Here is a 72,089-nt window from a genome sequence, read left to right as displayed (position 1 = left end):
AAGTCATTTATTCATCTGTACACTTAGAAAAGTTGGGCAGAAACATGAGAGAAAGAAGAGAGGAGGGCTACGGCCTAGGGGCTGCCAAGGTACGCCTCCGAGCTTCGCTCCATAAATTAATTATCTAAGGTATCCTAAAATTAATTTAGGGTATTAATAACATAAATTTACTGGTTGGGGAAGCAAATAAGTGAAGCAAACAGCACCACCAATTTTCAGCACATCAAGAGATGTTCCGAGTTGCAATTTGGCAATTTTGGCCAATTTCAGGTAAGGTAAGGCTTATCCTTTAAATTTAGACTTTATGGTATGGTTATGGAGTGTATTATACACCTTGTGTGTGTCTGTAAACGTGAAAGTAGTATAGAAATGTTTGGCGTTGAAGACAATCCAAATTGTAGTCGTTATAGTCGAATTGTCGTCGAAGTAAGGCGTTGCTCTTGTGAGTTGATGCTGCAGGGGTGTGATGTGTTGTTGCAGGGCCTAAATATGTTTTAATGTGGGTTAGGGTGATTCTTTTTGAATACACATGACCCCCTGTTGCATATAATTAAAGGCGTTATAAAATAAAGGGTAAACGCCCTATTGTGATATCGTATTTTTGAATAAGTCATTTGGAGTTTATGTTGTATACTGTTGGTGTGAATTGCTGCAGGTTGTTTTTGTTGGTTGGCTGTAGGTCTTAGGTACCTAATTGGAAATTTGGATAGGGCACATTATAGGGGAGGTGCTGCCTGATTTTCGGCGATACCTTAGCCAATAACAGAACTAGTCGGGGAAACGACTAAGGAAATAGATTCCATTAATACAAAGTTGTAACCTAGGGTGCTGGAAAGTTAAGAGGGGTTGATATTCATATTACTTTCATGTTGAATAGGTTCAAAGGACGGAGAGGCAAACAAGATAAGGAATAATTTAGACAAGGTATGTGAAGCTTCTCTTGGTATGTTTTTGGTATAGGTATGTAAAGCCTATCTTTTCTCTTTTGGCATATCTTAGATGTAAGCAGAATATAATATGAGCTTTGGGGGTAATTCCATTCCCAGGTTTTGAATATGACTTCAGGACCCTCACTCACTTTTGAATGTTAAACTTTAAAGTAGTAAGCTGTTATCTTCAAGTCTTCTATATGACTGTATAACAATTGATTCGACTAAGCTCTTGTTTGTAAATAAAGAAAGGCTCTGAGATAATCAATTCTCGGACTGCTATAAGATATTTCACATTGGATACATCTAAAATTTCCAAAAACTCCTTTTTATATAGTCCTTACTGATAGTTAGAGAGTATACATCAGATACCTTCTGCCCTGATCCCGAGGTGATGGTTCACTTGATGACTTCATTGAGTCTTAGATAATGATTTAAATTGTATTTTGTTTCTCACTAATCTACTCGTGTATACTGTAACACATCTTCTCTGAGTCCCGGGCCGGTTATCAGATTCGTGCAATTCACTGCATTGTTCGCTGAGTCCCTCGCTAGAGAACCGGCATCCATATATATATATATGATGTGTTGTAATAAGGTGACGATGGCCTGGGGCCTGATACTGATACTATGATGATGTGTTGTAATAAGGTGGCGATGGCACGGGGCCTGATACTGATACTACATATATGATTCACCGTACCCCTAACGGGGCTGGCTATATTAAAACTTTGAGCATGCATGTTTTTGTGATTCACAGAGTACTGGTACATATTTCTGATTTGATAATTGGTTCCCCTGCTTCTCTATTTTGGATATACCTCCAATTGTACTATGTTACGTTTTACATACTCAGTACATATGTCTTACTGACCCACTTTCTTGGGGGGCTGCATTCATGTCCGCGGGTACAGATACAGGTTTTAGGAGTCTGTCATCTTAGGATTCCACGCAGCTCAGCTGGAAGAGACTCCATTGTATCGAGGCCTAGGTTTTGATACTGTCCACTGATGTATTGTCCATTCGGGGATACGGCGGGGGCTCTGTCCCTCCATATGTTATCATTTATATTTTTAAAGGTCTGCAGACATGTATATGTGGGTTGTGTATGTCAGTTTGATTCAGCTGGGTCTACCTGATACATGATATATGTGATTATGTTATGGCATCCTTGTCGGCTTGCGTACCCTGTCATGTTGTGATACAAATGAAAAAGGCTACAGGTTTATGAAAATATTATCACCTAGTAGGGCTCTATTATATGATATTGTCTTATTTACGATTCAATTTGACCACAGCTAATAGATATGTGTATGGGAGGTCCAGGTCAGACCCCAGTCGCTGCCTACAGGGTTGGGTCGTGACAGAAGTGGTATCAGAGCAGTTCGTCCTCAGATTATCTGCAGACCGTGTCTAGTAGAGTCTTGATTATCGATGTGTTGTGCGCCACATCTATAAACAGGAAGCTATAGGATATTTAGGATGTTACCTTTCTTCTACATCTGAGATCGTTCTATAGATCCGAGTCATAGGAAAATTCCTTATACTAACCTTGGATCTTAATAGAAGGACGACACCAACAGAAGGAAGTAATTGATGACATGAAAAGTTACAAAGCATGCAGGTAAGTAAAGTAAAGCCACGGAAGATATCCGTCGGGTAAGGTATTGAAGTATTATTGAAATGTAAAGTTGAAACCTGAAAGGAAAGCAGACAAGAAGTGCAACAGATGCAGTTTGAAGTTGGACATATGAGGTAAGTCTAGTATTTTTTATATTATTATTGACGTTGAAAGCCCTGTGTGGCTGCAATATGATATGATATTAAAAGCCCTGTGCGGCTGTGATATGATATGTATATATATATATATATATATGTGTTGGCCCTGTGAGGTATTATTGGTATTTTTTGCGTGCAGGTTTTGGGATAGTAAGAAGTGTAAAGGAAACTCTGTCAAAGTTTTCCCAATACAAGAAGAAGGGAATAAAACATAGTTTATAACATGTTTGGGGAACTAATACCAAGTACCCCTCCTATGTTTAACTAAACCTATAAAAGGTACCCTTCAGGTCGTCAATAAGGGACACCCTTTTTACTTGGGGAAGTTTATTTCTGAAAAACAAAAGTCTGTCCGAGCAGTACAGTTCAGACCGCAGTATTTCGAGCCATAATTATGCTGTAAGAACAAAAAAAAGAAGCTCAGGTGGAAGGGTAAGATTTCCAGTAATTGAGCTTTACTCTTTTTGAAAGTACCAAGCCCCAACTCCTATTGTAAATTAGATAAGTTGTTCATAACATGAGGATAAACCTAGAAGGAGACCAGGTCGGGCAAGTATTAAAAGGAAAGTACTGTGATATTTAAGAGTTTCTGGTTTCTTCCAACAATGGTTGAAAAATGGTTTACGATAACAGTTTATAGTTCTCCATCGACTAATTGGGGAAAGAACTTCTAATAGAAGTACCTCAAAGAGATGTCAGGAACTAAACACGAATACGAACCAAAAGGGGGATATGTAAGTAGGAATTGACCAGTGTGAGACGAGGATGCAGGGATAAAGTGGAACCACTAGTAAGGCACACTTAGTATGCGTTGACTAAGTTAAAAGTCTATGTTGAGTACACAGTAAGGGAAAGGGGCATAAGGTATAAAGGAATGACGCGTGTACACAACGGCGCCCTGAGAATAGTGGAACTTTTCATGGACGAGGATGGCTAATTTAGGAAATAGATGGTGCAACCCACCTTCACTCCAAGAAACAAAGGATACAAGTTTGGACAAAGCTACTACTTCGAGAAAACCTGGAATAGTTATCGTTAGAATACTAGTACTGCCTAATTGAAATTGGAACGACTATAAGTACAAATAGAGAAAAGTACGAGTACTCTCAAAATGGGGGAAGTTAATGAGAAAATGGCAAAACTAGGAGGAGGCAACTAATATGGCAATATATTTGAGATGGACGTCTAAACATCAACAAGATATCTTACTGAACCAGTTGGAAAAGTCTGGAAGCTACCAATAATTGGATAGAAGCCAGAATGCTACATAGGGCAGTGTTAAGAAGTTTGTGACAAGACCCTGAACAACATAACAGTAAAAGGCGACTACATATAAAAATAAAAGAGTGTAACCATGAAACGATATCAACCAACTTAAGAGACATTACGAAGGATAATGACAGCATGCTAGACCCAAAACCCAAAATGTTGATTATAGAGTTAGTCGCAAATGATGTTGCGATAGATAAATAACCATATAAAAAGGAATAGAAAGCCTCTTGTGGTAGAAAATGAGGAGAACACAAAGTGAATAGAGGATAGTAGAGCTAAAGGTCTACGCCGATACTAGATACAAGATAACAGATGAAAGGACAGGGTAAAACATAAAGACTCGCAAGACAATGCTAAGGTAAATCTGGAGCTAAATTGAGTGCCCCACACATTATTGCAAGGATTACAATAAAACGCGACACGAAGACTTCCCAGAGAGGTCACCCATCTCAGTATTACTCTTGCCCTAGCACGCTTAACCTTGAAATTCTGATTGAACTTAATATGTTAGTGCTGGTATGATCACACGAGATAGAAGAATCGGAACTAGCGGCGGAGGAACGATATGAGATTATGTTCCTGGAATACTATACGTTACGTTAAGGGTATTGTAAAAAGGATTTAAGCAAGACAAGAAGGATTAGCTAACTGCTAACTGACGATGCACTCAAATGCCACAACTCTTCAACATAGAACTAGTTAATGAGAGGAAAACTGCAGAATGACTATATGGGCCAGTGGGCGAGGGAATTTCGACACTACTTGGTAGCCAACTCTGAGGGCAAAAAAGTAGAACCCAAAAGGTAAGGGTACTAGCTTATGTAATTTACGAATGACGGGAAGTAATGCCCAAGGTCAAAATTTTCACAATATGACCAGGACTACAAGACTCATTTCGCACTCCAGCGCCAGATGAATCTAGAGGGAATGTTATTTGTGGATTAACGATGTTAGTCCCTGCTCCTTCAATCAAAGGTTACCTACTCTGCCGAGAAGGTGTAAAATTATAGAGTAAAAGAGTGGTAGGACCTTACGGATCCCCCACAGCTATTGTCCTAGGCATGGGAGCCCAAGTTGTAATTGACTATTGAGAGACACAAAGATAGGTTAATCCAAATTACCGAGATGGAATTAGTGCTATGGGTGGAGTAAGACGTGGCCACGAGTGGACCAAAGATCTACCCTAACATCGAGTATAGGATAAGGGGGAAAAAGGCAGGGTAAAACATGAGGACTAGCTAGGTAACGCTAGGATACTTCTTATACCCTCTCATATTCTTGTAAAGGTAAAGAATGACACAAGATAATATGTCTAGAGGATTACAAGCGGGGGTAAGGGAAATTGTGAAAAGGTTTAAGTAAAACTGGCAGAACTAACTGGTTACTACAGGATGATGAGCTTATATGCCAAAACTCTTTTGGAATTATACAGATCATGCTGGACAAAGCAAAGAACGACTACGACATCCATTATATGAGGGGACTGTAGCATTATTCAGTAGCCAACCCTAAGGATTGGAAAAAAAGGGAAAGAAGGACCCAAAAGATTGAATGTCAGTTAAAGTTCTGAAAAGAGTTGAGAAGGACTATACGAGGCTAATGGTTCCCAAACTATCAACATTGTTATGAACCTATTTTGTACTCTATAAGAGTAGGGTGTTATATAGGTTATTGTGAGTAGGCTAATAAATCAGTCCATTTGCTTCCAATCAAGAGCACCTATGCAGCTAATATTAGGTGGAGTTATACATCATGGAGGTAGTAAGGTTCCGTGAGGTTTCCCCTACTAATATCTCAGATAGAGGGACTTTAATTATGATTAACGTCTAGAGATTAGTCCAAGAAAAGCTCGAGAGAACAGATAGGTCTTCGTACCGTATTTTTCCTTGAGCTGTTGAATCGACTGAGCATACTATTATATGGTTGGCTTTAAAAGTAACTAAGACGATGGTCCACCACTTATTAAGGTTACCTACCATAATGGCTACCACTCTGGTATCCCAATGACTTCGTACAAGACGGGTAGAGTAAGATATGTAAGTCCCCTATTGGATGGGTAGATGTTAGAAAGGCTAAGCTAAAAAGACCCCGACATGATTAAGCAAGATATTGAATAAAAGCCCACAGTCAGCAGGAATGATATACAGATAATCGACATCGACACACAGAGTTCAAGTTGATGATTGGATGTTCATAATAGGGTTACCTAGAAAAGGAACTTAACCCAGAATATGTAGACTGTATCAAGTTACTCATAAGGTGGGCAATGTGGCTAGTAAGTTGAGCTTACCACCTCAGTTGGAAACTATACACCCAGTCCATTAAATAGGAATGCTTCGCAAAGATACTGACGAGCCACCCAGGGTATATTCTATAGATAAGGTCTAAGAGATGGAATCCTGTGAGGAAAAACCTATCGTCATCTTAGATCGGCAAACTAGAAGATTGTAGACTAAAGATGTGCCTTCCATCAAGATACTGTGGCAAAATCAAAACCAGAAAAGGGGATGACCTGAGAAATTGAAGAGGACAGGAAATATAAGTATTCGTACCTATTTCCCGATGTCTACAGGTAATCCCAACTCCTGAAATCTGTATATTAATTACTTAGGTGGGAGTATGTATTATAAAAACAACAAAGAACCTTCCAATACTCTGTATAAAGTTCTAAGGGAGATTTTGTTTAACATTCGGGGATGAATGTTCTAAAGGGGGAAGGATGTTACACCCCACACTTTTGAACCTTGAAACGTGTACCTAATCTTCTTGAAAGTAGCCAAGAGACCCCTACTAGCCACACACATTAAACAACTCGAAGGAAAGAAGAATGTGATACCCCATAGTATAGAAGGTTGGAAATGGAGTCATAAGAATCCGGATGAAATTGGGGGCCAAGTAATGAGTCGTAGGACTCGATTTACCTACGTAAGCTACTAACTTAGAGGTCTTACATACTTAAGCTATTCGAGTACGTACCAAGCTTATGTAGCATGGGTTATATAGGCTCTTAAAATAAGACGAGATTACGAACCTATGAGAGGGAGCAAAAACTAGTTTCCGAACTTATGAAAGTGAAGCAAGCAGGTGACAAGCAAGCACCTCAAGCAAGAAGGTGACAAGCAAGCACCTCAAGCAAGCAGGTGACTCACCTGCCTACTTGGGGGGCTGTACCCCGCTGCCATATGGCAGCATATGATTGGTCGCATGGGCTGCCACGTGTCACCCTAGGGGGGGTGCCATGTGTCACCCTAGGGGGATTCCACGTCGCACCTTATAAAGGGGTATACATGTATATATTATGATGACTATTAAATCAGTACTCATCCAAAATTTCAGCAACATAAGAGAGGAAAAACGTGAGGAGAAGAAGGGAGCAGCCATGAGCTTGCTTGGAGAAAATTAAGGTAAGTTTCCAAGTTTTTCTCCGTGAATTAATTATCTAAGGTGTTCCTAGGTCATGTGGAGTTACATATATGTATATTGTGATGAATAAGAAGTCATTTATTCATCTGTACACTTAGAAAAGTTGGGCAGAAACATGAGAGAAAGAAGAGAGGAGGGCTACGGCCTAGGGGCTGCCAAGGTATGCCTCCGAGCTTCGCTCCATAAATTAATTATCTAAGGTATACCACAATTAATTTAGGGTATTAATAACATAAATTTACTGGTTGGGGAAGAAAATAAGTGAAGCAAACAGCCCCACCAATTTTCAGCACATCAAGAGATGTTCCGAGTTGCAATTTGGCAATTTTGGCCAATTTCAGGTAAGGTAAGGCTTATCCTTTAAATTTAGACTTTATGGTATGATTATGGAGTGTATTATACACCTTGTGTGTGTCTGTAAACGTGAAAGTAGTATAGAAATGTTTGGCGTTGAAGACAATCCAAATTGTAGTCGTTATAGTCGAATTGTCGTCGAAGTAAGGCGTTGCTCTTGTGAGTTGCTACTGCAGGGGTGTGATGTGTTGTTGCAGGGCCTAAATATGTTTTAATGTGGGTTAGGGTGATTCTGTTTGAATCCACATGACCCCCTATTGCATATAATTAAAGGCGTTATAAAATAAAGGGTAAACGCCCTATTGTGATATCGTATTTTTGAATAAGTCATTTGGAGTTTATGTTGTATACTGTTGGTGTGAATTGCTTCAGGTTGTTGTTGTTGGTTGGCTGTAGGTCTTAGGTACCTAATTGGAAATTTGGATAGGGCACATTATAGGGGAGGTGCTGCCTGATTTTCGGCGATGCCTTAGCAAATAACAGAACTAGTCGGGGAAACGGCTGAGGAAATAGATTCCATTAATACTAAGGTGTAACCTAGGGTGATGGAAAGTTAAGAGGGGTTGATATTCATATTACTTTCATGTTGAATAGTTTCAAAGGACGACGAGGCAAACAGGATAAGGAATAATTCAAACAAGGTATGTGAAGCTTCTTTTGGTATGTTTTTGGTATAGGTATGTAAAGCCTATCTTTTCTCTTTTGGCATGTATTAGATGTAAGCAGGATATGATATGAGATTTGGGGGTAATTCCATTCCCAGGTTTTGAATATGACTTCAGGACCCTCACTCACTTTTGAATGTTAAACTTTAAAGTAGTAAGATGTTATCTTCGAGTCTTTTATATGACTGTATAACAATTGATTCGACTAAGCTCTTGTTTGTAAATAAAGAAAGGCTCTGAGATAATCAATGCTCATACTGCTATAAGATATTTCACATTGGTATACGTCTAAGATTTCCAAAAACTCATTTTTACATAGTCCTTACTGACAGTTAGAGAGTATGCGTCAGATACCTTCTACCCTAATCCCAAGGTGATGGTTCACTTGATGACGTCATTGAGTCTTAGATAATGATTTAAACTGTGTTTTGTTTCTCACTAATCTACTCGTGTATACTATAACACATATTCTCCGAGTCCCAGGCCTGTTATCAGATTCGTGCAATTCACTGCATTATTTGTCGAGTCCCTCGCTAGAAGGCCGGCATCCATATGTATATATATGATGTGTTGTAATAAGGTGATGATGGTCTGGGGCCTGATAATGATACTATGATGATGTATTGTAATAAGGTGGCGATGACACGGAGCCTGATACTGATACTACATATATGATTTACCGGACCCCTGACGGAGCCGGCTATATTGAAAATTTTAGCATGCATGTTTTTGTGATTCATAGAGTACTGGTACATGTTTCTGATTTGATAATTGGTTCCCCTGCTTCTCTATTTTGGATATACCTCCAATTGTATTATGTTATGTTTTACATACTCAGTACATAGTCGTACTGACCCCCTTTCTTGAGGGGTTGCATTCATGCCCGCAGGTACAGATACAGGTTTTAGGAGTCTGTCATCTTAGGATTCCACGCAGCTCAGCTGGAAGAGGCTCCATTGTATTGGGGCCTAGTTTTTGATACTGTCCACTGATGTATTGTCCATTCGGGGATACGGCGGGGGCTCTGTCCCTCCATATGTTATCATTTATATTTTTAAAGGTCTGCAGACATGTATATGTGGGTTGTGTATGTCAGTTTGATTCAGTTGGGTCTACCTGATACATGATATATGTGATTATGTTATGGCAGCCTTGTCGGCTTGTGTGCCCTGTCATGTTGTGATACAAACGAAAAGGGCTACAGTTTATGAAAATGTTATCACCCAGTAGGGTTCTGTTACATGATATTTTCTTATTTACGATTTAATGTGACCATAGCTAATAGATATGTCTACGGGGGTCTAGGTCGGACCCTAGTCACGGCCTACGAGGTTGGGTCGTGACATAAAAGGTACCCATGGATGAAGTCCCACATACCTTAACATTTAGGAGCCCTAAATTGAAGAGAATGGAACCTTGATCTTGAAGAAATCCTTTGAAAATCTAGGAACAGAAGAAGACTTTTAAGAGAAAACATGAGAGAAAAGGTTTTTTGGATTTTTGAGAATTATGTGAGAATAATAGGGTTAGGTGAATTAAGGTTAGTTAATAGGTAATAATGTAGTCCCAAAATCATCCACATTCATTAATGAAATATAGAGAAATGACCAAAATAACCCCAACATAAAACTAAAAACTGCAACAGATGGGAGACCTACCATAGTATGTAAACTTCAACACGGCCCATGTTAGTGGTCGTGGACCTTGACTTATGTTTTTGGACAAGGGGCTTTATAAGGGTGCCCACAACAAGATACACCACGATCAGTAAAAGGCAATATGGCTCGTAGTGGCCATCCATGACATGGGACTTGAACTTGAAATTTAGGAGTTGCAGGAAAGAGTTTAAGGACTTCTTCCAGGGAGACCCTCACGGTCCATGGAGGTCATTACAATTTGTGAACATTGGCGTGAAGATGACCCTGACTGGGGGCCTATAGGAGGGGTTCACCACGGAGGCCATAATTGACCGTGGTCCGCACTACGGCTCGTGGTGTCCTTTCGTGGTCGCCACCTCAGGAACCCAAATGATAGACATGGACTACGGTGTCCCACGTCCTGTGGTCCTATTCATGACCTGTAGTGTGCCTCATAAAGACCACTTGGTGCTAAAAGTTGTATTTTCCTGAAGATTCATCTTGTGATCCTTGTTTTAGTACTTTCCATCTTCTAAGGTCTTATAGTAACGAAGTAAGCTACGAGACATAGGACTCATAGCACCATCTACGGTCCCTGGGTGTTACTAGTGGTTCATATACATAGTTCTGAGAACCTTTCTCACTCTCTCTCTCTTTGGCTCTTCTGGACTAATCAAATTTAGGATATTGTAGTTGTTATAATATCTCCTCCTTAGGATCCTTTGTCCTCAAAAAATTACCAAGCTATGAAATTTTCAAAAGGCACAAATGCAAAGCAAGAATTGAAATACTCAAATGCTCAAGAAGACACTGAATATGAAATAGGAAAAGGAGTATTACCTTCATCATCAATACTAGGAGGGGCGAATTGATGAGGGTATCTAGATTTCATTTCTTCTTCGGCTTCCCATGTAGCCTCTTCAACAAACTAATTTCTCTAAAAATCTTTGATGGAAGAGACCTTTTTGGTTCTCAACTTGCGAACCTGATGATCAAGAATCTAAATTGAAATCTCCTCATAATACATGCTAACTTTCACACCAACACTTTCTATTGGAACAATGAGAGAAGGATCTTCTAAGCACTTCTTAGCATAGAAATGTGAAGCACTAGATAAACGGTCGCTAACTCTGATGGTAGATCTAACTCATAAGCTACATTACCAACTCTTATAGTAATTTGATAAGGACCAATGTAACAGGGACTGATATTCCCCTTTTTCCAAAATCTCATAACACCCTTCATGGGTGAAACCTTCAATTACATCCAATCATTCACCTCAAAACTCTAAGTCTCTCCTCCAAATATCAGTGTAGTACTTCTGATGACTTTGTGCGATTTTCAACATTTATTAGATGATCTTCATCTTCTACATAGCATGATGAACCAAGTATGGCCCTATCAACTTAGCTTCACCAATTGGAACCAACCAATTGGTGATCTACAACTCCGCCCATAAAGAGCCTCATAAGGAGTTATTTGAATACTTGAGTAAAAATTGTTGTTGTATGCAAACTCTATAAGAGAAAATTGGTCATCCCAATTACCTTTGAAATCAATGACGCGATCGCTTAACATTTCCTCTAGAGTATGTATCATATGCCTAACCATATGTATGAACATGGAATACAGTACTAAAATTCACCTTCGAACCTAGACCTTTTTTAAATGCCTTCCAAAAATGAGCAGTGAATTGAGCTTCTCGATCTGAAATGATGGACAAAGGAACTCCATAGAACCTGTCTATCTCACAAATGTATAATCTATCATAGTCCTCTGCTGAATCAATCTTGGCTGGCAAGAAGTGGGATGATTTAGTCATCTAATCTATAATCACCCAAATCGAATTATGTTGTCGGTAAAATCTTGGTAATCCTGTAATGAAATCCATGTTGATCATCTCCTATTTCCACTCTTGAAGCTCTATATTCTTAGCCACGCCATAAGGCCTTTGATGTTCAACTTTGAATAGTTGACAATTCAGACACTTAGAAACAAAGTTTGCAATATCTCTATTCATGACACTCCTCCAATAGACTTCCGTCAAGTCATGGGACATTTTTGTGGAACCCAGATGAATTAAATATCTGGAACTATGGGCCTCTACCATGATCTTGTTATGGAGATTATCAATATTTGGAACACACACTCTACGTTGATATCTCAACACACCATCTCCCCCTTGTGCAAAAGTCATCACCTTCTTCTTATGAACATATTCCTTTAATTAAGTTAGGATGGGGTGGTGGTCATGCTTTTTCCTTCACCTCTACCACTAGTGATGATTCAACCACATTCTAAACAATGACACCACTTTCATTTGAGTCCCCAAGGATAACTCCTAAACATGCAAGTCTATGCACTTCCTTATCCAAATCCTTCCTTTCTTCTACAACGTGACTAATATTTCCTATGGATAACCTATTAAGAGCATCAGCAACAACATTAGCTCTACCTAGGTGATAGAGAATGCTAATATCATAATTTTTGAGCAACTTAAGCCATCTTTATTGCCTCAATCTTAGCTCTTTCTGACTGCAGACATACTGAAGGCTCTTATGTGTAGTAAACACATCCACATTCACGCTATAAAGATAGTGGTGCATATCTTCAAAGAAAATTCCACTGTCGTCAACTTAAGATCATGAGTACGGTAATTCCTCTTGTGGATTTTAAGTTGTCTGGATTCATAAGTTATAAATTTACCTTTTTGCATTAACACAACAAATTCCAACTCTTTACGTATCACAGTAAACACCAAAATCTTATGTTCCCTTGGGTAGGAAAAACACCGGAGTAGTAGTCAGTCTGATTTTCAACTCCTGAAAGCTTTTCTCATAAGCTTTAGACCATTGGAACTTAGCCTTATTTTGGGTCAAATTCATCAATGGAGATGATATAGATGAGAATCCTTCTACAAATATTTTGTAGTAACCAGCCAAACCCAAGAAACTTTTTATGTCAGTTGGGGATATGGGTTTGGGATAATTCTTTACTGCCTCTATCTTCTGCGAATCAACTCGAATACCTTTACGATATATAATATGGCCTAGGAATTCCACAGATACTAGCCAAAACTCAAACTTGGAAATTTTATCATATAACTCTAATCCTTGAGAGTCTAGATAACAATTCTAAGATGATTGGCATGTTCCTCCTCATTTTTAGAGTAGATCAAGATATCATCGATGAACATGATAGAAAACATATCCAGATACTTCTTAAATAATTGGTTCATGAGATCCATAAATATTGCAAGAGCATTAGTCAAACCAAAGGACATAACAAGGAACTTGTAATGACCATAACAGGTTCTAAAGGTTGTCTTCAGGATGTCACTTTCTCTCACTTTCAACTGATGATAGCCGAATCTTAGGTCTATCTTAGAGAAATAAGTGGCTCCCAGAAGTTGATCGAACAAGTCATTAATTCTGGGAAGAGGGTACTTACTCTTTATGGTGACCTTGTTCAATTGAAGATAGTGAATACACATTCTAAGGGAACCATCTTTCTTCTGCACGAATAGAACAGGAGCGTCCCAAGGTGATACACTTGACCTGATAAAATCATTATATAAGAGGTATTTCAATTGTTTTATCAACTCTTTCAACTTGGTTGGAGTCATTCTATATGGAGGAATAGAGATATGCTAAGTATCGAAAAGGACATCTATCATAAAGTTTATCTCTCTATCGGGAGGGACTCTAGGTAGATCTTCGAAAAAGACTTCTGAAAACTCAGTCATGACTGGAACTAACTAGAGGGATGGTGTCTTCACACTAGTCTTATTAACTCGAAAAATGTGGTAGATGTACCCCTTGGAAACTAATTTTCTAGCCTTAAGGTATGAAATGAAATGACCTTTAGGCACTTTGGACTACCCTTACACTCTATAAATGGATCATTATGAAACTAAAATTTGATAACTCAAGTTCTATAATCGACTGAGGTATAACAAGAATAAAGTCAGTCCATACCTAGAATAATATTGAAATCTACCATATCCAACTCAACTAGGTCGGAGTGGTGTCCTTATGATAGATGAAAATTGCACAATTTATATGGACTCTTTATGCTAGAATGGATTCACCAACAGAGTAGAAACATTGAGAGGCTATAGAAGATGTTCGGGATGGACCCCAAGCTTTAAGGGTATATATGGAGTCATAAAGGACAAATTTGCACCTGGATCAAGTAAGGCATAAAGATCAAGAGAAAAGAATTTAAGCATACTAGTGACAACATCTGGTGAGTTCTCCTAATCTTGGCGACTAGCCATGGCATATAGATTATTTGAACCTCCGCTTATCCCTGAAGTAGTACCTCTTTGGGAAACTCTACCCCGATGGTGTTACTGCTAAAGATTGGGCCTTGTTGCCCCCACTACTTTGTTTTTTTGTCAGATAATCTCTCATATAATGACCCATCTAACCACACTTATAACAACTACTAGTGCCTTCATGACACTTTCCTAGATGCAATCTACCACACTTACCACAAGGCGGCTTTCGCGAAGAACCTTGGTCCACACTTTCTATAGACTCAGAACCCTAAGATCTAAAATTTTGGTTACTGTGTGACCTCTGATTATTCCTATTGTTTAGTACCAATGCACTTGCGGATAATGGTGAATATCTAGAAGATCTTTTCTGGAAGAATGACTGATTATCGTTACTCTACCTCTAGTGACTAGGCTCATATCCTGTTGACTTTTCCTTCTTAATCTGGTGCTCCTTTCTATCCTTCTTCTTATCCCTTTCAACCTATTATGTGTACACCATAAGTCTGGAGATGTCCATGTCAGAAATCATCAAATTGGCATTGCACTTCTTTTAACATGTTTACCTAAACCATAGACAAATTTCCTCATCTTAGATCTCACATCTATGACCATCTCTAGAGCATATCTGGACAGTTGGATGAATTTAAGAATGTACTCTTTCACTATTAACCCCTCTTGCTTCAGATTCATAAGCTCTTCCACTTTTGCCTCCCTAAGTTTTCTAGGGAAGAAGTGGTCTAACAATGCACCCTCAAACACATCCATGAAGATGGCTCAGCATCCTCACCACGAATCTCTATCTAGTGGTTGTACAAAACATTAGCCACACACTTAAGATGGTAGGAAGCAAGCTCAACTCCCTCGATCTTTGTTGCATATATAGCCTTGAGAATTTTCCATATCTCATCAATGAAGTTCTAGGGATCCTCCTTTATCTTAGACCAAGTGAATACTGGTAGATTCATTCTCAAGAAGTCTCTGATCCTCGTTTGGATGAAGACTCTTAAGAGCCTGAGCTAGTGACTAGAATTCCCGAATGGCCTGACTGGGCAGCCATCAACTAAGTGAGCATAGTAATAGCTCTTCTAAAATATGTGTCAAAAGTGAGGGAAGGCTGTGGAGTTCTTATCTATGGAACATCCTGAGTTCCAATATCATTTGCTTAGTAAGACAAGCGAGCTCCATTCCTTGTCTATATTTTCGATGGTGGAGGCATGGTAGTTGGTATCTGTGGAACCTATTGAGTTTCAGCATCATTTGCTTGGTAAGATAAGCGATCTCTATTCTTTGTTTGCATTTCTTATGGTAGAGGTATGGTAGTCGATGGGATCTCAGTGTTGGATATGTTCCACTGATTAATAACGTGCCTTGGAGATATGATTTGAAATGTGAAAATGCACGAGTTAGAAGGAACTTCTATAGAGTTAAACTCTATCGGAAGAATTTAGAGTACGAAAGAAGGGTGGTACTTCCTAATATCCTATATCCTCCCTATTATAGATGTGGAGAGCTTCACACCAATAAAAGGACTCTACTAGAAATAGCTTCATTGACATCTAAGGACACTTGAACTTTGTGCTCTGATACTAAGTTTCTCGCGCCACAAGTCTACAACCTAGGTGTAGCTGGCACTCGAAAATCATTGTTGGTTCCAAGAAAACCCTTGTCCTGGATGGATAATAAGAGAAAGACTTGACTTGATAACAAAGGTTTTAAAAAAGTAAGCATTTTAAATACAAATAAAAGATAAACTCCTCAAACTGTCTCAAAATACTCTAAATAAATAAGCAAAACCAATGTTTAAAACATAAGTGTTGAAATACTGCATTGACTCTCTACTCCGTCTATGAAGCCTCTAAATAACTGTAGATAGGTATCGGGACAAACCCACAGCTATATCAAAAGATCTACTAGTAATGAACAAATAATCTGAAAAGGAGTTTCATCAAAAGTAAGGAGGTCTCACCAAAAGCTGAAGAAGTATGATCTCCAACGAAGCACATGTTGAAGATCTTTAACACTTATATCTGCATCATAAAATAATGCACCATCGAAAGACGTCAATAAATAGAATGTATGGTATATAAAAGAGCAAAAGGAAACATACTCATCGAATAATCAACTGAAATGAAGGCTGAGATAACTGACTGAAAGTAAAGAATGCAAGTAAAATGAAAAGTTCAATTATTTACAACAAAAATATAACAGTAAATACGACTCATAAAATATACTTTTTTTACTCTTTTTGAGGAGTTTCTCTAACCAACAATCATCACTATAAGCCTCATTATGATACAATGTATTGCTCACAATGCCAGAGCCATTTGTTACGTTTCCAGGATAAGGGATGCAAACTCAACTTATGAATCCATATAAAGTCCACATCAGGGAATGAAGTGACAAGTCGCTCAAACCAACAGTACGATCCTATTCTATATTGGCTACGTAGTTTATGGGATTTGAGTTGTCAAAACTCTTACCTAAATCGGTGCTCAATACTACTCTCAAAAACATGCATTAATGCTCATATAATATTGTGAGTAAAACATTCAAATACATCTTTTTAAGTCTCATTGAACATAACTCATCAGACCAAACTCTTTCTCAAACTCATTATACTTCTCTTTTAAAACAACTTATATTCTCAATTTTAGCAAATACATTTAAAGATCACTCATATTTATCAAACTCATTATCAAGATAAAGTAATGCATATATACTTTAGTTTACTCAAACTCTGAAATCATGCATATTTTGCAACAATGCAACTATTTCAGCTTCTCAACTAATGTAGAGTTCATATGAGAGATAACCATGAACTATAATCCAAGGAAAAAAGAATTGCACATGAAGGACATATACTCAATAATAATAATACTAAAAGTTCAATTAGAATGAATGAAATCTCAATTCAAGAGCTCAAAAAACTTAAATTACATCCTCGGGTTAACCTTCTATTGACCGAATTTAGATGTAGAGCGTGAGGACGAACTTAGTCCAACATTCTAAGTAGTCTTACATACCTAGAAGAATGATTTTCTTAACAAAACTCAAAGGATTTAAAGAATACACTTGAACCCTAGCCTTTCTCATGAAACCTTATTCTAAGTCTTACATGTGATTATGAGAGAAAGGGTCGTAGGACACTAATGAGGGACTCATTTTATCCTAAAACGTACTAACACCTATACACCTAAAGTCCAATTCTTATAATAATTTTGTCCCAACACCATCTCACTACAATACATATATTATACTTATACAATACTAACCCCACCCCTTTCTTCTTTTTCCTTTTCCACCTCCCAATCCCACCTAAACCCCTTTTTTAAAAAAATTCTCAAACATCATCATTCTCCTACCCCGTCCTTTTTATTTTCTCTTTTTCACCCCACCAAACCCATCATTATTCAAAAACATCATTATTACTCCCACAAACCTCACGCTCTTTTTTTAAAAAAAAAGACATTCATCTTCTTCAAAAACAAAAGAACATATATGACCAAAAAGAAGAATTAATCAACATTCATCAACATTCAAAAAAATACAAGAACACAAAAAAAGGGAAGCGAGTCCATAATACTACAACAAAAAATATTAGACGAAAAAAAAATCACAAAAAATTTTAATCTCGGATTTTCGATTCTATTTTTTAGTTCTTTCACTAATTTCTTGGTGGGTTCAAGCAGTTCATCGCCCTCAAATTCATTGTCTCAGTCGTTGTCCAAAATAGGTAAAAATCTTTTTTTGACTTTATTTTATTTAATGAATAATTATTTCATGTCTTCTATGTAGTCGATTTGCAATCTTATTTTTTTCGTAAGCATGTGTTAGGATTAATTAGATTAATGATAGAAATTTCTTGTCTTTCTTGAAGTGTAGTGTTACTTTTTATCAAATATGTGAAAACTCTTAGTTTCGTTTATTATTTTTTTTAAGTAGTTTTCGTTGACGATATAGATTTTTACGTTTCCAATTTCTTCTCATTTAGATAATAAATATATGCTTAAGTTGCTTGTTAATTAGAACTTTTATGGCTTAATTGATTTAATTTTTTTGAGATTTGAGTTAGCATAATGTATATGTTAATTTCATGCTCTTTATTTATCGGATATATTTCTATGTTCTTTTTTTTCTTTTTTTCTAGATATATGCATGTTGTTGGTCACTATGTTATTTTAATATGTTCATATGTGATCCTTTTAAGTGTTATGCATATATACATATGTGTGTTTTGATATTTCATTCTTATGCCTCAAATACTCACCATACCAAGTTGAATTTAGTGGTAATTTGATCATGATTTGTGTTGTCCCTATTTATTTACTGTGAAGTTTATGTGTTTATTTGTTAATATATAGTAGCTCATATTTGTATTATTAAATGTTATGCATGAATTGGCCTTCTAGTACAACACATGATTAATTATAATTAATGAAGTATCTCATCCATAGATACAAGTTTCATATTGGTTTTCTTTAGATCCTAGTGATTGCACTTAAAATGAGATGTTTAAGTATCATTTATTCAATTAATAAGAATCTCCATATATCAATTGCTTTCTCTCTATTCATTTACTAATGTTATCCTTTTTATTTATTGTATGAACCATCGTCCGAGTCCAATATGGACTTTCTCCATTATTTGCATTTCGACATTGAGCCATGGAGGCCCAAATACCCTTTTTCGAGTCATTCTCTTCAAAAACAAATGGAAAGAGATGTTGATTTACATGTTAATGGAGCTGAAAATAGGTTGTATACAGTATATATACAGTTCGATATACATGAAAATAATATTATATACACTGATATACAGTGTATATACATTCATGATATACAGTAGAATTATGCCTAAGGCCCAAAACACAGGTGGCCCAATAACTTAGCCTAGGCGTACAAAAACTAAGTGTTGGGCCAAATTTTTATACTTTATTCAGTTATATTTAATTCGGGTTGTAATAATTTATTTATTTATTTACGTTTATTTATACTTGCGTAGAAGTTGATTTAGTTTGGTTTAATTTAATTGAACTCCCCTAAAAGAGAAGCCATTTTTTCTGTTAATTTATTCTTTAAAAATGATTTCATTTAAGTGTTTTGTTTTACTTAGACATTTCAACAAATATAATTTTCTTTCAAATTATCTTAAAGGTTTTTAAGTTGATGTTCTTTCAAATTAATTGAGTTTAAAATGTCTTTCTCTAAATTGATTTTTCCCTAAATAGCTCAAGTGATTTTCCTTATTTAATCAAAGTATTAATTGTCTTTAATTTAGTTAAAATAAATTAGATCTATTACTTCTCTTTAAACATATTTAAAATTTATTTACTTAGTCATTTAATAGAATATATTTTCTTGATAAATTATCTCAAGTATTTTAAGTTGATTTATTGCTCAAATAAATATATTTATCATTACTACTTACAAGTAATTTTCTCAAAGTTGGTCAAACAATTTTCAAATCGTCGGATAACCGTACGTTAGTGGCCATTTTGAGTGTTAACACCTTCTCAAAGTGGAAATGTGAACCCTTTCCCATTTTCTCTAATTTTTAAGACTTAAATCTATTTGGGTCTTTTAAATTAAGTTTTCTTAATTTCTTTTAAAAATTAAGTGGTGACTCTTTTTTAAAAAAAATAATTTTTTTTCTCTAAAAGTTAAAATTAATTTTAAACCTTCTTTTTTTTGACATAACAGTCGGCATGAGTTTTGAGGCAATCTATACGAGTTTGGGGCCATTTGGCTCTTTTGACTTTGAAAGTTAGCTTATGGTTGACTTTGGTCAACATTCTTAGAAAACGCACTCAGAGGGCAATTTTGACAGCGCGGTTAGGTCTGGAACATCGAGTTTAGTTTAGAAAGACCTTTTTTTGGTTCTCGATACTTCCGAGTTCATTTTGACACACTCGGTAGATTTTGGTATACGCAGGTGGGACCCACATTTAATTGTAACAATCTCTGATGGGAATTTTGACTAAAACGTCAAGTCCAAAATATCATTTCCAATCAGATTCAATATACGGTTTGTGTTTTTCTAACTCCAGATGAGTCCAAAGCATCAGAACCAAGGATTTGGTAATTGCTGAAATCTGGTGATGCGTTGGTGCAGAGTTTCTGGTGCACCCTCGCCTCTATTAAAGCAACCAATTTCAGCATTTACTTGAAAAATAGCTTCACTTCATACCTCGATTTCTTCTTCATTTCAAGATCAAATTTGATGATCTAAGGTCTAGATTCAAGAGAATTTCATGGAAAATCTGGAGGTGAGCTCAGAATCTTAAGGGGAGGCATCACGTGAGGTAAATTTACGAAATTAGTTGTTGTTTTAGCCATTTGTGAATTGAAATTGTGTGGAATTTTGAAAGATTGTATCTTGATCATTTGAGCTCCATTTTTACTGATTTTTTAGACTAAGTTGTGGGGGGTTTCGCAAGGAACATCATAGTGCAATTTGTTTTGATTGGGAGAGTTTTGTTTCTGAAAAATCACTACGTAAAGATGTTGCCTTATTTGTTTTCTGAGTTTGAAAATGTGGAAATTGGTTTTTTGATCGTCTTGCGCTATTTTTCCTTCAAATTATGTTGTTATTCGATCCTTGAGCTTAGGGTGTTGTTTAAAACCTATTTTGGGGGTCAATTCCAAAATTTTGAATGTTCCACATTTTCCATTTTAGACCCCGAAATTGGTCCGTCTACGAAAATTATGAAATCAGTGTCTAAACGACCGTAACGATGTTTGACTCTATTTTTAACAATGTTGCAGCGTTTCAAGGTCGTTTAGAAGGAAAAAGCTCTGGCACAGTGATTTGGAGCGTGTGTGTTCAACCTACAAGTAGGCTATGGCTTTACTTTCTTTGGATTGAGCTGGAATGTGTGAAATCATATCGAGATTGTTAGAATTTGGGTTGGGTAGCTTATTTTTATATCTTAGGTGTTAGAAATCATGTTTTAGGCTTTCATTAGATTTTTTGGATAATTGAAAGTACGTGATCCTTTCTATTATTTTTTAGTATTGTAAGTAGAATTGAATACATATGATGTTGGTAATGTGGAGCATGTTGGCCTTAGTATAGGACGTAAACTTACTTTAGTTGCCTCGGCGGGCTTAGATCCCTATAGAATGGTGTAGCAGGCTAGTGCCTGGTAGTTTGCCCTTAGCTAGGCGGTAACCTTGCTCTTGTGAATACCTTTACTCATACCTTGACATAATTATGACTTTTGAGATGCTTCAGCGATACTAGACCTTGTGATCATTCTATTTGGGCTTCGATTCAAGCTTTGGCGGTTTATCGTTTGATTCATTGAGGAGGAAATTCTCAGAACTGTTAATGTCCTATTGGAAAAAAGAATATTAGGCACCATCGGATAAAATATCTGTGAGTCTCCGGGTACCTAATCCCGGCGTCCATTTTGAAATTCCATCAGAGAGCATCTAGGTACTTAATCCCGGCCTCTTTCGACTTGCTAGTATGGCGAGCATTCGGGTACATAGCCCCGACCTCGATCGTACTAATGTAATTGCGGTGAGCATTTAGGTATGTAGCCCCAATCTCGACCGTGTCGATGTATTTACGTTGAACATCTGAGTACCCAGCCCGATCCTCGACCGTATCGATATTTTATGGCGAGCATCCGGGTACCTAGCCCCAGCCTCAACCGTATTCATGTTTTATGGCGAGCATCCAGGTACCCATCCCTGGCCTCGATCGTACTGATATTTTATGGCGAGCATCCGGATATCCAGCCCTGGCCTCGACCACATTGATTATTAGGGCAAGCATTTGGGTCCCAGTCCCAGCCTCGATCCCTAAAGCATTCATGGTTCATCGACTCTTGGAGATTCTTGGTTTGGAAATGATACTGTTCTTTGGTTTTGGGCATCTCAGATTCTTGGTAGTTGTAGTTATTCTGTGTACTCGGTGGGCTTTGGGGGTGCGTCTGAATTTTTATATAAACTTGTGCACGAGTGTCCTGACAGAGCTTATGGGGGCCCGGTTTAGTTTAGTTAGTTGTAGTCTCTTAGATAGTACCCTTTTCACTTTAGATGCTTACTTTGACTCCTAGTTAGGCTTATTCCTTTTTTTTCATATTGTTATTACCTTTCCTGTTCAGTTGACCTATAATTCCTACTAGGTACATGTAGTTTTTGTACTCATACTACACTTTTCATCTACTTTCATGATGTAGGAACGAGCACCAGCTATCGTCGCAAATAGATAGAGCCTGTTGTAGTCAGCTTCAAAGACTAGGGTGAGCGCTTGATGTTTTGGGATCATCTTTGTCTCCTTCAGTATGAATGACCCGTCTTTTACCTTTTTGAGACTAGCCAGTTGTTGTCTATATTTCTGATCCACTTTTGGAACTTGTACTCGTCTTTTATTTTTTAATAGCTCTGCACTTGTGACTTTCAGATTCTAGGTGGGATCTTTATGTCACGACCCAAATTCGTAAGCTGTGACTGGTGCCCGAGTTGGGCACCCATATGTACCCTCAGCCCCACTTAGCGTGTTAGCAGAATAAAAAAAGTAAAAATCAAAAAGGGATTGCTAGAGAGTGCATGAGAATAGATATAACACAAGAGGGCCGTTAAGGCCATCACGGAACACAAAGCCCAAAACATATATATACATAACCCACATCACAAGTCTACAGACCTCTACAAAACGATAGCCTAGTCATATGATGGACAGGGCCCCATCGTACCCTTAACCAACACGTACAAATGTACAACAGAAAAGTTAGTACCAAAATAGGGCTCCGGACAAAGGAGCTTTGCCAACCAACAGGGTGGATGTCCTAAGCGAGTGGATCAGCAAACTGAGCGTATGTACTTGTGGGAATGTAACACAGCCCCCGAAGAAGGGGGTCAGTACGGACAATGTACCGAGTATGTAAAGCATGGACTGTAATAATTAAAGCCATTACCAGAACAGAAGGTGAAAAATGAGCAAAATATCCAGAATATCAAAATGCTTTTCATAACCATAGATAATGTATGTAGAAAAACATATTCCATATCCGGCCTCATTATGGAACTCGGTGAACAAATCGTGGTCGCCTTCCTGTCACTGGCGCCACAGCACATCATAACTCCAGAGTAGGAAATATCTCTGTAATAGATCATATCATATCAGATGGTCATATCAGATCATATCATATCATATGTGTACATGGCACATTATAACTCCACAAATCAAACCCATGTATAGGGCGTACCTTCCTCCTCACGTCGGGGCACGACGAACAATGCAGAGAAGTACGCACGATAATAAAATCTGACCCGGGCTCGGTGAAGGAAGCATTGAGGCATCCACGAGTGGAGTAGTGAGAAACTAAATGCACTTTAAATCATTTTTGAGACTCTATAGAGTTAACAAAATGAGCTATTATTCAAACATCAAGACAAAATTCGTATCAAGTACCTTTTGAATATCACTATGAGTTATATCAAAATAGAACTTTTGGAATCATATACACGTATCTAGGCACGATAAAATATCCTTTGAAAAATCAAGAAATTGGTCATCCTAGTGGCTCTACGAATAGGAACTTCCTTGGAATCATATAAAAGTCATATACTTGTTTCATAAAAACCAGGCCAAAAAGAAAGACTAACTTTATATACTTATGTCAAAACATGCCAAGAGAAAGAATAAGCTTTACATACTTAGACCAATGACATGCCAAAAGAAGGAACGGTTAGCTTTACATACCTCTTACGGATTACTCCTAATACGTTCGCCTCGTCGTCTCTTGAACCTATTTAACATAAAAGTAATACTATGGTTAATGACTTTTCACTTTCCAATTCCAACTCTACAACCAAGTCTCCATAGAGGTCATTTCCTTATCCATTTCCCTCGACTAGTTCATTACTAGTTCCTAAGTTACCAAATATCGGGCAGCATCTCCCCTATAACTTCAACATCTCCGAAACTTCAACTCGGACACCATGTCAACAATCATACCAACAACAACAACCAGCAGCATATATACAAGTAAATCACTTCAACATTACTCAATACAACTCCAAACCACTAGCTCAAAACTACTATATCAAAATAGAGTTTTTAACCTTTATTTCATAAAATCTTTAACCATACCAAACGGGGGAGGGGTCGTGTGGCCGCAACCAGAAGCACACACACCCTTTTTAGAACACTTTCCAGCCCTGCAACACACCACCAAACCAGTTGCAAATACAGCACCACAATCACAACACACTACTCGACTTTGATTTAGCTATAACGATTTCAATTTAGTTTGTTTCTAAAGTCAAGTGTCCTTATGAAATTTTTCCACTTAAAACCTCATTCAAGATATGTAATATACCTCATAAAATCATCATAAACTCCAGTTCGAAAGAAAAAACTTTACCTTACCCGAAACTCGCCAAAACTTGCCGGAACTCACCTCGGAATTTCCTTTAGCGCAGCTGAAACTTCGGGGATATTTGTTAACATTTTGGAGATGCTCCAAACCATAAATTTACACTACCTATATTTTCATAAAATCATGGTATACCCTAGATAATTAATTCACAGAAAAAAATTGGAGAACTTATCTTTTTCCTCTCCAAATCCGTGGCCTTCTCTCTCTACCTCTCTAGTTTCTTCTCTTCCCTTCTCTCTTATTCTTGAGTTTTCTAGAAATGTATGGAACTTTGATAAGTTTTAAGACATGTATATATATATATATATATATAGGCCACCTAAGGGGGTGACACGTGTCAACCCCTAAGTAGTGACACATGTCAATTCCTCATTCGGACAACGCATCACCTCCTCCAATCCGGAGCTGCCATGTGGCATGTGGGGCCCACCCCTTGCTCCAGTTGCTGCCACATGGTACTCTCTTATGCTGCCATGTGTCACTCTCTCATGCTGCCATGTGGCACCTTCTTTTCCGCCTCGTGGGTTCGTAATTTCGTCTTCTTTTACGAATCTATGTAATCCTTGCTACGTAAGCTTGGTACGTACTCAAGTAGCTTAAGCATGTAAAATTTTTAATTTGGTAGCTTACGTATGTAACACATCCAAAGTAATAGCTTACACAAGTAAGTCGGGTCCTACGACTCACTACATGACCTCCAATTCCTTTCGGATTCCTATAACTTTATTTCCAATCTTCGCTGCTATGGGGTATCACATTCTCCTTTTCTTAGAGTTGTTTGATAGAGTTATAGCTTATCTGCTTATTTATTCTGTATAGGTTAGAATTTTCGATTCATGGTTAGTTTCTGCCCTCAAACTCATTATTTGCCGTTTTGGATTTATGAGTTGTCTTACTTACTGATGGATTATAGTAAGTGTCATCATGACCTGAGGAATCGGATCGTGATAAGTGTTTGATCCACCAATGATATCCCATATTTCTACCAGAGAAAATAGTATTCATTCTTGTGCTCCACGATCAATAGTTGTTTCCAAAATCCGTCATTGATTAGCGCCTCTGACAATAGGTTATAGGATCTCCCTTGGTGTTGCTATCTTTTTTTATCCACTAGGCTTTTATATCAGTTGTTGAATATTTTTGGGCATAATTAGATGTTCTCAGCTTAAATTTTATTGTTGTACCAACTTCGGCCATACAATTTTACACTCAATTTTTATTGTATTCACACTCCAACAACTCTCTTGATTGCTCTGTCTTATTTCTCACTCGATCACTCACTTGTTGTTGCTTTAGCACTCACTCTTTTCTTGAGCACATATTCTTTATTTGAGTATATACTCTTTATTTGAGTACACATATATCTCAAATAACCCACCTCTATTGATAGGTGGTGACTGAAGGATTTAGTGAGTTCTTTCTCAACTACCTCATTCTAGAAGTTCTAGGTTTTTCCTTCTTTGCCTTATCTAGAGATACACTTCTAGAATTCTCATTATAAAGCTCTCCTTCCAATTCTCTACTAATCTTGAATATTTTAAATTGTTCTTTAAAATAGCTAGGTAGGATATTAATTATGTCCGCGGCGACTTTTTAACGTATATTTATTTAAATCTTAGTTGTTCTTTAGGAGGGAAAAATCAACAACAGTAGGCTATCATTATTGGCGAATAAACTATCGAAGTCAAATTTATACTTTCGTATCAAACCTAATAATGCTTTAATGCAAACTCTACATCAAGATAATACAAAATTTGTACACCATCTCTATCAAGCTACACTTGACCCCTTTCAAAGTCAAAATTCCAAAGACCCTCCTCAAAATCAATATCAATCTCAAGATTATCATTGCTAGTAGTAGTACAACAAGAGTAAACCCCAGATGACATAACATCCGGCGACGTCATATGGCCGCGGGAGGCTTCAAATGTTGCCGGAGTTAGATGATCATGATCATTGGGCAGAAAATAATCAGAGCTTGATGATTGGATTTGATCTTCAATTTTAGGGTAGAAACTGAAAACTTCCTCTTTGGTTTCCTGTTTTATTGAGGGAAATGTAGTGACATTAAGATTTTGATCAAAACTAATATAATTAGAATCTCCATCCGTACGAGAATCCAATATTATTTGTGAAACTCTAGGAAAAGCTTTGCACGTGTGATGTCCATAGTATGTTGTTCGATACAGTTGTGGATTGTCTTGCATTTTCTGTACTTGTTTGCTTGCTTGACATTTCTGATCATATTTATGTGTGCACCTAAAGTAGTGCCTGCATACATATTCATTTTATTTATTATAAATAAGACAAAACAAATATAATATTATGGAGTAACTATCTATCACATCCACTCTGTAATTACAAATATTTTGACTGTGAAGTAAACCTTGGATAAGTGGAATTGAGGATCTGTTTTTGTCCATATTTTCTCCAAGCATGACCATCATCCACCAAATCTGAGGATTCTTTTATGTTTGATTCTGAAGTTTTCCTGCATCACATATATTTTTCAAAACATCTACGAGAAAATTGTTTCTCATGTGGTACTTTACACGCATTCTCTGCCTAAATGAGCTCTATGATTATTGCAATTTAATGAGTAGAACAATTAACTATATAAGAAATAGATAACCCCCGGCCCTCATCATGAATCAATCCAATCATTCCTTGAAGTAATTCTAGCATTTGTGCAAGGACAAAATGCACAATAACTAATCAACAACCAATCAAACTTCACAATAATTAACTAAAAGAGAACCAATCATAGGAATTAAGTTGTGACCATCAACGTCAAGAGACTAAAAATGAAAAATTAAAGTTTGATTTTCAAGTAATGGTAAGATTAGTAAGTAAATTACCTTCTCTTATAGCATCCTCTTCGATCTGAACTCTTGCAACTTCCACTAGAATAATCTTCGGGCGACTTGACCTCAACGACATCGGAATTATTGTTTATGATGGAGAGGGTCTCAGAAAATGAATCCATAATTTTGGCAACTAAATCCTCAGCCATAATGTCTGCAACTTCACCAGTACCAAGAACAAGAGGTTTCTTAATAATCTCTTTTAGTCGTCGGGTAAATTCTCGACCACGAACTAACCCTTCGATTGCCTTATTCAGATCACCCGATGAGTTTTCCATATGTGTTATTATTAGTTAGCAAGTAGTGATGAGCAACAAGTCAAGAAACATGAGGCCATATATATATATATATATAATATATGGAAGAAAAGTTGCAAGTGGTGAATTCTTAGTAAATTAATGGAAACTTACAAGGAAAATTCCTCTTACCTTAGCTTGTTGAAAAAACGACCCCCACGCGCATTACTCGAATCTTTTGCTTTTTCTCTCAAGCGAGATAGTGACAATTATCGGTCGGGTTCATGAACAATTTGGACGTTGCATAAATATATCAAAAAATTGGTACATTTAATTAAATTTGTACAAAGTCAATCGCACACGTCTTAATTTCACTCATTAGATCTGATTATTAACAATTAAATATTGTGAGGTTAATAAATAAAAACAAAGAATAATATAAATGAGAATGAGTGTCGCATGAGGCTTTATTGGGGCTTCGATGGTGTTACGGGTTCTGAATTCAGAGCCGTTAGCCTTGGATTCGGTCACAATTTCAATTAATGAATGTTAATGTGTATAGACTTAATAAATAATGAAAACGTGAAGATCAAGGGTGATGTTGCTGTATTGCTTGAATTTAGAATATTTTTTACAAACGAGGATGTCAACTAACAAGAAAGCTCTACTCAAGCTCTAAAATACTAAGATCGATAAATTTTTATCAGGTGATAGTGCATTAAATATTCTTCTCTTTAATGAATTTTTCATTGATTATCTATAATTTTAAAAATTTAAAAAGACGAAAAATTATTTAGCAAATTATCTTTTAATTTATAATTTTAATCAATGTTTAAAGGATATGCCACAACCCAAAAATTAGTTAATTTTGAAAGGAAGGGAGATCAGAGAGTTGAAGGACATCAACTTTTTAATGGAATATTATTTCCAAGAAAGTTGTACCGCTTGAGAATGGGTGTGATTGCATTGGTTTGGAACGCGCTACATAGAGCGTCAAGAAACTTTTAGACGTTAACTGATGACGTTTTTCAATGTTGTCACCTTGGTATCGTCATCCATGTGCCACCTGGCAAGATTAAATGCTAATTTCTGTTAATAGTTAATTAAGTGCAAGTGGTTTGTTTATTTAATCATAAATGCAAGTGGTAATCCTAATCCCTTGAGGATTACAGATGGACAAAACTTGTCATTCAAATGACAATAATGACCTTTCTTGTCTCAACAATTTCAAAATAATTATGAAAACTTTGAAGGACATTTGAAATTCTGAATAAGACAAAGCAACGTTAGTTGAATATGTACACATGATCATCATCACTATCTATAATCAGAACACAGTTTTTAATGTTTATAAACAACATAGAAATGGATTACATCCTTTAAAACCCGAACTATCACATAAATGTTATATATATTGTTTTAAAAACAAACATTAGTTATAACAACTGCAGCAACAACAACAACCCTGTGAAATCCCATAACGTGGAGTCTAGGGAGGGTAAAGTGTACGCAGACCTTACTCCTACCAAGATAGGACGGCTGTTTTCGGGAGACCCTCGGCTCAATAAAGCATAAAAAGAGGTTAGATAAGGTTAAAAAGTTAAGAAGTTAATAAGTTCAAAGCGATACGATAAAATAAATAATGGGAGCGATACAAATAAAATAGAGTAATCCAAGTACGGAAAGTAATAGATAATAGCAGACATCAGAGAAACAAGAAATTATAGTGCGCTAATGCGCCTACTAATACGGTTGTAACACCCCTCAAAAAAAATCCCTAAGATTCGGACAATTCTTGTATTCGGATAGGGTCGAACTCGAGTATTGTGGAGCAATTGCATGAGTAAGATGACTCTTTGAGAAATTGAGCAGCGTTAGGGGTGATGTGGGGTCATGAAGGACCCCTAGGACCAAGCTAAGTCCAAAAGATCCGTCGTGGCTAAGCTTTAGGATGAGTTCGTAAAAGGGATCAACTTCTAACGACCCTATCTTTTGAAAGACGACAATTTGGGTGGCCCACGACCTATCAAATTAAAGGTCGTCGAGTCTTCTTTCCAACGCCGCCAAGAATGTAATTTTTGGAGTTCGGAGTCGAAAGATATGACAATCCTAAGATGAACTAGCACAGTAGGAATTTCAGGCCTGGGGTTCAACTACCGGAAATCTGGGCTTGGCGCCGCAGTGGCGCGACGCGCCATTATCGCGCCAGGAACATGCCTCAGTAGTTTGGTCCCTGGCGCGGTGCGCCACTGCGAGGTGTGCAGGGCTTTTCAAGCCAAAATTCCAGAACCCAGAACCTTTGACCTTGGCGCTATAAGGGCGCGACGCGCCACTATCGCGCCAGAAACATGCCTCAGTAGTTTGGTCCTTGGCATGGCGCTCCACTAAAAGTTGTGCAGGTTTTTAGGCATAATTGGCCTTGGCGATGTAAGGGCGCGACGCGCCACTATCGCGCCAAAGGCGTTTTTGGCCTATTTTTCAGAATTTTGGAGGAAGGGTAATTTGGGAATTGTCCCAAATTATATATTCACAAGCCTTGAGCATTTTTGGACCATTTTCTTCAGCTCCCACTCTCTCTCTAAAAGCCCTAGAAAATCTCTCTCTGTCTCTCTCTCTTCTTCTTCCTCTCCAAATCCTTCTCCAACAAAAAGAGTTCCAAGAGCTTCAAGGTTTGAGCTTTCCATTGAAGACCCAACCAAAAGGTTTTTTTCAAGTCTTCACTAAGGTATGTAAAGCTATCTAAAACATGGGTTGAGTCCACCCATGTGCCCTACTCTTACTTTGAGGTTAGATGTTCATGAAATTAGAGTTTCTTGGTATGGTTTATGTTTGTATGAACTTTGTCCCCTATTTATTTGACTCTATATGTGTGGATGTTGTTGAGCCAAGAAGTTCCTAAAATGAGCCTTTGTGTGAGTATGAGTTGATAAAGATGAGTTATTGAATATGTCTTATTGACCTTTTAAATTGTGATAAAGGATGTTATTTTCCTAAAAATGTTGTCAATTTTAAAATGTCGATTTAAAGTCTTGAAGTTGTGATGAGTCACAAAAATTTCTCAAATTGAAGGAGGTAATGATTGATTATATCTATATGTTGCTATAAATGTGCATTTAAATTTCTTTTGAAGAGATGATTGAGATTAATCGGAAAGTACGATTGGAAGAGATTCGATTGTGATAGAGTTTATGAGTTGACAAGGTTGTAATGAGACTTGTCGATATGAGTTGATTGAGTTGATTGGATGGAGTTTTATGAGCATTGAGTCTTGGGAGGAGTATCGAGCACCGAATTGGGCAAGAGTATAGTCCATACTCGAACCCAATACCTATGTTGCCAAACGTAGGGGAGATTGAACCGTTAAAGTCGGATGCTTCCCCGAGAGTTTTGTCCTGACATTATAGGACTTGGTTGGATTGGATCCATGACTGATTGACTCATTCATGCCCTGGCAAAGTATGAATGGACGCGGCAACAACGTCGGCTTGTTGTACTGTCACTGGCTCATAAGTGATGGTTGTCGGTTAAGAGAAACTCCAAATAGGTCTTGATAGTACTCTGAGTCAGACTGAGTTGAATGATATGTGATTGGTCCCGTCTAAATCATATTCTTGTTTAGACTTAAGACATTTTGAGTGAGTTGCCCTATATATATATATATATATATATATATATATATATATTCCATGTACTGACGCCATTTGGCCTACATCGTTTCATGATGCAGAGACAGATACTAGAGATCATCAACCAGCACTCCGTTGAAAATCCACATACACTCCCAGCTAGTTGGTAAGTCCTCTTAGTTTCCAAAGGATGTTGAACCTTATTGTATAGTTTTGTTGTAGCTTCCTTTACTTTGACTTCTTGGTAGCCATGGGCTTGTCATTGGCACCTTTTAGACTTTGATAGAGGCTTGATAGACTGGAGTGTGGGGAGGTTGAACGGTTATTGTGATAAGTTTTATTATATTTATTTTGTCGAGTTAAACATGTATGGCCTTCAGCCCCCATATTATGAATAGTATTTCATTAATTGAGTTCCGCTAAGAGAATGTGATTGAACGAATGTGTGACTGGACCAGGTGGTTCGCTCGGAGGTCAGAAATAGCCTTCGGGTGCCGGTTACTTCTAGGGTACCCTCTCAGGGCATGAAAAACATGGTATCAGAGCATAGAGTTCAAGTGTCCTAGGGAGTCTATGAAGCTGTGTCTAGTAGAGTCTTGCTTATGGGTGTGTTGTACACCACACTTATAAGCAGGAGGCTATAGGACATTAGGAATTATTTCCCCTCTTTCATACTCTGAGTTCGTGCGATGGAGTTAAACTCTATGAAACTTTCCTTCTAATTCGTGTGTTTATACGTTACAGATAATGCCTCCAAAACGTACTGCTAGCCAGAGGAATGCCTATAATACAGAGATGCCCCAGTCTGAGGTACGCCTAGCAAGGGCTAGAGGCCGACCTGCGAGGTATGCGGAGGCTCCCCAAGTGCCTGCTACTCCGCATACACCCACCTCAGAGGTAGAATTTAGAGGAGCGATTGCAATGCTCACACAATTAATGGCTGCCCGAAATGGTAGCCAGAGTTCGCCGACTCTTAGCTCTGATTCCCAAGAGCCGTCTGCTGCTAATAGAATTAGAGACTTCCTGAGGATGAATCCGCCAGCATTCACGGGTTCTAAGGTTGACGAAGACCCCCAAAATTTTATTGATGAGATGTGGAAAATTCTTAAAGCTATGCATGCTACAGAAATTGAGAGGGGTGAGTTGGTGTCTTATCAACTCAAGGATGTGGCAAACATTTGGTATAACCAATGGGAACAAGGAAGGGGTGAGTATGCTGAACCTGCTAGGTGGGATGAATTTGAGGGAGCCTTTCTTGACCACTTCTTTCCCCGAGAATTGAGGGAAGCAAAGGTGGATGAGTTTGTAAATTTGAAACAGGAAGGCATGACAGTTAAGGAGTATGGCCTGAAGTTCATCCAACTGTCCAGGTATGCTTCAGAAATGATCCCAGATATGAGGTCAAAGATGAGGAAGTTCGTCTCCAAATTAGGGAGGCATGTGAAGAAGGAGTGCAAAGCAGCATTACTAATCTCGGATATGGATATTTCTAGATTTATGGTGTATGCTCAACAGGTAGAGGAGGAGAAAAAAAAAGACAGAGAAGACCACCTGAGCAAGAAGGCAAAATCAGCGGGCCATGAGAATGAACAGAGGCAAAACAAGGGCAACAGGTCCTTCTTCCATTAGAGGCCTCCCAATTATGCCTCATCTACCGCAAGTGCACCTATGCCGCAGAACAAGTATGACCGGCAAGGATAGAGTCGCCAGAATTTTAGACCCCAGGGTTCTCAATCCCAGTCCAGTGTAAGTCAAGGTTCGAGGGGGAAGCCACCATGCGGCAAGTGTGGTAGGCTCCACTTGGGAGAATGCAGAACGGGAAGGGTTGGTTGTTATAAATGCGGCCAAATGGACCATTTTCAGAAGGAGTGTCCAGCATGGGGGAACAGAGCCCAGTTCTCTACCACCACACCGCCAGCTATAGGTAATCAGAGGGGAACTACTTCAGGTACGAGTGGAGGTACAAACCACCTATATGCCATGGATAGTCGCCAAGATCAGGAGAACTCTCCAAATATCGTGACGGGTATGATTCGAGTCTCTTATCTTGACTGTTATGTTTTGATGGATCCGGGTACCACACTATCTTTTGTAACTCCTTATGTGGCTAGTAAGTTCAATAAAATCCCTAAATGTCTTAGTTAGACTTTCTATGTAGCTACCTCTGTTGGTGATTCTGTCGTAGCTGAGAAAGTCTATAGGGATTGCATTGTGTCAATTCATCACAGAGATACCTTGGCTGACTTGGTTGAGTTAGACATGGTTGATTTTGATGTGAACCTTGGCATTGACTGGCTCTATGTTTGTTATGCTTTTATTGATTGTAGAACTCAGGTTGTCAAATTCAAATTCCCGAATAAATCTGTCATAGAGTGGATGGGTAATCCTATTATGCCTAAGGGTAAGTTTATTTCATACCTTAGGGCCAGGAAGCTAATCTCAAAAGGGTGTGTTTATCACATTGTTCGAGTAAAAGATGACAATATCGAGTCTCCATCCCTTGAGTCGGTTCCGATTGTCAATGAGTTTCCGGATGTCTTTCCTAAAGATCTGCCTGGAGTCCCTCTTGATAGGGAGATTGACTTTGGGATTGATATTCTTCCTGATACCCAGCCTATCTCAATTCCTCCATATAGAATGGCCCCAGCTGAGTTAAAAGAGTTGAAGGAGCAGTTGAAGGACTTATTAGATAAGGGATTTTTTAGGCCGAGTGTCTTACCATGGGGAGCTCCGGTCCTATATGTTTGAAAGAAAAATAGGTCCCTTAGAATGTGTATTGATTACAGGCAGCTGAATAAGGTCACCGTAAAAAACAAATACCCTCTCCCTAGAATAGATGATTTATTTGATCAACTTCAGGGTGCCACATGTTTTTCAAAGATAGACTTGAGATCCGGCTACCATCAGTTGAAAGTGAGGGAATGTGATATTCCGAAGACCGCTTTTCGGACTCGTTATGGCCACTTTGAATTTTTGGTCATATCTTTTGGGTTGACAAATGCCCCCACAGCTTTCATGGATCTCATGAACCGGGTGTTTAAACCGTATCTTGATATGTTTGTGATTGTATTCATAGATGATATCTTGGTTTACTCCAAGAATGAGGAGGAGCATGCCCATCATCTTAGAGTCATCTTGCAAACTTTGAGAGAGCAAGTACTGTATGCAAAGTTGTATATACAGGAGATCGTCAGATTGCATGGGGTCCCTTTGTCTATCATCTCAGACAGAGGAGCCCAATTCACTTCCCAATTTTGTAAATCCTTTCAGAAGGGATTAGGTTCGAAGGTGAACTTGAGTACAGCCTTCCATCCCCAGATAGATGGCCAAGCAGAGCGCACCATCCAGACATTGGAAGATATGTTGAGGGCATGTGTGCTTGACTTTAAGGGAAATTGGGATGATCACTTACCTCTCATAGAGTTTGCATACAACAATAGCTACCATGCAAGCATCCAAATGGCTCCGTATGAAACTTTATATGGGAGGAGGTGTAGATCGCCTATTGGGTGGTTTGAAGTTGGTGAAGCCGAGTTGATTGGGCCTGACCTTGTTCACCAAGCCATGGAAAAGTGAGAGTTATCCAAGATAGGCTAAAGACATCCCAAAGCCGCTAAAAATCTTACACCGACATGAGAAGGAGAGACTTAGAGTTCGAGGTGGATGATTGGGTGTATTTGAAAGTGTCACCCATGAAGGGTGTCATGAGGTTTGGAAGGAAGGGGAAACTTAGTCCTCGTTATATTGGTCCTTACCAAATTTTGAGGTGGATTGGGAGTGTCGCTTATGAGTTGGAGTTACCCTTGGAGTTAGCTTCTATTCACCCGGTATTCCACGTATCGATGTTGAAGAAGTGCTTAGGCGATCTTTCGTTGGTAGTTCTCATTGATAGTATTGAAGTTAAGGATAGCTTATCCTATGAAGAGGTTCCGATCCAAATTCTTGATCGCCAAATTCGCAAATTGAGGAACAAAGAGATCGCCTCAGTCAAAGTCCTATAGAGAAACCAACTTATTGAGGAAGCCACATGGGAAGCGGAGGAAGCCATGAAATCTAAATATCCACATCTATTCGTGCATACCGAGGAGAATGTTGAAGATAATGTCCATTTCCTTGACTTGAATTCATTGGTGCATTTTGAGTTTTGATTGGTATTTGTTTGAGAATTTGATTGGTTGAGTGACTAAAATTTTGACTGTGATTTGTACCCCGAGTCCATTCTTGGTTACTCATCATTCGAGGACGAATGATCCCAAGGAGGAGATAATGTAACACCCCTCAAAAAAAATTCCGTAAGATTCAGACCCTTCTTATATTCGGGTAAGGTCGAACTCGAGTATTACGGAGCAATTGCATGAGTAAGATGAGTCTTTGAGAAATTGAGCAGTGTTAGAGGTGATGTGGGGTCATGAAGGACCCCTAGGACCAAGCTAAGTCCAAAAGATCCGTCGTGGCTAAGCTTTAGGATAAGTTCGTAAAAGGGATCAACTTTTAACGACCCTATAGTTTGAAAGACGATAATTTGGGTGGCCCACGACCTATCAAATTAAAGGTCGTCGAGTCTTCTTTTTCAATGCCGCCAAGAATGTAATTTTTGGAGTTAGGAGTCGAAAGATATGACGATCCTAAGATGAACTAGCACAGCAGGAATTTCAGGCCTGGGGTTCAACTACTAGAAATCTGAGCTTGGCGCCACAGTGGCGCGATGCGCCAATATCGCGCCAGGAATATGCCTCAATAGTTTGGTCCCTGGCGCGTCGCGCTACTGCGAGGTGTGTAGGGTTTTTCAAGCCAAAATTCTAGAACCCAGAACCTTTGGCCTTGGCGCTATAAGGGCGCGATGCGCCACTATCGCGCCAGAAACATGCCTTAGTAGTTTGGTCCTTGGCGCGGCGCGCCACTAAAAATTGTGCAGGTTTTTAGGCGTAATTGGCCTTGGCGCTGTAAGGGTGCGACGCGCCACTATCGCGCCAAAGGCGTTTTTGGCCTATTTTTTAGAATTTTGGAGGAAGGGTAATTTAGGAATTGTCCCAAATTATATATTCACAAGCCTTGAGCATTTTTGGACCATTTTCTTCAACCCCCACTCTCTCTCTAAAAGCCCTAGAAAATCTCTCTCTCTCTTCTTCTTCCTCTCCAAATCCTTCTCCAACAAGAAGAGTTCCAAGAGCTTCAAGGTTTGAGCTTTCCATTGAAGACTCAACCACAAGATTTTCTTCAAGTCTTCACTAAGGTATGTAAGGCTATCTAAAATATGGGTTGAGTCCACCCATGTGTCCTACTCTTGCTTTGAGGTTAGATGTTCATGAAATTAGAGTTTCTTGGTATGGTTTATGTTTGTATGAACTTTGTCCCCTATTTATTTGACTCTATATGTGTGGATGTTGTTGAGCCAAGAAGTTCCTAAAATGAGCCTTTGTGTGAGTATGAGTTGATAAAGATGAGTTGTTGAATATGTCTTATTGACCTTTTTAATTATTTAAATTGTGATAAAGGATGTTATTTTCCTAAAAACGTTGTCGATTTTAAAATGTCGATTTAAAGTCTTGAAGTTGTGATGAGTCGCAAAGATTTCTCAAATTAATGGAGGTAATGATTGATTATATCTATATGTTGCTATAAATGTGCATTTAAATTTCTTTTGAAGAGATGATTGAGATTGATCGGAAAGTACGATTGGAAGAGATTCGATTGTGATAGAGTTTATGAGTTGACAAGGTTGTAATGAGACTTGTCGATATGAGTTGATTGAGTTAATTGGATGGAGTTTTATGAGCATTGAGTCTTGGGAGGAGTATCGAGCACTGAATTGGACAAAAGTATAGTCCATACTCAAACCCAATACCTGTGTTGCCAAATGTAGGGGGGATTGAACCGTTAAAGTCGGATGCTTCCCCGAGAGTTTTGTCCTGACATTATAGGACTTGGTTGGATTGGATCCATGATTGATTGACTCATTCATGCCCTGGCAAAGTATGAATGGACGCGACAACAACGTCAGGTTGTTGTACTGTCACTGGCTCATAAGTGATGGTTGTCGGTTAAGAGAAACTCCCAAATAGGTCTTGATAGTACTCTGAGTCAGACTGAGTTGAATGATATGTGATTGGTCCCGTCTAAATCATATTCTTGTTTAGACTTAGGACATTTGAGTGATTTGTCCTGTATATATATGTATATATATGAGTTGAGATTCTGAGTTGACTGATTCTTCCTTGATGTCTGTTGCATTCGGCCATTTTACATACTCGTACATTCCATGTACTAACGCCATTTGGTCTGCATCATTTTATGATGCAGAGACAGGTACTAGAGATCATCAACCGGCGCTCCATTGAAGATCCACATACACTCCCAGCTAGTTGGTAAGTCCTTTTAGTTTCCGGAGGATGTTGAACCTTATTGTATAGTTTTGTTGTAGCTTCCTTTACTTTGATTTTTTGGTAGCCATGGGCTTGTCATTTGCACCTTTTAGACTTTGATAGAGGCTTCATAGACTGGAGTGTGGGGAGGTTGAACGGTTATTGTGAGAAGTTTTATTATATTTATTTTGTCGAGTTAAACATGTATGGCCTTCAGCCCCCATATTGTGAATAGTATTTCATTAATTGAGTTCCGCTAAGAGAATGTGATTGAACGAATGTGTGACTGGACCAGGTGGTTTGCTCGGAGGTCAGAAATAACCTTCGGGTGCCGGTTACGTCTAGGGTACCTTCCCGGGGTGTGACAACGGTAGACTAACGTGACTATGTACTAGTCTTCTACCCTAATGTGGGTCCTCCACACCCTCCTATCTAAGGTCATGTCATCGGTCAGCTGCAGCTGCGCCATGTCCTGTCTAATTACCTCTCCCAATGTTTCTTCGGCCTATCCCTACCTCTTCTGAAACCATCCACGGCCAACCTCTCACACCTCCGCACTGGGGCATCTGGGTCTCTCCTCTTCACATGTCCAAACCATCTCAGTCGCATTTCTCGCATCTTGTCTTCTACTGAGGCCACTCTTACCTTGTCCCGAATAGCCTCGTTCCTAATTCTGTCGCTCCTAGTATGCCCACACATCCATCTCAACATTCTTATCTCGGCAACTTTCATCTTTTAAATGTGGGAAACCTTAACTACTGCAAGTAAAATAGAATAGGTGGGTTATTACATAGATCTGTACTTGACTATAAGTACAATTAGTTAATTGATGAACGAAATACGTTTCAACTTCTAATAGTATTAGATTTGAATCAAAATATCAAAACAGTAGATGAGTTGAACTTGTCAAAGTACTCCTTTTTCCTCTTCCAAACTTTCTCTATTAAAGTTTGCCTTGAAAGACTATATGGATGTTCAAAAATTTAAACCATTGAGAACAAGAGTTGGATATGGTAGATCTATCTATTCTCGTCCAAGATTGATAAACATTTCTGTTCGAAAACTTCAAATATTCCATTCCAGAATCACAAGTAAATCACTAGACAGAGACATAAATCTATAAGAATGAAAAGGGAACTAATCTTTATCCATGACAATAATTTTATTTAAATAACATGATCTTCTAAATCTTAAAGATAATTCTTTGTGTTATTTTTTATCTAAGATGGAGAGAAAAAGAAAAGAACATAACTTCTGATTTAGAGACCATGTTTATTTATAGGTTTTGAGGTGTCTTTTCATGTTGAAAATATACTTTCACTTAGAATGTCTTTTTATGAAAAGTATCTTTTCTTAAATACCTTTTCATGAAAAGATATATTTTCTTATAAGTTTACATCATAATTATAAGAAAAGGTTCATTAAATGATAGCATATCTATGTACAAATATATTAATATGTGAATCCATAAAATAAAAATTACTAACAATTTCTTCACCATGAACCCAATGTAATTCGAGTTTGAATCTTAGAAATGAAGGTCCCTTGATGGAAGTACTAAATCTATCATAGTAGAGTAGACATAGATTTAATATATTAATTATTTTTTTGAACTCTAGGATAACCCACCGTCGTTATAACTTTTGTCACAATCTCGGCCTTACGTGTGGGCACTTTGTGTGCATTGGATAAATTTTTCACTGTGTAATAGCCTGCAAACCACACAAAAGATGTAAGCCGCACTAGGTAACTCCTATGCGACAGGCTCAAATCAAAAGGCATTGAGGGGGTGATCAATCTTGGGTCATCCGTGTGGATGACCACCCTCCAAACCAACTAAGCCATCCCAAAGAACTAAATTAATATTTAAATTTTATAAATTAATATTTTGAGATTTCTACCGTTGAATATATCATATTTTACAGAAAAAATACATAAAGTAATATCTGAATTTGTCTCGATTTTTTAAAAAGACACTTTAATTATGTGGGTGTCTTATTGACCATTAAATAATTTTGAACAAAAATTATTACATCATTTAATAGGAATAGTTTGATAAAATAATCATATTAAACATTACTATTTTAATAAATATGTCAAATTTAAATGTGAGAAATAAAGTTAATGGATGGAGTACTAATATACTAGTAAATGTTGTAGAGTGTAATAATAGGAACCTCCCTGCATATGTATGTCGTCCTTACGCCAAGTGCTGGTTTTAGATTGACCTCACAGTTTGATAAACTAGAGATAGAAGGGTCGTTAGGTTTTAACAGATGAAGGGAAGGGGCATGCATGTCACGTGTTCACATTTCACACTTTGTATTTTTGGACTTATCCCGAATCCCAACCAGTAGCATCATGTGAAAAATTTAGTGAAAATTTCATAATTAACATATATAAGACTATTATTAATAGTTATGACATTATTGTTTATATTTCAAGTTTTAGCAGTAAAAAAGTTACCGGATATACTATATGTTAAATATATAAAAAAAACGGAAAAGAAAAATAACAAACATATTAATGTATTAGTGATAATAAAGAATTGAATTAAAATAACTCCTAACTAATTAATTAACAATATTTTTTTCTAAAATATAGTGTATAGTAACGGCTAGGATATATTAATCCCTCATTTTATTCTTGTTAGTTGGTCACTAATTTTGTTGTTATCAATCTCCTATTTTGATTCTTTCTTCCTCCTCCTTTTTAGTTGTCAAACCTTTTTAAAAATTTCACCGTAGTACTTATTTAATATTTGATTAAACATTGAGGTAGACTGGATCATTTTTTTAATGCTCTAAAAATTAATATCGGCTTTTTTGTCATTTTTATTTGAAAATTATTTTTTTAAAAATAATAAATAATAAGCATTCTTACTTATGGAATCTTGTTTTTGGAATGTGTATTTTTTTGTAATTTATTTTTTTAGAAGAACAATTTTTTATATATATGAAAATCGTATGATTTACATTTTTTATTAAAAGACTGCAAGTTAGCATCTTGTATGCACAAACTCCATAAATCAAAAATCTAAAAAAAAGAATCATTAAAATAAATTAAGTTTATCAGTTTTTATATAATTGTCATACTTAATAAAAGACGAAATTCATCGGTGGCCTCCTAAAGTTGGCATCAACTTTCACTTAGACATCTCAACTGGGCTTTGTTCATTTTAGACACCTCAAGTAAGGCTCCGATGTGTCAAGTAAGGACCATCGATGGGTTAAGCCTTAATAAAATGATATACCTTGTTATATATTAATTCACTCGATAAATTTTTTTAAAAATTATCATCAACTGTATGTAATGAGTATATAATATGATTTTCATTGTTAACTTTAACTAATATTATTGAAATCAACTTTTTTACTAAATTTGGTGGGTCATGAAATTTTATATCTATTTCATACGGTAAATACTAATACATACTAAATTAAGCTTGCTAATGAATACCAACTTTTATACACATTCTAATCACTGAAAAAGTATAATTTATTGAGCCATCAATTTGTATACAAATTTCATATAGTAAAAAATGCTTTAAAATATTGTACTAAACTTACTAATTGATACCAATTTTTGTACACTTTCTAAACACAAATATTATTGCAAACTGATACCTAGAGTTGACTACTAAATATTTTGTATACAAAAAATATAACCAATATATAGAACCAAAATTACTACATACAAGCTGAATCAAAATTATTGTATACACACTTTAACATTCATAACATTCATGACTTGAAACTGTTGAATCTGTTCTTCCCTTAGGAATTTCTTCATACCATCAAAAACTTTCATGTTGGTGTATGGGTATATGTTTTGCTTTTCAAAAAAAAAATATAATTGTTATTTGGTAGAAGCTATAGAGAGTGAGAAAAACACAAAAAGTATATCATATTTATACCACTTTCATACTAAATATATACAATTTCATACCAATATAATACAAACTCTAGATAGTCTATATACAAAACACAGTATACCAATTTAATGCCACTATAAACACAAAGTATACCTTGTATCAACTAAAAACATACTTGATATATATATTAAGAAGGTCAGTTCACATCTCATTGTGCCAATGAGTATAAATATAAATATACCAGTTTAATGTCAATTATAAACACAAAATTTAGTTTACATTAACAATAAACATTCTACATATATATACACAAGGAATATCAATTTCATGCCAACACAGAAATCACAATCAATACAAAAGATATATATACCAGTTTCATGTTAAAAATATACGCATTATAAGAACTTCATACCAATATAAACTTTATCAGGTTATATATAAAACATATTATACAAATTTTATGTCACCTATATACACAAATTACACCATTTATTCAGGTCGCATCTCAATATGCCAATGAGTGTAAATATATATTCAATTTTAAACTTGTATGGTTCACCAAAATTCCAATTTAGATACTAATTTTAATTAAGATTTTATATTATTATCTCCTTACTGAATCAAGATTGAATGAACGTTACCATATTTCATACCAAAAAAAAACAATTATGTCACTTTACAAAATTTATATAAAAAACAAATTAATTTAAAATCATAGATGAAAGCATAAATTTATATTGAAGATAAATAGGGAAGAAAAGGCGGGGGGGGGGGGGGGGGGGGGGGGGGGAATGTGCATGAAAAGTTAATAAATAATGTGGGTATATTAAGGGAGAAAATTGTGTGATAGTATTAAGGAGAGATTTTTTTAAAAAATAAATAGATTTAAGAAATAAGAAGATTAAATTTATAAATAATGATTTTCAAATTAAAAAACAAAAAAATGATATCAATTTTCAAAATAATAATAAAAAATTGTAGAAAGGAGAAAAGAAAAACTAAAACAAGAGATTGATACTATTAATTACGATATTAATTAGGAGATTAATAACAATCAAAATAGTGTCCAACTAAATGAAATATATTTGGTCATTTATAAAATACTATATTTAAGGAAAAATATTTTATTATTTAATTACTTAATAAAATATAATCAATTAATTTAGAAAATTAAAAATGATCTGTTAATACTTATAATTAAAACTTTATAAATAGTAATTAAAAATAAGTAAATATATAGATTGTAATATTAATTCGTACATAGATGTGTGGGGTGATTTTTCCAAAATATTTATGATGGGTGAGATATACTATATTTTATGGTTATGTGACGAATTTCTTTTAATACATAAAATATATTTTACAGGTCTCATCCCTCATGCCTTTATAATTTCTCTTTCACTTCACCCCCACTTTCCATTTACCCCTTCCTCTAACATAAAGTACTTTGTATCTTTTTAAAAAATTATTTAAATATATTTCATTGCACAAATTTAAATAACACAAGAACTAGTAATGTCATAAAATTAATAGTATTTCATGTTTGTTTGTTTTTTCCTCTCTCTAACATTACTTCTCCAATTCTCCTCTTATGTAGTTTATTTTCCTTATTTTTTTTTATAGTTCTGAAAGTTCATTTGTCAAAAAATCAATCAGATAAATAAAGTAAGACATTCAAATTTAAATTCAAACAGCTACGCACTTCAAAAGACTTAAATTAAGATGTGTGCTTTAACCTGATAAAAATTCAATTTTATTATTTTTAGGATAAACATGAATAGTTATTTAAAATCACTTATCAATTAACAAAATCAAAATATAATTAATCTTTTTTTTCTCCATTTTTCCCTAACAATTAATTCTTCTTGAAAGCGTAAATAAGATTTATAAAGTTGCAAAAAAAATAAATTCTTAATGACTAAATTAGTAAAACTATTATTTTTATTTATAATTTCTTAAAGGACGTGTAAAAACAAAATGAAAAACTAATTGGAAAACATAAAAGGTATAAACTTAATTTGTTCTTTTGTTCTTCTCTCAATAATTTCATACACACTTAAATTCATCAAGTATTGAGGCTTCATAGGGTGTTTAGATGGGAACCGACTTTGAGCAACTTCTTTAATTGCTTCCTTAACTCCTCTAACTCAGGTAGAGACATACGAATAGGGAATATGCGGGTGGCTTGGCTCCCGACTTCATCTCGATAATCATATGATCTACTTTGCACTTAGGAGGTAAGTGCCTTGGCAACTCTTCATGCATCACATCTTTGTTCTTTTCAAGAACCTTGTTTATGCCTTTGGCACTATTGTCTTCACTCACACTTGCAATGGTGACTATGAACGTCGGCTCCCTTTTCTTAAGGCCCTTCACAACTTGCATGACCGATAATTGTGTTTGTCCTTCCCTTTTTGCCACATTCACCATGGGTACCATACAAGATCTTTCTCGATCTATAATCAAGATTCATTGGAGGTAGAGATCGATCATAGTATGACACTTTTGGAAGAATTCTTGCTCAAGAATTATGTCAAAGATATCTAAAGGAGCGACGGTGAAGTTGGTTTTACCTTGACACTTTTCCGACGTGATGCTTACTCTATTAGAGACTCTACACACGAGAGTCAGTGGTGTATTGACCATATTGAGGAGGGTATTACTTGGACTTCATCTTAGCCCCAACTTCATTGTTGTTGTCTGGTCACTGGCCTCTGCTCCTTAGTCGACCATAGCACGAGCGAATCGTCCATTGATGGTGATTTCTACACATTGTGTGTTGTATTATTCCATTTTCTCTGATTATTTTGCAATAGCTCCGCATATTCCAATCATGTCCAATTGCTTCGTGCCCGAACCTTGCCCTAATTATTATGCATATTTCTTCTTACATTCCCATAATATGGCACCAAAGGTCTTCATTTTAGGCATCTTACATAGACATGTGGCTCATTGCATATGTAGCAACTATTTTCTTTCGTGTAAGCGCCTTCCTCTTGACATATTTTTGACATGCAAACTTCTTACCATCATACTTATAGATGTCATGAATCTTGAGATGTGGTTGTTGCTTCTTGATTTTTCCACGATCCTCCTCACCTTTGGCATGACTACTTCTCATATCCTTTTCTTTACCTTTGTTAGGCCTAAAGTCCATCCAAGCTTCGGTCTGTATGATTACATCATCAATAATACTAACTTGTTGACGTTACAACTTCGACTTGGAAAATTTTGTAGTGCATCCATGAAGTGGAATAATATGTCTTCTTATGTGAAGTTGGGAATTTGAAACGTGAGAGTGGTGAACTCCTTCACATATGCTCATATGCTATATATCTGCTTCAACTTTCAAAACTTACGCATTGCCTTATAGATGATGTACTTGGGAAAGAAGGCCCTCAAACTCGACTCAAAATTTCTCTCATGTGATGATAAAGCAAAGCCCCTTCACTATCTTAGAATCCTTCCACTTCCACCATAACATGACCATCCTGTGACGATCCAAGCTAGACCCTAGATACGACACGGAGATTAGAATTCCGAGGGAATCCAAACAATTCTATTAGCATATCACTCATGAGTATACAAAGATAAGTAAGCAAATAAGCTAAAGCACTGACACGAAAGCATAGTCTCAATAAAGAGCATAAGTCTCAAAAAATTATAATGAAAGACAACATAGACTCTAAACATCCAACATGCCTCTACTAACTAGATAGGGCATAAAACAAGCTCCTAGATCATCCATGATAATATAAGAGAAATAAAATAGTCAAATGACGTAATAAAAATAAAGTGTCTTGTCCTCGAAGTATGAAGACTTACTACAAGAACAATTGTGCTAAGCTCTAGCCATGAACGACAAGATAAGTGTGATCTTCGGATCATATATTATGATACAATGTATGAAAAAAGAATGTCTTAGTACATAGAATGTACTAAGTATGTGAGAAGTATGCATGCACAATAAACTTAGGACATAATCAATATGAATCATGAGATGCAAGACCAATATTTGAAAACATGAGTAAAACCACAAAAACATTAAAACATCATAATCATTGGTCAATGCATCAAAACATCATCATCAGGAGAACTTTATACCTTTACATAAACCTTCTGTGAGAGATACCGTTAACCGACATTAACCATGTGAGCTATAACATGGAGTCCAATGTTTACTTCCCATACTGAAAAGAGAGGGTCAAACTTTCAAAGGTAAGAACCGTCATTCCTAAGTAGATCTACTAAGCTACTAAGGAATCAAGCCTCAACTAACGGATGACCCTTTCTAAGGAATAAAGCCTCTTATAATTGGTGACCCTTTCTCTTACAGTTACACGTAGTTATGGGATAATAGAATTTCTGATAACAGCCTTATGCCTCTACTGACGGGTGAGCCTCTTATTCCAAGATCCACTCGGTGCTAGGTTAACTCTCAACAAAATATCATACATAATATATCATAAGATTTCAAGATCGTAAGAATCTGTTAATACCAAGTTCACCATAATAATACTTAAAAATTATAAGAGTAGCTCCTTCAACATATCATTATCACAACTGTAATGACCTTGAGGGTGATTTTCGAAAATTTGTACAAAACACGCGTGAACAGTAACACGCGTGAATAGTAACACGCATGAACAGTAACTTTTTGGGCAGAAAATGCCCCTTTCTTCCCATTTCAATATTTTTCATCATTTATTTGAGTTCTTGAACTCCTTGAGGTGATTTGAGAAGAGATTTTCGAGACAAAGTGTTGGGTAAGTGATTTTTGACCTAAAACCTTCCTTTTTCATTAAGTTTTTGACGATTTTAACTCTTAAATTTTAGTTTCAAACCCCAAAAATCTTTATTTCTTTCCTAATTCGAATTTAAGGAAAAATTGTGATTTCCAACTCGTTTTGAGCTCTATTTTTATGGGTTTTTCAACCATGAGTTCTTTATTACCAATAGAATAGGATTGTTCAATAAATTTCTAGATTTGACCCTTTTCAAAAATAGTTAATTTTTGGACCATTTTACCCCCGGTTCCGAAACCTATCAATATAGGTGTCATTGGACTCCTTGTGACGTTTATGTTTCATTATTGATAGTGGGTTGTCATTCCGAGCACTGAATTTGAGAGTTGCTTGTCCGATGGAGGTATTCGAGTGCGGTTTCGGCAATTGAGGTAGGTTTAGCTATCTTTCTTTGAGATTGAGATGGGGTAATTAGTCATTCATATGTTATAGACTTTGGGATGGGGTTGTAGTATGAGTTGAGAATGTTATATATATTGTGATATCCATATGGAGGCTTATTTATTAATGTGTTACCGTGATGGGATTTATTTGTATTACATAGCCCGTGTGGGGGCCTTATTTGTTATCTTATTTGATTTGAGAGCATGTGAATTATGATTTGCCTAAGAGAGAGGCTTGAGTATATTATTTGACTTCTGATGCCGCCTGAGAGATTGAATTGGGGGTTTTGAGCATACTTGAGTATTGAAATATTGTTGAGAAAGGGGTGAATATTTAAATGAAAGTGTGTTCTTCCTGTTACTATTTATTGAGGGTGAATATCATGTGTAGGTTAAGTTTTGAGAACTTTGAACCTTATACCACATGTGAGTTGATTATTACTTCCATGCATAGGTATTTTGATGCATTCATCCTCATTAATCATATCATGAAACATGAGAAGTTGAGAAATATGGAAATTCTTTTTGAGAAAGAAAATGAAATACCTTTAAACCTTTGTATCTTGAGTCCCTGACCGAGGCAGTTTTCTGCCAGGGTAGTAGATGCATTGTGATCCCTTGACCACGAGGAGGTGGCAAGGATAATGAGATATTGTGATTGAGGTATATGGTCTGCGAGACCCCCATGGGTCCTGCTTGGTAGCACAGCTCGGCAGATATATACGACAGACTGTGCGATAGTCTTGATTCTACCGTACCACCACATCATTGCATCATCATATTGCATTGCATTGCATTGATATCTGTGCTGCTTGAATTATCTGATTAATTGTGATTATGAGCTGTTATTATGGGTTTACTTTACTCGCGCTAATATATATATAAACTGGCAGCACCGATGCCGAAGTGGGACTTTTCTATATGCAGGTGGAAGTGTTCCTTAGTTTATTTCATAGGTTTGATTAATTCCTTATACTCAGTCAGCTAAAACCTACTGAGTACATGTGAATTGTACTCACTCCTACTTCTGTGTCCCTTTTTGATACAGATACTAGTCAGAGTACCCCACGTGGCAGTTAATATTCTAGCGGATTGTGTATTCTCAGATTAGTGGTGAGGTCCTAGAATTCAGATCGTCACTAGTGTATCTTTATTTTTCAGTCTTTTGTATCATTCAGAGACTTATGTTGTATCTTCAGATTCGAACCTTGTATTAGATGCTCTTTATACTTATGACACCAGGTTTTGGGATAATTTCTTCATTATTTTTTTTCTTTTCATTTAAATCGTGGCATCATTTCCCCTTTGGGAGTCTTGTATGAGTTTTATTTTTAGGGTTACACATCAGATTGTGTTTTGAGATGTGTGCCATCATGACCTCAGTTTTTGGGTCGTGACAATTGGTATTAGAGCACTAGGTTCACCGGTCTTATAAGTTAAAGAGTAGGGTGTCTAGTAGAGTCTTGCGGATCGGTACGTAGACGTCCGTACTTATCTTCGAGAGGCTACAAGATACTTAATAGGAGAATTTCTTTCTTTTTACTCCCTTCGTGCGATTTATTCATATCAAGTGTTATATACCTCTGATCTATTCCTTCTGCGCAGATGGTGAGGACTAGAGCCACAATTACTGAGGGTGAGGCTGCACCTGCTGCTCGAGCCCCAGTACGCAGGCGAGGTAGAGGACGTGGTGTAGTCAGGGGATGAGGCCGAGCCAGGGGAGCGGCGCCTGCTCGTGGACGAGCTAGAGAGTTATCACCTGAGCCCATGTATGAGTATGAGGATGACTTAGAGCAGCAGACTGAGGAGCAGAGGCCATCCCAGCCTCCTGTGGTTCCCAATAGTACTCCGATTCTTCAGGAGCTACTGGTTCGATTATTATCTAGACTGGATGGTGCTCCTACCTCTGGTATTGTTTCAGGTACTGTAGGTTCTCCTATCACAGTTGGTGCTACACTGTCAGTTCAGGGGCCTAGTGTAGGATTTCAGACTCCTGGTTCATCTTCAATGCCTTCTATTGTACCTCTAAGATTTGCAGCTCCGCTAGTTTCTGCTAATGCTGCCATGTCGGTAGCTGAGAAGAAGAGTTTCGAGAGGTTCGTTTGATTGGCACCTCCAAGGTTTGATGGTAAAGCCGGAGAGAAAACCTATGACTTTTTGACTGAGTGCCAAGACAGGTTGTTCAACCTAGGCATTTTAGAGGCACATGGAGTTGCTTACACTTCATATCAATTTGCGGGAGTGGCTAAAGAATGGTGGAGGTCAGTTCTTGCTCGTAGACCTATTGGTTCTCCTATGATGAGTTGGGAACAGTTTAATGAGGTGTTCCTTAAGAGATTTGTGCCTTATAGCCTTTGTGATCAGCGTAGGGATGAGTTTGACAGACTGGAGCAGGGCTCCCTATCTGTATCTGAGTACGAGACTCGCTACCATGAGTTATCTCGTTATGCTATGTCGAGTATTCCCACCGAGTTCGAGCGAATTCGCAAACTAGTAAAGGGATTCGTCGGTTATCTCCAAGAGGCTACAGCCTCTCTTGTATTGTCTGGGGGTACGTTTCAGAGTATTATTGATCATGCCAGGATGATAGAGAGTATCCGACGTGCTAGACAGGGCGGGGCCAAGAGGTTCCATCGGCAGGGTCAATTCAGCGATCATTCCTCCAAGGGTAGAGAATATTCGGGTTCAAGAACCCATGGTTATCAGGGCAGACCATTCCAAGCAGCTATTCAGGGTTCTTCGAGCTTCGGAGGTCGTTTTGACACTTCTAGTTATTCCCCACGGAGTTCAGGTCCTCGAGGTTGTTATGTGTGTGATGAGTTTGGGCATAAGGCCCAAGATTGCCCCAAATATGCTCCTTCTAATGGACGGCCTGTGGCACCAGTTGTTCGTTCTATAGATGCTCCAACTGTTCGAGGTTCTTCGCAGAATACTAGAGGTGGCACCTATGGTGCTAGGGGTAGAGTACGAGGTGGTGCTCGTAGTAGTTCACAGGCTAAGGGTGACCGTCAGTTATGCTATACTATACCGGGTAGATATGAGGCAGAAGCCTCTGATGCAGTTATTACAGGTATTGTTCCAGTTTGCCATCATTCTGCTTCAGTATTATTTGACCCAGGGTCTACCTATTCTTATGTGTCGACTTATTTTGATGTGGGTATTGATTATGTGAGTGAGTCCCTTATTGTGCCTATTACTATTTCTACCCTAATAGGTGAATCTTTAGTAGTGGATCGGGTATACAAGAGATGTTTGGTGATATTTTCGGGTAGAGAGACCCGTGCAGACTTGATTTTATTAGACATGCTTGATTTTGATGTGATACTGGGTATGGACTGGTTATCTCCTTATCATGCTATATTAGATTGTTATGCAAAGACCGTGACCTTAGCTTATCCTGGTTTACCTAGCGTGGTATGGAAAGGTAATCCGAGTTCATATCCTAAGGGGGTGATATCTTATATTCGTGCTCGTCGCTTGATGGATAAGGGTTGTTTGTCTTATTTGGCTCATGTACGTGATCTCACCATAGAGTCATCTCATATAGAGACTACGAGGGTGGTGAGAGAGTTTATGGATGTATTTCTTACAGACTTGCCGGGAGTTCCTCCTGACCGTGATATCGATTTTGTGATTGATTTAGAGCATGACACTAAACCCATCTCTATTTCTCCTTATTGGATGGCTCCGGCAGAATTGAAAGAGTTGAAAGAACAATTGGAAGATTTATTAAAGAAAGGGTTTATTAGACCTAGTGTATCACCGTGGGGTGCACCGGTTTTATTTGTGAAGAAAAAAGATGGTACTATGAGGATGTGTATTGACTATCGACAGTTGAACAAAGTCACTATCAAGAACAAGTATCCTCTCCCTCGCATTGATGATTTATTTGACCAGCTTCAAGGTGCATCGGTGTTCTCAAAGATTGATTTGAGGTCGGGTTACCATCAGTTGAGAGTTCGGGAATCTGATATCCCAAAGACTGCATTCAGGACTCGTTATGGGCATTATGAGTTTGTGGTTATGTTCTTTGGGTTGACTAATGCCCCGACTGCTTTTATGGAGTTGATGAACTGGGTATTTTGACCTTATTTGGACTCGTTTGTGATCGTGTTTTTTGATGACATCTTGGTTTATTCCAAGAATGAGGCGGATCATGATAGGCACCTGAGGACAGTCCTTCAGAGATTGAGAGAGGAGAAGTTGTATGCAAAATTCTCCAAATGTGAGTTTTGGCTTGAGTCCGTGACATTCTTGGGTCATATAGTGACCAAGGATGGTATTATGGTTGATCCAGCCAAAGTTGCAGCGGTTCGTGATTGGGTTAGGCCTATTTCGGTTACCGAGATTCGGAGTTTTATTGGGTTGGCAGGCTACTATCGTTGGTTTGTTCAAGGATTCTCTTCTATTGCAGCCCCATTGACTAGGCTAACTCAAAAGACCGTGGCATTTCAGTGGACTGAGGAGTGTGAGGCGAGCTTTCAAAAGCTCAAGGAATTATTGACTTCAGCACCTATTCTAGCCTTACCCGAGGAGGGCGTGGTATTTATTGTATTTTGTGATGCTTCGGGAGTCGGCTTGGGTGGTGTATTGATGCAAAAAGGTAGAGTTATAGCTTATGCTTCTCGACAGTTGAAGGTACATGAGAAGAACTATCCTACCCATGACTTAGAGTTAGCAGCGATGGTGTTTGTTCTGAAGTTGTGGAGGCATTATCTCTATGAAGTGCATTTTGTTCTGAAGTGCGGTTTCGGCAATTGAGGTAGGTTTGACTATCTTTCTTTGAGATTGAGATGGGGTAATTAGTCATTCATATATTATAGACTTTGGGATGGGGTTGTAGTATGAGTTGAGAATGTTATATATATTGTGATGTCCGTGTGGAGTCTTATTTATTAATGTGTTGCCATGACGGGATTTATTTGTATTACATAGCCCGTGTGGGGGCCTTATTTGTTATTTTATTTGATTTGAGAGCATGCGAATTATGATTTGCCTAAGAGAGAGGCTTGAGTATATTATTTGACTTGTGATGCCGCCTGAGAGATTGAATTGGGGGTTTTGAGCATACTTGAGTATTGAAATATTATTGAGAAAGGGGTGAATATTTAAATGAAAGTGTGTTCTTCCCGTTACTATTTATTGAGGGTGAATATCATGTGTAGGTTAAGTTTTGAGAACTTTGAACCTTATACCAAATGTGAGTTGATTACTACTTCCATGCATAGGTGTTTTGATGCATTCATCCTCATTCATTATATCATGAAACATGGGAAGTTGAAAAATATGGAAATTCTTTTTGAGAAAGAAAATGAAATACCTTTAAACCTTTGTATCTTGAGTCCCTGACCGAGGCAGTTTTCCGGCAGGATAGTGGATACATTGTGATTCTAACCTTTGTATCTTGAGTCCCTGACCGAGGCAGTTTTCCGGCAGGGTAGTAGATGCATTGTGATCCCTTGACCACGAGGAGGTGGCAAGGATAATGAGTTATTGTGATTGAGGTATATGGTCTGCGAGACCCCCATGGGTCCTGCTTGGTAGCACAGCTCGGCAGGTATATACGACAGGCTGTGCGATAGTCTTGATTCCACCGTACCACCACATCATTGCATCATCATATTGCATTGCATTGCATTGATATCTGTGCTGCTTGAATTATTTGATTAATTGTGATTATGAGCTGTTATTATGGGTTTACTTTACTCGCACTAATATATATATAAACTGGCAGCACCGATGCCGAAGTGGGACTTTTCTATATGCAGGTGGAAGCGTTCCTTAGTTTATTTCATAGGTTTGATTAATTCCTTATACTCAGTCAGCTAAAACCTACTGAGTACATGTGAATTGTACTCACTCCTACTTCTGTGTCCCTTTTTGATACAGATACTAGTCAGAGTACCCCACGTGGCAGTTAATATTCTAGCGGATTGTGTATTCTCAGATTAGTGGTGAGGTCCTAGAATTCAGATCGTCACTAGTCTATCTTTATTTTTCAGTCTTTTGTATCATTCAGAGACTTATGTTGTATCTTCAGATTCGAACCTTGTATTAGATGCTCTTTATACTTATGACACCAGGTTTTGGGATAATTTCTTCATTATTTTTTTTCTTTTCATTTAAATTGTGGCATCACTTTCCCCTTTGAGAGTCCTGTATGAGTTTTATTTTTAGGGTTACACATCAGATTGGGTTTTGAGATGTGTGCCATCATGACCTCAGTTTTTGGATCGTGACAACAACATAACTAATATAGACTCTCGCCTCTACTAATGACATTTATATCATGATTTATTTAATATCATGGGAAAACCTTTCATAATTCATGATCACTTGCTTGAAAAATCATTAAAAACATCATTCTTAACTTTTATGAGTCATTCATAAGCCTTGATAAATATTTATAAAGCATTTATAAAACTTTTATTGAAATCCTTTGAAATTCATGATCATAATTTCTTGAAAACATAATTGAAAATAGCATATAACATGGGTCATTGAAATTCATCTTGAAATCATGCAATATAATGTGATTTATGCATAATTTGATCAATAATCATAAGATATATCATAAGTAAGATGACTCAATCCAACATCATAAAATTAGGGCTTTTAGAAGAAGAATCATAAGAGAATTTGAGAGAAAACTTGGGATTCCATGGATGAAAGGTCCCAAGGAAGAATTCTCACATACCTTAATGAATTCTATCTTTGAAATTGAAAATGAGAGTTGAGTTCTTGAAACTCTAGCTTGATTTGGAAAGAAGACCTTGGAAAAAGCTTTGTTAGAAGGCTTCTCTTGATTCTTGAAATTTTTGACTTGAAATCTTTGGGGTTCTTGATGGAGAAGAGGAACCCTAGCATTGTTTTGAGAGGATTTCTTGAGATAAGTATTTTTAGATTGGTTATTATGAAAGAAAAACTAGTTATTGAGTGATTTACTCCTTTAAAAACACTCAAAACGACTTCAAATAGGATTAAAAAGCTTTGAAAAAAATCAAAATAACCCTGGAACGCGTTCACAAAGTTGCTGAAAAATATTTGCAACCATCCTTCATGGAAGGCTACACGCTTCACAGTCCCTAGTGGCGGTCGTGATCATGCGAAAATCCGATAAGGCTTCACTAAAACGAGCATAACTATTTACTTCAAACTCCAAATGAGGCAAGCTCAATGGAGTTGGAAAGAGGAATCAAACATATTTAATTTGATAGGTCACAAGCCACCTAATTCTTTATATTTTAGGAGATATGATTGTTTGAAGTTGACCCATGCAAAATCTTATATTGAAACTCAGTCAGCAAGGAAGATTTCAACTCAACTTTGTAATAAAGGATTCTTGTGACCTTAAAATATCTCCAAATATAATCCTACACTAAAGAATTGACCTTAACACCCCTAAGATAAAACTAAACGGGCCATGGATAGACCATTTTCACGGTCTGTGAAGAGCTCTACGGTCTGTGGGGTGGTCCATGAAGATTGCCTTGATCAAGCTTGGATGAGGATTCTTTACGAAATAGGACTACGAGCCTTGATGATCTTGACAGGCCATAGTGGCCCTCGTGAAGCTCACCCACTTTATGGTTTTGAGGGTTGACTTCCACTGACCACTTAATGGTCCATGACCATGATTACGGGTCGTAAACTTGGTCATAGTCCTCTCTTAATCTCACCTTTGTTCACTGTTACTTCTACGACTCCTTTCCACGGTCGTGGTATTGAAAACAACTTGTGATGGGCCTCGTGAACCTCAACTGGTGTAAAAATTTCAAAGATTTCATCCTTACATTCTGTTTTTTGACTTTCCAACTTTTAGGTCTTACAATATACCCTCCCTCCTCCAAAAAAAATATTCTTCCTCAACTAAAACTCAAGCTAGCATAAATAGGATATGGAAAGAGGACTATCAACCCAACATGAATGCAATGACATAAAAATGCACAAACCATTAGATTTTTAACTTAACATAAAACATAGTTTGAAATCCATCTTCATGAACATGTATGCATACTAAAAGACATGGAAAAGTTGAAACATAGGAATTAGTAAGAGTAGACATGAGGAGCCAATGCTTCAACTAACACGGAAATTCAACCACTTGAGTTCTAAAATCAATCATGGTATAACGAACATGAAGTTAATCCATGCTAAGAATAACATTAAAATTGACGAACTCATAACATACCGAATGAAGCACCATACTGAGTCTGTTGATGAATCTCCCTTCCTCTTTTATAAGCCACCGGATAATTCCTCCTCTTATGTCCAACTTCACCACACCCATAGCGACCATTCTTGATAGCTATGCACTCCCCTAGGTAATTCTTACCACATTTCTGAAAAATGGTAAAAGGGCATCTATCCTTATAAAAATTTGACACCGAATCACTAGCAAAAGATGAACCACTATCGGTTCGGGCCCTCTTAGTTTCCCGTCTAGACCTCTTTTTCAAATTCTCTTCCTCTATTTGTTTGGAATGTGTCATGAGCTTAGAGATGTCCATCTTCTTGATCAACATGGTGGTTTTGTATTCCTTAGACACCAACTCCGAAACTCCCAATATGAGCTCAAGGGGTCGACAACCATGAATGGATCATACTTTGACAATTATGTGTACTTCAATGCATATTCCATCATACTGAGTTACCTTGCTTTAAGTTAATGAATTCTTGAATCTTAGCTTTCCTCAACTTCAAAGGAAAGAAACGTTCTAGAAAAGTATCCCTGGATCCTCCCAATCAACGAGACCCGCATCCCTAGCTCTCTCAATCTTCTATTGACTAAACCATATTGAGCAACTACTTTCAATTGGTAAGCAGCCAAATCCTCCTTCTCCACCAACATCACCTCCATAATATCAACAACCTTTTGAACTCCTTCATTGAACTCTTGGGGGTCATCATCCTACTTGGACACATGAAACCCCAAAGAATTCATTCTAGTGAAGTCACAAACTCTTAAAGCCGCCTTACCCACATTTGGGTTCATAGGAGCAACAACTTCTTGGTTGGCCTATGTTGCCATAGCTTGGGTAAGCATTTGAAATGTCGCCCTAAATTCTACATGGGTCACTTGCTCGACCATTGGGTCATTTGGAGCTTATCTCTCTACTCCAATATTCCTTCTCACGGGAGCTTTTCATGGAGGCATGGTTCTATAATTGCAAAGAAAAAGTGTTAGAAGAGGAGGCTTTAGAGTTCAACTCTATAGCATGATAAGATCACAAAAGAAGTGATGTTTTTCCTAAGATGCATCATAGCCTCCTATTCATAGATGTGGCTCACTTCACATTGATGAATAAGACTCTACTCAATGCGCCATATTAGACTCCCTAGGAGACTTTAAACCTTGTGCTATGATACTAAGTTTGTCATGATCCAAGCTAGACTCTAAGTGCAACACCATGATTAAAATCTTGAGGGACCCCAACCAAGCCTCTTAGCATATCATTCATGAGCATACAAAGGTAAGTAAGCAAATAAGCTAAAGCATAGACATGGAAGCATAGTCTCAATAAAGAGGATAACTCTCAAAATTTGAAATGAAAGACAACATAGACTCTAAACATCCAACATGCCTTTACTAACTAGATGGAGGCATAAGAAAAGCTCCTAGCTTACCCATGTCAACATAAGAGAAATAAAATAGTCAAATGATGCAATGAAAATAAAATATCTTGTCCTCGAAGCATGAGGACTCACCACAAAAACAATTGTACTAAGCTCTAGCCATGAACGGAAGGATGAGCGTGATCATCAGACCCTATATTATGATACAATGTAGGCAAAAAGTATGCCTTAGTACATGAACTGTAATAAGTATGTGAGAAGAATGCATGAACAATAAACATAAGGTATAATCAATATGAATAATAAGATGCAAGACCAATATCTTAAAACATGAGTAAAACCATGAAAATATTAAAACATTATAATCATTGGTTAATACATTAAAACATCAAAAGCTGTGCTCGACGCTTTACGTAAACCTTTTGTGAGAGATACCGTTATCCGACAAAAACCATGTGAGCTATAACATAGAGTCCAGTGTTTACCTCCCATACTGAAAAGAGAGGGTCCAAACTTGTCAAGGTAAGAACCGCCATGCTTAAGTGGTTTCACTAAACTACTAAGAAATCAAACCTCAACTAACAGGTGACCCTTTCTAAGGAATCAAGCATCTACTAATGGGTGATAATTTCTCCTATGATAGCATATAGTTATGAGACAATGGAATTTCTGCTAATGTATGCATGCCTTTACTAACGGGTGAGCTTCTTCTCCCAAGTTCCACTCGATGCTAGGTCAACTCTCAACGGAATATCATACATAATATATTATAAGCTTTGAAGATGGTAAGAATCTATTAATACCAAGCTCATCATAAATACTTGAAAATAATAAGAATAGCTCCTTCAACATATCATAATCATAACATAATTCATATAGACTCTCTCCTCTACTAACGACTTTTATATCATAATTTCTTTCATAACACGGAAAAACCTTTCATAATTTACGGTCACTTGCTTGAAACATTATTGAAAACATTATTCTTAACTTTCATGAGTCATTCATAAGCCTAGATAAACATTCATAAAGCATTCATAAAACTTTCATTGAAATCCTTTAAAATTCATGATCATAATTCCTTGAAACATAATTGAAAATAACAGATAACATGGATCATTTAAATTCATCGTGAAATCATGAAATATGATGTGAATTATTCATAATTTAATTAATAATCATAAGATATATCATAAATAAGAAGACCCAATGAAACATCATAAAATTAGGGCTTTTAGAAGAAGAATCATAAGAGAATTTAAGAAAAAACTTGGGATTCCATGGGTGAAAGGGCGCAAGGAAGAATTCTCATATACCTTAATGAAATCTAGGCTTGAAATTGAAAAGGAAACTTGAGTTCTTGAAACTCTAGTTTGATTTGGGAAGAAGACCTTAGGGAAACTTTTGTTAGAAGGCTTCTCTTGATTCTTGAAATTTTTGATTTGAAAGCTTTGGGGTTCTTGATGGAGAAGAGGAACCCTAGAATTTTTTTAAGAGGATTTCTTAACACTAGTATGTTTAGATGGGTGATTACGAAAGGAAAACTAGTTATTGAATGATATACTCCTTTAAAAACACTCAAAACGACTTAGAATAGGGTTAAAAAGCTTTGGAAAGGACCAAAATATACCTGAGACGCGTGCTGAAAGTTGCTGAAAAATATTGCAGCCATCCTTCATGGAAGACTACATGGCCCGTGAAGATCTTCACTATCCATAGTGGCGATCGTGAACATGCAACTGCTTGATAGGGTTTTACTAAAATGGGCATAACTTTTTACTCCAAATACCAAATGAGGCAAGCTCGATGTCGTTGGAAAGAAAACTCAAAGTCCTTTCATATAATAGTTTATGGCCATCTAATTCTGTATATTCTAAGAGATATAATTGTTTGAAGATGACCCGCTTAAAATCTTATATTGAAACTCAATCGGTAAGGAAGCTTTAAACTCACCTTTGTGCTAAAGGATTCTTGTGACCTTAAAACATCTCCAAATTTATTTCCTAAACTAAAGAATTGACCTTAATACCCCTAAGATAAAACTAAATGAATCATCTTCACGGTTCATAAAAAGTTCCACGGGTCGTGGGGTGATTTGTGAAGATTGCCTTGGTCAAGATTGGACGAGAACTCTTGATGGAATGGGACTACAGGCCGTAATAGTCTCAATGGGCTGTAGTATCCCTCATGAAGTTGACCCACTTTATAGTTTTGAGGGTTGGCTTCCGTGGACCACTTGATGCTATGTGACCATGACTACAGATTGTGAACCCGGTCGTGGTCCTCTCCTGATCTCACCTTCATTCCTTGGCACTTCCACAACTTCTTTCCACGGACCGTGGATGTCACGATCCAAGCCTAGGGCCTAGATGTGACATGGCGAATGAGAAACTCGAAAGTACCTCAAACAAGCCTCTTAGCTTTCTTTCAGCCTTTGATAGGTAATGACAATAAATAAACAAACAACAAACATCATAATAGTTAATCTTCAACTTACATATGTCCATCCATACCTCAAACTTTTAGATTTAACGGGGCTAAGACAAGTTCCTAGCTCACCCTCAATCATAATAGAAAGAAATGTCATAGTAAGTGTCTAAAAATCTCAACATATCATAGCTAGAAAGATAAAGGAGTATTGTTCCCGAAATATGGGAACTCACCAAAAGTAGTCTTCAAATGAAATCTCAACTAGCCACGTGGAGGTGAACGAGGAGGAGCAACAGTCCTTACATGGTGATATCATGTAGGCAAAAAAGTATGCGTTAGTACTTTGAATATATTAAGTATGTAAGCATGCATGAACATTGAGGAAACATTAAAACATTTATGTAATATGAAACATAATGCAATGCATGCATAATCAATCATATAGATATCCTATAAAATATTCATTTTGTGGGAAAATGACCATAACCGACATTTAAGACCATGCGAGGTATTACATGGAATTCAACATAACCCTCTACATTGGCCGGGGAGACTACTTATCAGGTAGAACTCCATTAACATTATTCATTTCTTTAACTTTAACTTTAAGGGCTTTCATGGATCCATTAGCCTAAGCCTACAAGGGCTCCTATGTTGGCACATAGTTAATGAAATAAGGGGTTGCTACTCGGATTTCTTTACTGAATCCCACCTCCATGCCCCATTCGGTGCTAAGTCAATCCCACGAAATAGTTTAATACTTCAAAATATTCATAGCATATAGCTTAAGAATTCAAAATATCATATTCGATGGAATATCTCATTAAAATATTTAGTGATTCAAATATGCAAGAATTGTCTTTATAACATAAAGAATCTATCATTCATAGCATTTCATCATTTTTTTATTTCATAAGACTCCCTTTTGATCATAGACTGCTTTCATAAATATTTATTTGGGGTAAAAACTTTCAAATCAAACTTCATTGAAAATATAGTAAAACTAAGTGAGTTTAAATCACTTCAATTTTCAAACATGTATGTAAATGAAATTATGTATAAATAATTTGAAATTCATTAATTAAAAATTATGTTTTAAACAACTCACCATAAATTTCAAGAACCTTTAAAGAGCTAAATAGGGAAACATACTTGAAAACCATTAATTCATACATATGAAACAATTTTGCATCAAAATAGACCAATAATCATTAGTTTAACCATGATTCATGCTATTAAGTAGAAATAAGAATTACCCATAAGAAAATCTTATTTGAAATAAAGAGATATAGTTGAAAGATTTTTGGATTACATGGATGGAAGAACCCATGGATACACCCACATAACTTAGAGTAAAACTTAAAGAAAATAAACATAATTTATCATATAATCAAAATACTTTAGGCATGAGAGTGGAAGAAATACTCTTATTGAAGCCTTACATACGCTAATATAAAATAGGTAATTAAACTTCAAATACTTAATAATCTAGGCATTTGAAATCATAATATGAAAACCCATAAAGTTTCATACTTGAATTAAACAGAAGACTTTGATAATTCATTTGGGCTTCAAGGATGAAAGAATCCATGAATCAATACCCACACACCTTAGAATAAAATTTAAAGAAAATAAATATAATTTATCATATAATCAAAATACTTTAGGCATGATTGTGGAAGGAATACTCTCATTGAAGCCTTACATACCTGGAATGCATAACATTAATCAGAATTGAAAAACTTAATAAACATTTTGGAATCGTAGCATTATCTCCTCGTCTGAGTGTTTTATGCACTATCCGGAGTATATGAATCACCAGAATAGTATTTGTACATTACTAAGAACTAAAACTATATTTTGAGAATAAGTAAAGGAGTGCATAGAGAGAAGAGTTGCTTGAGAAAACTTGATGAACAAAATGATGAAATAAGGTGGGTATTTATAGGTGTGAAGGAGGTACATAACAATAATTAAAATAATTATAAAGAAAAATATAAAAATTTAATGGAATATTGTGATGTCATGGGTAATGTCAAATGGATCTAGATCTTTCCATGGTTGGTGAGATGAATCTTCTTTTAATGGAATATCCTTTTTCGGAGCTGTGTTTGAAAAAGATAACTTCCTTATTAGGATTTGGTGTTTCATATGAATTGTTACTCTAGAAGTCTACTTTCATGTTGTTCAAGAATCAACCGATTTGGAGCATCCTACAGTGAGATATGATTTTTCTTCTACAAATACTCAATTTCGTCATAGCACTATGTCTTGCAATAATTAATTTATTTGACTTACTTAACCTCCAAAACTTAAAATATGGTCTGCATAAAAATTGTAGGTAATGATGTTCAGGATATTCAGAAATTTGAATCACATATTTTAGACCATTCTATTAAAAGTTATGCTCAAAATACAGAAGCAATATAATTTTCATTGACAATTGGAACATCATATACAACGTTTTTAGGGGGTATTATAGTGGAGCTGAAAACGGCCCATGATAGGCCTCATGAACCTCAATTGGTGTAATTTTGTTTTGAGATTTCATCCTTATATTCTGTTTTGTGACTTTTCAACTTTCGGAGTCTTACACATTTTCGCGAGGTACATTACATCGGTGTTCATTTTGTTCACATCGCTCTTCACCTTGTTACTCTTGAAGTAATTCTCCAAATGCTAAAGAAAATTCTCTACCTCTTGTGCATTATCAGCACCTTTGAACATTGGTGGTTTAGGAGCCTCAACCTTGGCCTCTCTATCTCTGTCGGATGTCATGGATCTTTTAGCTTCAATCTATCCCTCAAGAACCTCCATCTTAATCTTTATGGTCTCAATCGTGCTTAATGCTTTCATAAGCTGGCACTCTAAGAAAGTGATGGTTTCTCTCATCTCTAATTACCATGCTTACGTCCCTTCAAATCTTTTGATGTTATCATTCTTAACAATGGTGAAGTATTCAAGAGTCTTGAACTTGTCATCGACCTCGTTCAAATGTTTGTTGAAAATATCCACAACTTGTCTTGCAGTGTCAACCCTCATTTGTCATTCTCTAGTATTAACCTTTGCTCGATATCACGTTGTAACAAATATAGACTTTTACTAAACACACCGTACGACACTTGACCACTCACTCATGATTTTTTTACAATCTTGTAAGTTCAAGTAAGCCTTTTTAATTCTAAATCGCTAAGAAAATGCCGAAATAAAGAAAGACACAAGAGAATTGCTTAAGAAAACTCTTATATTGCTCAAGACTTGAAAGATTTGTTTGATTCATTTACAAATGAATATCCCTATATTTATACTACTTACTAGGAGCTAATTTGCAAACATAAATTGTGTACAAATTACTATTCTAGAATCTCTACACAATTAGAAGGTTCCAAGAACCTTTCATGCAAATTTCTGAAAATGTAAGGTTTTTCAAAGAATTCTTTATTTATCTCTTAAAATATTCCATATTCTTCTTTCAATGTAAGCCTTCCACGAGGACAAATTATGTCACATGGCGCCTAGATGGCAGGTGATAACAGAGAGTTGGAAAAGTTGAACCAAAGGAAAAAAATTAAAAAGGAAAGAGAGGGGAGACTTTGGCTTATTTTTATTTTTTTTAAAAATGAAACCCAACAATCCACTTGGCAAAAGTATGAGAGGAGTCTCATACAAATTTTGTCTGTACACGTAATAAACATTTTCGCATCATGTGGTCCTCAATATTCTATGTTCACACCGCATCATGTGGTCCTCAATATTCTATGTTCACACCTTTGATTTGGACTTGGACTTTGCTAAATTGTTTTAGACCTCACGGTAAGGATGTGTACAGAAAAGGACAACACTATTTGCCGGAGAATCTATTGCTCCATTTAATTGATTAAGTATTATTTATTCTTGCAACTTCACATTAGCTGTCACAGTAACGCCCATAACTTCATTGAGCTTTTCTTTTCTCTTACTACTTAATCCATTAAATTTACTAAGTAAATAGAAAAGGTAATTAAGCATCCAAATAAAAAGCTATACCCACTAGATTTGGGATCCAAATGTGAGTTTGATTCGGTAATTTTATATAGCCTGTCGTTTGGTAAAGTATATTAGAAGAAATAATATATGCATTACTCTATGTATTAGTATTGCTTTTAATTCGATGGAGGGATTAAAATTTTCATTAAAAAGATTCAAAGTCTGAAAAGTAGACACATAAACTAACCGAAGTAGGTTCGACATTTGATATATATACATAACAAATTATTTTAATCAGGTATAAATATTATAATTTTTTGTCGAAAAGGCTTCGAATGAACCTCCTGAACTCAAGATGGCTCTGGCTCTACTTCAACCTGTTAGAGTGTAGGAATTATACACGCAACATAAGCACAATTTCGGATTATAAACTTACATGATAACGTGTAAGTAAATCAAAAAAGTGAAATTAGAAGATTAACCTCTTGAAGCTTTGAAAACAAAGATCCAGAATTGCAGATTTCTATTTTTCCTAATTTAATTTTGTCAATTAAACTCTAGTGTGGGAAAGAGATTTTTGTTCTGTTTTGGATGATTCTTCTCTTCATCCATAACTCCTATTTATACCCAAACTCATCAGATGAGGGGAAGGAGAAGAGAGACCAAAACCGTTTTTCTATTAATGGTCAATTAAGGGGCAACAAAACCCATTAGAATCCATTAAGTAACCAAAAACCTTTTTATATCCTTTTTAAGAGAAAATTAAAATTCGTTTTTAATGTTGTAATTTAACCATTAAAACAAATTGTTTTTTTCTTTACAAAAGACCAGAAAAATTACTTATTCCGTTATTCTTTTCTTTTCCAAAATTGATTATTAATTAGGCACAGTAGGGACCGTAGATTTATTAACTAAGGTGTCCAATAACAATATTAATTCACAAAAGAAATAATTAACCATATCGTAATAAATTATAAATTATTCTACTAAAAATCTGTAATTGCACTCCTTGATTTAATTTTTGAAATCTACCATTACATCTTATTTAACCCCACGTGTTAAAATTAACAACACCACTCAATTAAATTAAATTTTCTAAAAAATTTAATTTATTGACTAAATTAATCATTTATCTTTATACTCAATTTATTTTACATGTCGGATTAAAAATCCACTTGGAGGGTTTCACGTGAAAACATATAAGTAACCATAAAATGGTGTCTTCTATCTCGAGGCCGAGACATGATTCTATCAACTAATTATTATTTCACTAATGTAATAGGTCATTATCCAATCTACTAGGATTTTATTGACTCATTAAGAAGTCTCACCATCTAAAGGATTAAAATAATAAAACAAATTACATAGATCATAATAATTATATCAAGATTAAGAGTATAAGTACATGCAATGGACTAAAGAATTTATTTATCAATATTCAGAACATCAATAAATATCTCTAATTGGTCCGTTCGATACATAAAAAATGTACTAGAACAAGTTAGAATTTTACCATTTCCATAATTAAGATCAAATTATATTTAATCTTGTGCTACAATTATCAAGATGTTTGTCCAATTTTATCTTTTATTGTGAACATTTAATTTATAACTTATAAGAACCGATAATTTTAATCTTCTGTGTATGAGTTAAATAACTCCATACACAAAAATTGTCTATTTTATAAGTAATTGACATACATATTACATAATGAACTGTTTAAATATAAAGGTTATTATATTAAATCAAATATAATAAAAGATTTTTACAAGGGATTAAATAAAATACTATAATTTAATTACATGGTTAATAGTATATCCCAACACAACCTATTAGTAATAAACTCTATTGTGTATTGAAGAGTACATTACTAATACAAAATTCACTATAATAATAATGCAGGGGGATTTAATGCATGCATTAACGTGATTAAAGATCCAATTGCCCCTCAAAGCCTTTTTTACATCTTTTCCATCCTATTTGTGGAGGTATTTTTGTAAATAAATATTTTTAAGTAAAATGATACAATGCTTGTTATTTTTAATACACCAAATCAAATAATGAATAAAAAATCATCTTTGCATAATTAATACAATCATAACTAATACAAACACAACTAATGCAAACATTACTAATACATTTTATTTAATATTATTCTTATACACCCTACCAAACGATTCCTTATTACTTATATCAATACAAAGATAGAGAGAGAAGGAGAGTGATATGGGAGAAATAATTTTCTAATATTTTATGAATTTAATTTTTTAATTTTATATCCTTTCTAAATGAGATGTCCATCTTCATGTACAAAATATCTAAATGAAATCATTTTCTTCTATTTAAATTGAATGAGGACAATGTCACGATCCAACCCCGTAGGTCACGATTGGGGTCCGACCTGGACCCCCTTATGCGTATCTATCAGCTATCCTTAAGTTGAACCGTGTGTGATGTGATATCATACACAACCCCCAATGGGTCAAAAACTTTTTTTCATAAACCTATAGCCCCATTCACCAATATCATAACAGGAAAGGGCACGCGAGCCGACGAGGCTGTCAAACCACGAAAACATTTGCAATATGTCGTATGAGCACAACTGAAATAAACTTACAAATAACCCACATACATATGTCTACAGACCTTTAAGAGTAATAACTATATCATATGGCGGGACAGGGCCCCGTTGTACCCCTGAATAAATAAACATATACATCAATGACCAGCATCCACAGTAAGGCTCTAGAACAGCGGAGCACATCCAACATAGTTGAGTGGAAATCCTAAGCTAGCGGATCTCCAACATGAACATCTGTATCTGCGGGCATGAAACGCAGCCCCCGGGAGAACGGGGGGTCAGTACGATATATGTACTGAGTATATAAAGCATAACATATCATAACTGAAATAATAACTGAAATGGGGATACAGAAAACATGTATAACAATTAACAGATTACTGTACCTGCAGCTTAGGACATGCAGTCATATACCTTATCATATCCTTTACCCGACCCTCTAGTAAACTCGGTATCATAATCATTTCATCATAATCACGTGTCATCATATCATTATGTATATTATTTCATCATGTCATCGTATACGACATCATATCATCGTATACGGTATAATCTCATATGTCATCACAGTATATCCGGTCCACTTTGGGGCTCGGGGTCACAAATGTATTCTTATATTTTTATATGCATGCCTACATAAAGTATCCGGCCCTTTAGTGAGGGATTCGGTGAAAGAGTAGTGTACGTCTATAGCGTACCATCATCATACAGAAAAATACGCCGAGGAACGTTCGGCCAGATCCACATTTTCTATCATATCATTATATATATATCCGGCCTGGGACGCGGTGACGAGCATCATCACATACGGAGTCATCATATGATTCATTTTATCGTATACGATACCTCATCCTCATATACTTCTACATATATATAGCCGGCCCGGGACTCGGTGAACGAATAGTAAAACTAGGTACGACCGTATTCCCGACCCCCTTATGGGACTCAGAGGAAGATGGGTTATAGTGACAAGCTATATGCAACTAAGAGCCCGTTTGGATGAGCTTTAAGTAGGTCAAAACCAACTTAAAGCCCATTTTTAGCTTTTGGACGTGTTTGTCTACTGCTAACTTTAAGCCATAAAGTTTTTAAAGTCAGTCAAAAATAAAAAGTTAGGAATCCTAACTTTTTTTTTTCTAAGTGCTTAAAGTCATTTTCTTTGACCATGGAAATTACTTTTATATCCCTTATATTTTAACTAAATTCCCAGACTGGCTTTTTTATTCTTTTAACCTTAAAATTCACATTATTTTCCTCATTTAAGCACTTTTATCCAAACACCCAACTACTAATTTATAAAAATAACTTTCAGTACTTTAAAGTTCTAAAAGCACTTCATACATAAAAGTTACTTTTTTAAGCCCATCCAAACGGGCTCTAAGTCATTATTTGAGACTCAATGAAACAGTCAAGTGAGTCGTCACCTGAAAACCAGAGTAGTAATCGTCTTAAGTACCTTCTAAGCGTCATTAAGGAGCATATCAACTGGAGTTTCAGGAATCGTAGACGTGTATCGAGACAAGGTTAAACAGTTTATGGAAGTAGAGACGTTTGTCGTCGCAGAGAATTTAGGAATAGGAGTTGACACATTCAAGTATTATTCAGCAGATAGGAGACTCAAGGGTAGTAGCTCAACTATTTTAAAAATTCTAATACCAAATAGTAAATACAAGTCACAAGTTATACCTAGAGCTTATAACTGGAACTACCTCCACCTCATATTATATGCTATTACATTTATACTTAAGACCTTCTAAAAGAAAGAACAGACAGGCTATATATATACTACTATTCATGATCTAGGAGCCTGGAAAGGCAATAACTCAACTATTACAGGAGTTCTAACATCAAAAAATAAATGAGAGTTTCGACTTATATTCAGAGCTTTATGAATGGATTGAATCCAAAATATCACATACATATCATTCATAACTTACATCTAAGACATGCCAAAAGAAAGGAAAGATAGCTCTACATACTTATTCCAAAAACATGCCAAAGGAAAGCTTCACATACCTCTTACGGACTTCTGTTAATCACGTCCACGTTGTCGTCCTCCAAACTTATTTAACATGGAAGCAATACAAGTATCAATAACCTTGGGCTTTTCAGCACCTTAGGTTACACACGAGTATTTATAAAACTCATCCCCTCGCTCGCCTTCTCGACTAGTTCCATAACTAGTTAAAGAGTTAACGAAAATCGGGCAGCATCTCCCCTATAATGTGCCCTATCTAAATTTCCAAATATACTCCTAATATCTACAGATAACCAACAACAATAACCATCAGATAATATATATAGAAAACTTGGCAACATTACACATTACAACCTCCGAACGACTCGCTCGAAATTACGATATCCAAAATAGGGTTTCTAGTTTCTATTTTGCGAAACCATTAACTGTACGAAGCGTGAAATCGTGTGGCTGAAACCAGAAGCTCCCAAACCTATTTTATAACACATTTAGACCCTTCAAAACACACCACACAACCAGCAGCAGCCTCCAAACACACAACGCCTCACTTCGACTAAAATATAACTACGACGACTTCAATTTAGATTGTTTCTTTCGCTGAGCATCCCCACGATTCTTTCCATACTTATAGCAGTATAAAAGGTACATAATACACTCCATAACAACCCCATATAGTCCAAATTTAAAGGAGAAACCTTACCTTATCCGAAATTGGCCAAAACTAGCCAAAATTGCGCCTCAGAAACCTCATTAGCGTGCTGAAAGTTGCGGACTATTTGCAGCTCGTTCTTGATGCTCCAAAATGGATTTTTATGTTATTAAACACCGATATACCACCGTAGTATACCTTAAATTATTAATTTACGGAGCAAAATTGGAACGTACCTATTTTTTTCCTCCTAGCCGTCGCGATTTTCTCTCTTGTTCTAGGGTTTGTTTTCTAATTTTTGCTGCAGTTTTAAGACCCAAAACTGAAGTATAGTCATAATATACATACATATATGTGGTCCCAAGGGGTTACACATGTCAGCCCCTAAAGGGGACACGTGTCCAGCCCCTATTGGGCCACCGTGTCCATGCAAGCAAGGTGGGGCTGCCACGTGGCAGTGGGGCCCCCCTCCCCCAAGAAGGTGGGTCACCTACTTGACCCCAAGCAGGTGGGTCACCTGCTTGCTTGAGGTGCTGCCATGTGTCACTCCTCCATTGGCTGCCACGTATCGACTTTTCCCCTTCCTCGTGGGTTTGTAATCTCGTCTTATTTTAAGAATCCGTGTAATCCATACTACGTAAGCTTGATATGTCTTTAAGTAACTCAAGTGTATAGGACTTCTAAATTAGTAGCTTACGTAGGTAAATTAAGTCCTACGATTCATTTCTTGGCCTCCAATTCCTTCTGGATTCTTATGACTCTATTTCCAACCTTTTCTACTATGGGGTATCACATTCTCCTTTCCTTAGCGTCGTTTGATAGTGTCGTAGCTTATTCGGCTCGCATGATAATGTCTAAGGAACTTAAGAGACATTCCGAGCTCGAGAGTGTGGGGTGTAACATCCTTCCCCCTTTTAGAACATTCATCCCCGAATGTTACCTAAAATTCCCTTAAGAATTCATATAGATTATAAGGAGGTTTGTTTCCATTGCGATAACACATATTTTCATCCAAATAGTTAATATATAAATTCCAAGAGTTGGGATTACCTTTAGATACCGGAAATAGGTATGGATACCTATGTTTCATGTCCTCTTCCACTTCCCAAGTTATTTCTTCACCATGCTTATTTCGCCATAGTACCTTGACAGAAGCTACGTTCTTAGTTCGCACCCCTTTTAATCTGCCGATCCTGGATAGCAATAGGTTTCCCCTCATTGGATAACTTTCCTTTCATGTAGACGTCACCCACCAAGAATATTCTGGGAGGGTCGCTTATATATTTGTGGGGCATTGATCTGTGAAAACTAAATGTATTGCTTCAAATCGGACAGTAGGTCCAACTAATAAGCAGCTTTATCTACTCTATAAATGATCTAAGAAGGACCAATATATCCCCTTCTTGCCGACTCTAGGCTGCTAGTCAAAATATTATCCCTAAACAAGCTTTACTTCATCAATATGTTGTTGGATCCCCTATGGGCCTATCTGTTAATCGAAGGGCGAAATATTGTAGTAAGATTCACCTGCTTTCCCAATCCCTATCGGAGTGATCTCCAACGATTAGCTATACGTTGAACTTCCCCGTCCGAGATAACAGATATGGGAACCCCGTGAAATCATATGGTTTCCTTGCTATGTCATCTTGCATAACCCTTAGCTGAATATACCTTCCTAATTGGAAGAAAATGGGTTAATTTTGTCAGCTTATCTACCATAACCCATATGAACTTATACTTCCGTAGAGTGTGAGGTCAGCCTGCACTATAACCTACATTAATTGCCTTCCATTTCCGAATTGGGATTCCCATCCCTCGTAATAGGCTATCAAGACTCCGAGACTCTGCTTCGTTTAAGCTATTATACAACTCCTCTTAATTCAACTTGTAACACCTTAGGTATGCTATCTTGCTCTTTGACTCAGATCTTCTTTCCAGTTTTGTTACCAAATATTATGTTGTAATTCTTACACAAATGTGTGTAGGTACTTAGAGCAATTTAGAAAATGCCTTAGCGTCGCCATACTAGAGGCTTACCTCCTTCAGTCGAGGTCAGGACTCCACTATGGCTTTTGTCCTTAATACCGATTATATCTTAATAGTTCTGCCTTGAACCATCTTACACTTTTCTTTAATAGATTCTAAATTAGCAATTATAGTGCTATTACTAATTTCTTTTTATCGAGTAATCACTTAATATTACTCCTATTATGCCAATGCTCGAAGGTTGCATAATTATTCTTGTGCCATTTGCACGAGGTGCGTTCCAATTTAGTCATAATCTTTTATGCTCTTGGATTACTCTATTCTATATGTGTCATTGTACTAACACGCACTTACAATCCCTTTTTGTTATACTTGTTTCGTTCCCTTTTTCACTTCCTAGGGAGTCACCTATCCTAGTGCTACTCTCACCCAGGCATACTTAACTTTGGAGTTTGATGGAATCCAGTGCATTAGTGGAGGTATGATCGCGTCTATCCCTTATGGGGTCTCGTTTGAAGTTTAAGCGCTCCCATTTATATATGATAGCATCAGTTGATTTTTTTCTTACGCTTGTACTTCTTTTGTCCACTTCCCTCCTTTTAGGGTATACCCATATCATCCCCCATTTATTTTCAGCTATTCATATGCAAATAATTCCACTCCAACATATTTAACGTGCCGCACCATATCTACATTTTCTGTTAATTCATCCATACATTAGGTTGCCTTTATAGGAAACCCTAGCACAATCATAGGATGCTTTAGTATTTGGAATATATCATGTAAAATCTCATCTAATGGTTGATACTCGAGTAATATCCGTAATGTAGCAGTGCTTTCAAGCCACATTCCATTCATCCCAATCAGTAATTAGCTCATGCTCATAATTGGTTCAAATTCTCCACTCGGGAGTACTTATACTTTGATGATTTGTGTTTCAAGCTCCGTCATTATACTAACCTTATTCCAGTGGATACCACTTATTCTTCTAATAACCTCATAATGCAGTAGTTGTTCTGCAAATTGACATTCTCTCTCCTTGCAGGATCTCACTAATCATCAAGGTGGAGTCACGTATACACAATACTTCTTTATGCCTTCTAAACTTTCATCTTTATAATATACCTAAGGCTCACTTCTAACCCTGCTTAAAACCATATCAACTTCGTTGTAGTAGTGGCCTTATCTTATCACCTTTTTATCGTACGATACCTTCAATTCGTAACTATCTATTTCCCTTGTCGTTCGATACTCATACTTAATTAATCACATCTATCTTGAGTGCCTCCCTTGGTAATCCTTTCACTCCTCTTGTCTATGTCCATTTGTTTTTGTGTACAAGGAGTTCCATGTTACTCCTATATCCTTTGGAAAACATTAATTTTACATGACCTTCCTTTCTCGTTTTCAAAACATCTCTTGTTTATCTCTATCTGCACTTAGTATACCAGTCATTTCTGGTATTCATCCTGTCTTCTCACTCATTTTCACCTTCGCTACCCTTTGACCTTTTATTCTGAACTCTCCCTATAAAGTTGTGCAAGTCCTTATTCGTTCGCTATTTGCCCTTCTATTCTTCCTAAATCACCTCGTATCCTTCAATTACTTCTTTACTAGGCTTTCCTTACTCTCATAACGATCTTTGTTATATTCACATAGTATCTTGTTCGCATTTAATCCCATAGTATAACACTGTTTAACCTTCTTCACGATTCTTACTATGGGTTACTTACCCTTCTTAGTTAGTCTTATCCTTAATATCTCACAAGCTGTCTTATTAATACTTCACATCCGTCACCATCCTTTGTCCCTTGTACTCTCATCTTCATCATATTGTTACTTCTTTTAACTATAACTTATCATAGTTTATCCTTGTGTTCCTATTCAGTCGGTGCCTTAATATATCATTCTATTCAGATCTATCAATCTTTCTTAATTCATTTTGTTAGGGTCACAAATCTTTTCCAAATTCGTTTTACCATACCAGTATTGACCTCCTAGTTTCTATTGCCGTCAATTCAGTAATTAACTCATTTCTT

General features: G+C 36.7%; 1 protein-coding gene across 2 annotated transcripts; it reads right to left on the bottom strand.

Moving 5' to 3' along the window:
• Positions 1-26,394: 26,394 nt before the first annotated feature.
• Positions 26,395-27,920, bottom strand: LOC129882496 (WRKY DNA-binding transcription factor 70-like). 2 transcript variants are annotated; one of them, XM_055956796.1, is made up of 3 exons: positions 27,593-27,917; positions 27,121-27,225; positions 26,395-27,005 (listed from the first exon to the last, which is right to left on the bottom strand). In XM_055956796.1, exons 1-3 carry the CDS (start codon positions 27,874-27,876, stop codon positions 26,510-26,512), a joined length of 885 nt encoding a protein of 294 aa, XP_055812771.1. In that variant the 5' UTR covers positions 27,877-27,917; the 3' UTR covers positions 26,395-26,509. The 2 variants fall into 2 exon arrangements, with proteins under 2 accessions (XP_055812771.1, XP_055812772.1); XM_055956797.1 differs by lacking the exon at positions 27,121-27,225 and having other exon boundaries at positions 27,593-27,920.
• Positions 27,921-72,089: the final 44,169 nt, after the last annotated feature.

Source organism: Solanum dulcamara, chromosome 3, assembly GCF_947179165.1.
Source record: "Solanum dulcamara chromosome 3, daSolDulc1.2, whole genome shotgun sequence".
Classification (NCBI taxonomy): domain Eukaryota; kingdom Viridiplantae; phylum Streptophyta; class Magnoliopsida; order Solanales; family Solanaceae; genus Solanum; species Solanum dulcamara.
Note: the sequence above shows the minus strand (reverse complement) of the source record. Positions and strands in the feature narration are given on the sequence as shown.

Excerpts from the sequence above, each read along its gene's own strand:
- LOC129882496 (XM_055956796.1), bottom strand. The coding sequence starts at position 27,876 with ATGGAAAACTCATCGGGTGATCTGAATAAGGCAATCGAAGGGTTAGTT. Across the intron at positions 27,226-27,592 it reads AGAGGATGCTATAAGAGAAG|GAAAACTTCAGAATCAAACA; the intron begins GTAATTTACTTA and ends TATGTGATGCAG. Across the intron at positions 27,006-27,120 it reads CTCAATTCCACTTATCCAAG|GCACTACTTTAGGTGCACAC; the intron begins GTTTACTTCACA and ends ATATGTATGCAG.